This window comes from Pituophis catenifer, unplaced genomic scaffold, assembly GCF_029215685.1.
Source record: "Pituophis catenifer annectens isolate HBS135680 unplaced genomic scaffold, rPitCat1.0.hap2 SCAF_3, whole genome shotgun sequence".
Taxonomy (NCBI): domain Eukaryota; kingdom Metazoa; phylum Chordata; class Lepidosauria; order Squamata; family Colubridae; genus Pituophis; species Pituophis catenifer.
Window position 1 is genome coordinate 3,167,711 of NW_027256883.1, and position 71,034 is coordinate 3,238,744.

The following is a 71,034-nucleotide window of genomic DNA, read 5'->3' on the forward strand; positions in this document are numbered from 1 at the left end:
AGCTAGTTGGGTTCTGGACCAATCACCAGGAGACAAGTGAGTTTTAGTCCCGCCTTAAACATGAAAACCAGCTGGGTGACTTTGAGCCAATCACCAGGAGTTAGTGAGTTCTAGTCCCACCTTAAGCATGAAAGCTGATTGGGTGACTTTGGGTCAATCACCAGGTGACTGTGAGTTCTTATCCTATCTTAGCCATGAAAGGAAGGTGGATGACTTTGGGCCAGTCCTTCTCTTTTAGCCCAGCCCACCTCACAGGGTTGTTGTTGGGAAAATCGCCACCTTGAGTTATTTCTAAATATAATGAAGGTGGGAGAAAGTAAAAATAAATGGAACAGTTTCACTGCACATCTCACCTTTCTGAAATCTTTTTTTCCCCCCTCCAGTTTTCTCACTGGTCTGTTGGTCGTGCGACGGAGTCGACTCGAACTGGGCCTGCTGGAGGTGGCAAATCTGTTCCGATCAGGACAACTACTGCGCCACCACATATACCGGCGCTGGGATTGGTACGTTACTTTGGCGGGGTTGAAATGGCAGGAATACCATATCACTTCCTCCAAGGGTTTGCCTGCTAAATCAGGGATCCCAAACCTTTGGGCCACGGCCTACTAGCGGGCTTTGGCCAGTTCACAACTGGGCCAGAGGTGGGTTTCAGCAGGTTCTGGAGAACCGGTAGGCGAAATTTTGAATAGTTTGGAGAACCGGTAAATACCACCTCTGATTGGCCCCTCCCCCAGCTATTCTCTGCCTCCCGAGTCCCAGCTGATCGGGAAGAAATGGGGATTTTGCAGTATCCTTCCCCTGCCACGCCCACCAAGCCACACCCACAGAACTGGTAGTAAAAACGTTTTGAAACCCACCAGTGAACCGGGCCATGTGAGTGGGGGAGGGGCTGGTGCGTGTCTGTTTGCGTGCGCGCAGTCCAGCTTACACAAGCGGCGGGCACCAGGGCTCGCAGCTCTACTCACGCACGCCCATCGCTCACGCAAAGGAAGCTGTGTGTGATGACCCGGGACAAAGCACGAAGGTCACGCAGCCAGCTGAGAGTTCAAACTCCCCTTTAATGCTCCAGATTTCCCCCACACACCCAAATGCTCCCACGTTCTTGGCAAGCTCCAGAGCAAAGCACACACACACACACACACACACACACACACACACACACACACACACACACAGGGCAGCCTCTGGCTGTGCCCAGTCCAGCAAAGCAAAGGAACAGGGAAAGGAGTCCACAAACCAAGGAACAAACGACAAGTCCACAAAGTCGGAAACAAGTCACCGAGTCCACAAAGTCAGGAAGAAGCAAGCAGTCCTGCCAACTGTCTATACCGGCACACCAAACTCTACCAATTCAGCATTTGTTTCCGACAAACTCCCCTCCCCACAGTGTCTCCATAAATCTCAGTCCTCAGGTGTGCCTTGTGAAGAAGGGCGGGGCACTCTCCTCCCGAGTTGTCGGGTCAGCCTGCGCTGTTCCCGACTTCTCTCCACTCTCCGTGCTCGGGGATTAGGAGGGGGCAGTCCTTGCTCATCGCCTGAGCTCCGTCGCTCCTCGTGTCCACTGCTTGCCCTCTCTCGATCATCCTGCCCCCGTTCCTCCCTGCTAACAAGCTGTCCCAATCCTGAGGGACCCTGGGACTGCCTTGGCCTGCTCCTCCCCACATTCCTCCGAAGCCAATGAAGCTGCCCTCTCGATCTCCAACTCCAGCTCGTCGTCCTCCTCAGATTCAGGCTCCAACGGCAGAATGACACTGTGTATGCAGGTGTGCCTACCCCTCGCACAAAACCATCCCCTCTTACCCTCCTTCTACCCCCCCGTGCCGAGCCACCAACCCAGAAAGTTTGGGAAACCCTGTGCTAGATCATACCCAGAACTGAGGGATGTTGTATTTTCTTCCCAACTCTTTATTTATTTAATTTTTTTGCTCTTGTCACTGTAAATATATGTGTCCCATTGTCACGTGGTCTCCTTTTTGCGACCTTCTGACAAGCCAAGTCAAAGGGGAAGCCAGATTCCCTTAACCATTGTGTTACCAACTTAAGAACTGCAGTGATTCGCTTAACGATGGTGGCAAGGAAGGTCGTAGAACGGGGCAAAAACCTATTTAATGGCTGTCTCGCTTAAAACAACGGGCTCAGTTGTGGTTTTATGTTGAAGGCTACCTATTTACTTCCAACCACGAAGGCTTTCTATTAACAAGAGCCTTGGTAGTACAGTGGTCTAAGGCACCCTGTTATTAAGCTGGTTATTAAGACCAGCTGCCTGCAATTACTGCAGGTTCGAATCTCGCCAAGGCTCAAGGTTGACTCAGCCTTCCATCCTTTCTAAGGTAGGTAAATTGAGGACCCAGTTTGTGGGGGCAATAAGCTGACTTTGTATAAATATACAAAAGTATATTTTGTATAAAGAGCCTGTAGTACAGTGGACTAAAGCACTGTTATTAACAACTGCTTGCAATTACTGCAAGTTCAAATCTCACCAGGCTCAAGGTTGACTCAGCCTTCCATCCTTTCTAAGGTAGGTAAAATGAGGACCCAGTTTGTGGGGGCAATAAGCTGACTTTGTATAAATATACAAAGTATGAAGGCTATTGCTTAGCGCATTGTAAGCCGCCCTGAGTCTTCGGAGAAGGGCGGCATATAAATCAAATTAAAACAAAAAACAAAAAACAATCTGTTGTTGTATGTGACTCGCAATAAGTCCACAAGTATCTTCTGTTCTTCCATAAACACTCGAAAGTTTGACCTTCTTTCTTATTTTTTTGCCCCCCCCTTTCCGGACAGGTGAATATTCCACGCAGTCGATCAGCAAGGGCTGCGTGCCGGTTTGCCCCCAAGGCGGGATCAATATTGGCATTGCGGCTGTGTCGGTCAGCTGCTGTTCCTCGTTTTTGTGCAACACCAACGGGGCCAACAGCATCCAAATCAACCACCTGGTGTTGGCCTTGGCTACGCTCGCCAGTTTCTTCTATCTCTTTGGATCCAGGCTGTGAGGGATTACGCCCTCCCTCTGGCTGCATCGAGCGGCCCAACGAGGCCCAGAAATCATGTCTCGAGAATGCAAGTTCGACTGCTCTGTTTTTTTAATCTGAGATTTTATTAGGTTTACGGAAATACTTTTTTGTTTGTTTGTGTTTTCTAGCATCGCTTGGGGTTGTCGGGAGGTGGAGGCACAGCTATATATATATAAAAAAGGGAATCTTTGGGCCATAAATTCTCCATTGAGCTTTTTTTAAGGCGTGTGGACTCCTGGGAGTTGACGTCCACACATCTTAACACCAATGAGATCTAGAAACACTGCTCCTAAGGCTGCTGTGGCAAAGTTTGGAATCGTTACAGAGGCCTTAAAATGTTTTTGCTCGGGTGAGAAGATACGCAGCTTTGGATGAAGGTCTGTTATGCAAATGCATTTTTGTCTGTTACATTCACTCTGTTAACATTTGAACTCATTAAAATGTATTACATTTTGCATTAAGCACGATTGTGAGACGGTGCCATAGGCTTTTTGAATGGAATAAACATTTTGATTCATAACAACGCCCTTTCTCGTTTCTTCTTCCTTTCCTCGCACATGTCGCGCTACGGTTTTTCAGGATCGTGTTTTATTTAGGGTGCCGATTATTCGATCTTTTATTGACGTGCCCTGTTCTCTGGGGAGCCCCGACAAAAATCAATAGACACACTCCACATAGGGGTGGGGGCACTTTCTGCCTCCACTAGTGTCTGTATGATATATGTGCCAATGGCTTGCAAATACTTGACACACACAGTTACATAGGAACCTGGTAGTCTTTTAGTCCAACCCTCTACTCAAGCCAGGAGATCTTACTCCCCATGCTGGTTAAATGTTTATCCACTCTATTTGTGAAAACCTCCAGTGATGGATGTCTGTAGAGATTCTCCGTCATCCAGGTCACGGTTGTCCCAAAGGTGCTTCTTATTTATTTATTTTTATTTATTTATTTTTCAAAATTTATATGCCGCCCTTCTCCCGTAGGACTCACAAGATAAAAACAATACAACAATGCAATACTAAAATTAGTCAATTTAAAAATCCCCAAAGGATTAAAAAGTCTCGCAACAGATCAGATCAATTTGCTGAAAAAAGCCATGTCTTCAGCTCGGCGCGGAAAGTGCAGAGGTCGGGGGCCGTCCGGAGCCCATTCCAGAGGGTTGGTGCGACCACAGAGAACGCCCTCATCCTGGGGATTGCCAGCTGACATTGTCTGGCCGACGGCACCCGGAGGAGGGCAGCCCTATGTGAGCGCACTGGTCGGTGGGAGGCCGGTAGGAGGTGGTCCTACAAGTACCCCCGGGCCCATGCCCTGAAGGGCTTTATAGGTGAGTACCAGCACCTTGAAGTGGATCCGAAGAGCCACCGGCAGCCAGTGCAGCTCGTGCAGGAGAGGTGTTACACGGGAGTAACAGGCTCCCGTAACTACCCGCGCGGCCGCATTCTGGACTAGCTGGAGCCTCCGGGTGAACCCCAAGGACAGCCCCATGTAGAGGGCATTGCAGTAATCCAGCCGAGAAATAATGAGCATGAGTGACTGTACGGAGGGCATCCCTGTCTAGGAAAGGGTGTAACTGGCGCACCAGGCGGACCTGTGCAAAAGCCCCCCCTTGTCACGGCCGTCAGATGATTCACCAAGGACAGCCGTGAATCAAGGAGGACACCAAGATTACGAATCCTTTCAGAGGGAGTAAGCAACTCCCCCACCCCCCATCGAAAGTGAAACTTTCAAGAGGCAACTGGACTTTCTGGTTTTTTTTCTTTAAAGACCTGTTGCTTCTCATCCAAGAAGCTTCTTCAGCTCTGACTGGATGGTGGGGAATGGAAGGATTGGTACTCCTTGCAGGCAGCTGGTCATTTGCATCCTTTTAGAGGGTCATTGAGGCTACTTGGAGGTTTATCTGTGTCCTCGGGGTCACCTGAGTGGTGCAAATGGGTGTAGAAGCTGTTGAAAGGACTGTGTTGTAGACTGGAGATAGATGATGTCGTATCCCCTCCCCCTCATTTGAGAGAGAGAGCTGTTCAATTTGGAAATAGATGGCCTCTTTGACCCCTCTATCACACCAGCGGTCCTCTCTAACATGGACTCTGCTATCTTCAAAAGAGCTACCTTTGTCTTTTAAATGCAGCTTTGTCAGAGTATGCAGCAATCCAACCAGCATGCAAGTAAATAATTCAGCAGGATTCATCTATAAAAGAAACTTCTTTATATACAATAATATAAATCATGATGCATGTATACAATACCCATGCAGCAGAAGCCAGAACCAGAAATTGCAGAAGCACAGAACAACAGAAACTATAATGCAAGGACAGTACGCACAGTACTGGAAAGAGAAAAATCAACCACCAGAAGAGCTTACAATTAAGAAAACACTCGAGTGCGCAGAGATGACTAAATTAACTTATGAATTAAATGATGAAAAGTCAGTTTACTATATGGTGTGGGAAAGGTGGTACAAGTGGTGCATGATAAAAGGAAAGAAAGATCTAAAGGTGTGTTAAATATTGGTTAAAAGTGAGTTAAAATGTCACCAAGTATTATTTATTATTTATGTAAATAGTTAAAACACTGCACATCCGATACAAATTGAAAATGTATATTATATTTATGTGTTTTATGTTATTGTTTGAATGTTTGTTTGTTTTTCCTTTTTATTTCTTTTTTGTTCTTTAAAAAATCTCAATAAAATTTCTATATAAAAAAAAAAAGAAATTGCAGAAGCACAGAACAACAGAAACTATAATGCAAGGACAAACCAACATATAATACACATACATATGTGTGTGTGTGTGTGTGTATATATATATATATATACACACACACACATATATATACAGATCAGTCAAGCTAAGCGATGCCCAGGCTCTGAGCCATCTCAACAGACCCTGTTTCTTAGCCACCAGACAGTTCCCATTGACTGACGTTGTTATGGCTATCCCAGCTCATAATTTCTTATACACTGACAAACTTCCATTCCCCACCATCCGATCAGAGCTGAAGAAGCTTCTTGGATGAGAAGCGAAATGTCTTCAAAGAAAAATAAAACCTGAAAATCCAGTTGTCTCTTGGGAAAGCACCTTTGGGATTCCAGTGATGGAGCACTCACAGCTTCTTGAAGTCATGCCATTGCACTGATCAGATGTTCTCACGGTCAGGAAAATTATCTTTTTTAGGTTGGATCTCTCTTTAACAAGCTTCCATCTGTTACTTCTTGTCCTGCCCTCAGGTGTTACGACACAGGTCACCCAAGCAGAGGCAGGCATCTGTAATGTCCTTTATTGCTGTGTTAAATTCCACAACGAACGGCCCTACAATGGCTGGTAAGGTCCACCCCAAAACTTCTCTGAAGGCAGCCACTCGCAGACCCACGAACAAAACCCAGTAAGCCACAAATCACTTTGCAAAAGTGGAGAGGAAGTCCAAAGACAAGATAAAAGCTCACTGGACAAGGTCCAGAGAAGTCCATGAGGCACGAAACACGAGTCAAAGCTGAGTTTTTCCAAATCCTCTGTGTGTGTTTGTGTGTGTGTGAGTGCATGCCAAAGCAAATAATTGTTCCCAACAAAGACAAACTTCCCCCAGCCTCTGCTTAAGTCAACCCAAGCCAGGTGTTCCTTATGAGGAGCGGGTGGCCTCCTCACCAGCAACCTCGCAGGCCTCCTTTCAGCTTGCCTCCGCTCTATTCTCTGTGCCCTCGGATCGAGTGGGGGAGGCAGCTGTTCCTCCTCAGAGGGGATTTGCTGCCTATCAGCACCACTGCCTGTCTGATCCTCCCCTGTGTCTCTCAGGGCAGGCAGCTCTCCATCTGGTCGACCACCTGAGGGGCCTGGGACAGCATCATCCTCAGTCCCTGGCCTCTCCAGCGTTCCAGGGAAGACATCCCATCCTGGTTCCAACTCCTCCTCCTCCAAATCGCGATCCGATGGGGCTATGATATCCTTTGGAGGACAAGACAATCCCTTCTTCTCTTGATAGCCCCTCAAGGATTGGAAGAGAGTTAAAATGTCCCCCTTAATCCTTCTCTTCTATAGGCTATCTAATATCTATTTCCCTCCATTGTTTATCAAAAGATTTACCCTCCAGATCCTTCATTATCTTCTCTACACACCTTCTAAGGCCGTGATGGGGAACCTATGGCACGCGTGACGGAAGTGGCATGCAGAGCCATCTCTTCGGACATGCCAGCCGTCACCCGTTGCTCTTTGGGGTTCCGGCGTGAAGACCAGATGACTGGCGCGCATTGTGCACGCTGGAAAGCGGAAGTTCAGCTTCCCAGCACGCGTCATATCGTCACCGCTACCGGCTCGGGAGAACCGGGCCGAACCGGGAGGAACCCACCACTGGTGGAGGGACAATATACGGTACGGTGGAGGAGAGAAAGGCTTTGCTCACCATCCATCCTGTCCTCGTGACCGCTTGTCTGGACTACTGCAATACGCTCTACGTGGGGCTGACCTTGAAGAGCGTTCAGAACCTTCCAACTTGTGCGGAGTACGGTTGCGTGGGTAGTAAAGGCTACTGTATTTTTATTTTGTAGTCCTCGACTTGCAACGGTCCATTTAGTGACCGTTCAAAGTGACAACGGCACTGGGAAAAAAGGGGACGCGTGACCATTTTTCACACTTAACGGCCATTGCAGCCTCCCCAGGGTCACGTGATCAAAATCCGGACACTTAGCACCTGCCTCATAGTTATGACGGTCCCAGTGTCCCGGGGTCATGGGATTCCTTTTTGCGACCTTCTGCCAAGCGAAGTCCATGGGGAAACCAGATTCACTTAGCAACCCTGCTACTAATTATTTTGTTTTTTAATTTGATTTATATGCCGCCTTTCTCCGGAGACTCAGGGCGGCTTACAATGCGCTAAGCAATAGCCTTCATCCTTTTTGTATATTTATACAAAGTCAGCTTATTGCCCCCACAAACTGGGTCCTCAATTTACCCACCTTAGAAAGGATGGAAGGCTGAGTCGACCTTGAGCCTGGCGAGATTCGAACTTACAGTAATTGCAGGCAGCTGGATGTTAATAACAGTGCTTTAGTCTGCTGCGCCACCAGGCTCCCTATTTAATGACTGCAGTGATTCACTTAACAGCGGTGGCAAGGAAGATTGTCAAAGGAGGCAAAACTCACTGAACAAATGTTTCCCTTAGCAACCATTTAAATATGAGCCAGCTGTGTGCAGCAGCTGCCAAAAAAGCCAACACAGTTCTGGGCTGCATAAACAGAGGGATAGAATCAAGATCACGTGAAGTGTTAATACCGCTTTATAATTCCTTGGTAAGGCCACACTTGGAATATTGCATCCAGTTTTGGTCGCCACGATGTAAAAAAGATGTGGAGACTCTAGAAAGAGTGCAGAGAAGAGCAAGGAAGAGGATTAGGGGACTGGAGGCTAAAACATATGAAGAACGGTTGCAGGAACTGGGTGTGTCTAGTTTAATGAAAAGGAGGACTAGGGGAGACATGAGAGCAGTCTTCCGATATCTCAGGGGCTGCCACAAAGAAGAGGGAGTCAAGCTATTCTCCAAATCACCTGAGGGTAGAACAAGAAGCAACAGGTGTGATGGAAATACATAATCAATATAATCATTCTATGCAAAACAAAATGGAGTTGGTATTGTTTCTAAAATGTGTATTGTTTCTGCAATGCTTTATACAAGAAATAGAATTATAAGCTGTTTTGAAAAGTATAAGCTTTTACAGATAAATAAGCTAGACGTGTCAAAACCGCAAAATGCCAGCTGTAACCGCAAGTCGAAGAGCAAAAGTTAACTAGGCTAAGAGCTGGAAAGAAACCGGAAAAGGAGAAGGGAGGAGGGAGATAGGACGAGTGCTTAAGCAGGATTCTATGCTGAAGAACAAAGATATACTTTTAGGAGCTTTGAAGAAGAAATGTTTTAAGCAGGAAAAAGGGAGTGGGGAGGAAGTGGAGTTTTGTGTGAATGATAAATTGATCAATGTTGTAACTGCTGTTCACTTCTCGTGTTCCCTTGTTTGCAAACATGTCATTAAACTCTTTGCTGATTTCAAGTAAAGTCTCCGGTAGTTCCGTATCCTATTAGAACTGTTTATCACAGGTGGAAACTAATCAAGGAGAGAAGCAACTTAGAACTAAGGAGGAATTTCCTGACAGTTAAAACAAATAACCAGTGGAACAACTTGCCTGCAGAAGTTGTGAATGCTCCAACACTGGAAGTTTTTAAGAAGATGTTGGATAACCATTTGTCTGAAGTGGTATATAGGGTTTCCTGCCTAAGCGGAGGGCTGGACTAGAAGACCTCCAAGGTCCCTTCCAACTCTTGTTATTCTGTTCTAAGTTAACATCAACAGCTCATTTGTGATCATAAGATGACCTGTGTTTATTTATTTATTTGCATCCTGCCTTATTTATTATTTTTTAAAATAACTCAAGGCCGTAAACACATCCAACACACATCTTCCATCCTCTTGTTATTCTCACAACAGCAACCCTTGCGAGGTGAGCTGGACTGAGAGGGAGTGACTGGCCCAAAGATACCCAGCTGGCTTTCACGGCTAAGTTTATTTATTTATTTATTGGTTCGATTTATATGCCACCCTTCTCCGGAGACCCAGGGCGGCTTACAATGCGTTAAGCAATAGCCTTCATACTTTTGTATATACCTGCTTAGTAGGGCTTTCGCCCCCGCCCCTGCAGTGTTCTTTTTTATACAAAGTCATCTTATTGCCCCCACAATCTGGGTCCTCATTTTACCTACCTCGAAAGGATGGAAGGCTGAGTCAACCTTGAGCCTGGTGAGATTTGAACTCGCAGTAATTGCAGGCAGCTGGTTGGGGACCAGATCTGACCGTCACCTGGTTGATTGGCTCAAAGCCATCCAGCTGGCTTTCGTGCCTAAGGCAGGACTAGAACTCACCGTCTCCTGGTGATTGACCTAAGGTCACCCAGCTTTCATGCCTAAAGCAGGATTAGAACACACTATCTCCTGCTTTCGAACCTGTTGCCATAACCACGGGATCAAACTGCCTCTTATGAGCTTTTCATGAGCTGTATTGTATATTGTATATAAGCTGTCTAGGTGGCTCAGTGGCTAAGACACTGAGCCTGTCGATCAGAAAGGTCGGCAGATCGGCGGTTCAAATCCCTAGTATAGGTCTCCTGAGTGAGCAGGGGGTTGGACTAGATGACCTCCAAGGTCCCTTCCAACCCTTTTACTGTTACCAGCCTGGACTGATGGGGTTTGATTATTTTAATGAGTTTAAAACATACGTTTAATTTGTATTTTAATATGTTTTTATCTGGTTTGATTTTAATTGTTGTGAACCGCCCTGAGTCCTACGGAGATAGGGCAGCATACAAATCAAATTAAATAAATAAATAAATAAAATTGATTGCCGGTATCTTTCCAGATGCAATTCAAGGTGTGGTTAGAGTGGTGAAATCTAAAATTTGTTACTAATGGTTGTGTGGGCGTGGCTTGGTGGGAGGGTAATGTGACTGGGTGGGCGTGGCCAATTTTTTTTCTTTTAAAACCATTTTTTTTACAACCTTTTCGGCGAAGAGGTTGTAAAAAAAATGCTTTCAAAAGGCTCTGACGATCCCAGCTGAGTTGCCTGATCGACAGAGGCTTTTTTTTTCTTTTAAAAGCCTCTGCTGATCAGGCAACTCAGCTTGGATCGTCAGAGGCACTTAAAAGAAAAAAAAAAGCCTCTGCCTATCAGGCAACTCAGCTTGGATCATCAGAGGCATTTAAAAGAAAAAAAGCCTTTTTTTTTTTTTTTTTTTAAATTTGATTTATATGCCGCCCTTCTCCGAAGACTCAGGGCGGCTTACAATGTGCTCAGCAATAGCCTTCATCCTTTTGTATATTTATACAAAGTCAGCTTATTGCCCCCACAACTGGGTCCTCATTTCACCTACCTTAGAAAGGATGGAAGGCTGAGTCAACCTTGAGCCTTGGCGAGATTCGAACCCTGCAGTAATTGCAGGCAGCTGGTCTTAATAAGCTTAATAACAGGGTGCTTTAAACCCCTGTACCACCAAGGCTTTTGACGATCCCAGCTGAGCTGCGCGATCATCAGAGGCTTTTTTTTTTTTTTTTACTTTTAAAAGCATTTTTTTGGCCGAAGAGGTTGTAGAAAAAATGCTTTTAAAAATTAAAAGAAAAAGCCTCTGATGATTGTGCGGCTCAGCTGGGTATTGGGGGGTGGGGGGGGACAGGGATTTTTGCTACCGGTTCTCCGAACCAACTGCCTCCATCGCTACCGGATTGGGCAATCCGGTCCGAACCAGGAGCATTTCACCCCTGTGTGTTTATCACCTTAAAAGCCATTCGTGCCTTTGGGCCAGGTTACCCGAAGGGGTAGTTTTCTCCCTGTCATTTCTCCCTCTGAATAGTTTGATCTTCCAGGTGAGACCTAACATGGATCCTCTCAGCCAAGCAATGTTGTATTGGCAGGGACTAGGAAGCACACCTTCTCTGCTGTAGCCCTTGCCTTCTGGAATATTCTCCCTTCAGAGTTCAGGAGGACCTCAACTCTGAACGTTCGCAAGGCTTGGTCGGGTGTCCAGGCCAGAGGTCCAGAGCGTGCTAGTTGGGGGAATTCTGGGACTTGAAATCCATGGGTCTTCGAGTTGCCAAGGTGGAGATCCAGTGGGTTGGATGCAGTCCATAGTTACTTGATCGGGAAGATCACCAATCAGAAGACTCTGGATACTTCTGATTCCAACGGAACATTAACCGTACAACAATGGCTTGTTCCATGGCAGTTTGCAGGCTGTACACCTGTCGAAAAGCCTTTGTGTGACTCCGAAAATATTTTAGGGGTTATTTGAGGAAGGCAAAGGGGCGGTCGAAAAGAAGGTAAGGGATGGTAGATCTGGAGACAGGTCTGAGTGGTCGCTGGACATGGATTCAGCCACATCACAGTGCTGAGACACATGTTTACTGCACGGTTATATTCAGTGGTGAGTTCCAACCGGCGTTACCACCGATTCTCTTCATGCACGTGCTCTGCGCACGATCGCCGTGCACATGCTCGCATGTGCATCGAACTTGCGCTCCGCGAAAGCGCATTAGGTTTCTGCCCAGCTGAGGTGCGGCAATCCACTCTGCCATGCCTATCAGCTGAGCTAAAAAAAGAAGAAATAAAGGTAGGAATAACGCGGGGGCGGGCGGGAGGGCCCAGCTCCCAAACAAAGAGAACCGGTTCGGTCACGTCACATCGTCACCGCTACCGGCTCGGCCGAACCGGGCTGAACCGGGAGCAACCCATTACTGGTTATATTCAGTGGTGGGATTAAAATAATTTAACAACCGGTTCTTGGCCCTAATGACCGGCTGGGTGGGTATTGTTGGAAATAAATTCAACCAACAAGCATGGGTCGATGAAAACAAAGAGACTTTATTAAAAAAAAAAAAAAAAAAACAATTTTGCAAAATAGGGGGGTATATCCCAGCAGATGTCAACAAGGAGTTTGAGCCAGGAAGTCACACCGGAAGTTTCAAAAGCATTACATTTGATAGTTCCCTATCCCGACACCCCCCACGCCCCCCGATCAGGTCCAGGGACCGATCACGGCTAATCCGAAGCACCTTTTAGAGAGATCATCATCTCTTTCTCTAATTACATGTTTCTCTAATTACATCAATACCTCCCCATAACTACCCCTACAATATTTTGCAAGCATGGCTCTTCCTTATCTCTATTGCCTTGGCATTCAAGAGTGGGCCTCTTTCTAACGGGCCTCAAACAAAAGAAGATCTGTTCTAACACAACATTGTTACATATTGGTATGTTCTTCTCTCCAACTATCTTAAAGCAGAATAATGTCTAACAAAGTCTTGAAAGCTTCCAGTGATGGAGCACCCACAACTTCTGAAGGCAACTTCTATTCCATCGGTTGATTGTTCTCACTGTCAGAAAATTCCTCCTTATTTCCAGGTTGAATCTTTCCTTGGTCAGTTTCCATCCATTATTCCTTGTCTGGCCTTTGGGTGCCTTGGAAAATAGCTTGACCCACTCCTCTCTGTGGTAGCCCCTCAAATATTGGAAGACTGCTATCATATCTCCCCTGGTCCTTCTCTTCACTAGACTAGCCATGCCCAATTCCTGCAACCGTTCATCGTATGTTTTAGCCTCCAGTCCCCTCATCATCCTGGTTGCTCTCCTCTGCACTTTTTCTAGAGTCTCAACATCTTTTTTTGAGTCTCCTAGAACTACTTCTGAGGATAAAAGGGGAAAAGGTGGGGTCTTTGTCCTCCCCTCACTCCTTATGGATTGTCAGGCCTGTTGAACAGCTGCAAGACCTAGTAGACAAGTATGGAGCTCTATTAACCCAATAGCAGAAGGCAACAGAACAATTAGGGTAATGGTGGAAATACCGAGGTAGACATTAGATGGTGCTGTTCTCCTGCTGTTGGATAAGCTGTTCTGCAACTTCTGAAGTCCATCTTCAGGTCCAGCGAGGTGCAAGTTGGAAAAGGGGATTGTTGTGACCCCGACTCCCGAGCCTGTCCTAACAGAGGAAGAGGACTCAGAAGGTGATGGGGAGGAACTGACAAGGCCTCCCTCTCCAGGACCCTCCTCTCTGGCAATGCCCCAGGTTCCCTCCGAAGGCCAGGAGGAACAGCCTGGGATGTGCCAGGAGGAAGGCATATCGGAGCACCCATTGATAGGGAGCGAGGAGGATGAATCCTGGCTTGATCCCAGGCAGCGTCGGAGGGAGAAGCGTGCGCAGCAACGAAAGAGGCGTGGGAGGGCCAGAGATTGAGCTGAGTCACGGAGCCATGCCCCACCAGGAATAAAAGTGGGTGGCATTGCTCTTCAGGCTTTGTGACGGACAAAGTGAAACCCTGAAAGTCACATCGTGATCTCTGAAATTCGCCTTGAGATATATTTTGGACTGAACATTGACTAAACTCTTGTCTTGTGGATAATTTGTTGCTCCTGGAACGGACTGAAGATAAGTCCTCTTCTGCTTTATGGGAGTGGAAAAGGTCTTGGCAGGCATTCGGCAGTTTGCTGCCAAAACCTTGGTCTGCCAGGAATTCTAATTTGTTTACCTAATAAAATATTGGCAGGCGTGCTTGGTATTACGTTTGCCTGTGTGAGGAAGGGGGACAGAACAGGGATATAATCAAGGTGGGTTTTGCCCTCACTTGAAAATTAATCCGCTTGTAGTTTCTCCAGGCATGGAGATACTGCAGGAGGAGAACCTGGAGGTTGGTCTATGGTGAGACCACTTTTTTCCAACTCACCCATTTGTCTTTGGAGATTCTCAGTCATCCAGGTCATGGTTGCCCCAAGTCTTTTTTTTTTTTTTTCAAGAGGCAATCGGACTGTCTTTGTTTTTCCTTCAAGACATTTCACTTCTCATCCAAGAAGCTTCTTCAGTTCTGACTGAATGGTGGAGGATGGAAGAATTTATATTCCTTGCAGTCATCTGGTCATTAGTATTCTTTCTGAGAGTCATTGAAGCCGCTTGGAGGCATATCTGTGCCCTCAGGGTCACCTGAACAGTGCAAATAGGCGTGAAACACCTTTCAGCAGTTCCAAGAAGTTTTCACATCCATTTGTACTTTGATTCAGGGGATCCGGAGGGTTAGAGATAAACCCCCAAGTGGCCTCAACGACTCTCGGAGAGCTAACGACTGACCTTCAGATGACTGCAAAAACTATAAATCCTTCCATTCCTTACCAATCAGTTGGAACTGAGAAAGCTTCTTGGATGTGAAGTGAAATGTTCTCAAGAAAAAAAAAAAAAACACCAAGAAAGTCCACTTACGTTTTTGGAAAAGCATCTTTTGGGTTATGCACACAAGAGTTTTCGTTCAATCCTTCTCCCATATTAAAATTCATCCAACAACTGAAGAGTTTTCCTGCAAAGCAGAGGTTTTGACATGGTCTCCTAATCTCAAATAGACATCTCCATGTTTACCTCCTTGGCTTAACCATCAATCAATCAGTCAGTCAATCAGAATAGAGCTGGAAGGAACCTTGGAGGTCATCTAGTCCAGCCCCCTGCTCAAGAAGGAAACCCTATCCCAATTCAGACAAAGTGGCTGTCCAGTCTCTTCTTAAAGCCTCCAGTGATGGAGCATCCACAACTTCTGAAGGCAAACTGTTCCACTGATTAATTAACAGAATAACAGAGTTGGAAGGGACCTTGGAGGTCTGGTAGTCCATCCCCCACGTCAAGCAGGAGACCCTATACCAGTGATGGCTAACCTTTTTGCCAAAAGTGGGGGGAGCATGGGGGGGGGTCATGCGCATGTCCCCACACCCATAATTCAATGCACCCTGCCCCCCGTGCATGTGCGCGCGACCCCCCCTCCACGTTCCCCCTGCTTTTGGCACGCAATGGCACGGTGGCCTGTTTTTCACCCTCCCCAGGCTCCAGAAGCTTTCTAGGAGCATGGGGAGGGCGAATACAGGCTCCCCCCACACACCTGGAGGCCCTCCAGAGGCCGTTAATGGCCTGTTTCCTGACTTCCGGTGGGACCGGAAGGCCCGTTTTTCACCCTCTCCAGGCTCCAGAGCCTTTCTAGGCGCCTGGGGAGGGCGAAAACAGCCTTCCCCACCCCCCGGAGGTCCTCTGGAGGCTGGAAACATCCCTTTTCCTGACTTCCGGTGGGCACGGAAGGCCCAAAAATCAGCTAGCCGGCGCACACATGCACACTGGAGCTGAGCTAGGGCAATGCTCACATTCTCACAGATATGGCTTCGTGTGCCACCTGTGGCACACGTACCATAGGTTCACCATCATGGCCCCATGCCATTTCAGACAAGTGGCTGCCCACTCTCTTCTTAAACAGCTCCTTTGATGGAGCACCCACAACTTCTAGTGGCCAGTTGTTCCACTGGTTAATTGTCCTCCCTGTTAGAAAGTTTCTCCTTCATTCCAGGTTGCTTCTCTCCTTGGTTAGTTTCCCTCCATGGTTTCTTGGTTTCTCTTTTGTGTCAGTTCCTTGAGTGCGAAAAGGTGTGTCTCATAGCTTCCTTAGTGACGCAATGCTTTTCTGCCCCAAAACCAGAAGGGGACCTTCAAAATCGGCAGTTTCATCGTGGATGAATTCGGGAAAGACATGAAGACCCATCTTCCGGTTGTACTGCTGACTATTGTCGTGCAGATCAAGAAAGGTGAGCACCATGGGTAGGGTGGTACTCGTCGTTTTGTTTCCTTTGGGGACGCTGAATAAGATGAGTCAGTTTGGTGTAGTGGTGGTGAGTCCTACCATAGGCAAGAAAACTGGCTGGATGATTTTGGGCCAATCACCTGGAGGATCTGAGTTCTAGTTCAGTGTTAGCCGGGAATGCTAGCTGGGTGACTTTGAGACAATCACCAGGAAACAAAATCACCAGGAAATAAAAGAGCCCTGGTGGCGCAGCAGACTAAAGCGCTGTTAAGTAACATCAGCTGCCTACAATTACTGCAAGTTCGAATCTCACCAGGCTCAAGGTTGACTCAGCCTTCCATCCTTCCGAGGTAGGTAAAATGAGGACCCGGACTGTGGGGGCAATAAGCTGACTTTGTATAAACAAAAAACACCTCTTAGGGGGGGCCGAAAGCCCTACTAAGCAGGGCGGCATATAAATCGAACCAATAAATAAACAAACAAACAAACAAACAAACAAATAAACAAACAAACAGTTCTAGTTTTGTCTTGGGAATGAAAGCTAACTGGATGATTTTGGGCCAATCACCAGGAGACTGTGAGTTCTAGTCTCACCTTAGGCATGAAAGCCATCTGGGTGTGTTTGGGCCAATCACCGGGAGACTGTGAGTTCTAACTCCACTTTAGCTGTGAGTTCTAGTCTTGCCTAAGTCATGAAAGCTGATTGGATGACTTTGGGCTGGGAGATGGTGAGTTCTAGTCATGCCTTAGGCATGGAAGCAGACTTACGTCCCTCATTCACTAAGAAAAATGCTCCAGAGAGCATCTCCGACCTCCGGGCATTTCGCTGTGCACTCAAGACCCTGTAGTTCCGCCAGGCCGGGCTATCAACATAATAATTTTAAATTGAGTGTTTTAAATTTCTGGGGTTTTAAATCGAGCCGAATTATTTAATAATTTTAAATTATTTTAATTGATGTTTGTCTTGTGCTTTTAATAGGCTGTACACCACCCTGAGTCCTTCGGGAGAAGGGCGGGATAGAAATAAAATTATTCTTATTCTTATTCTTCTTATTTATTATATCCTTATTACTGTTTCCCTTCAATACAATGAGGGCTGTAAGAGCAAGGACCAGTCACCAGTCATTTCAGTACTAACCACAGGTTAAAAAAATAACTGAACTGGAATTGATTTAGAGAAATGGCAAAAATTTTGGTCGCAAAATTATAAAAATGATAATGTCAACTGCATATAAAGAAAATTTGTATAAGATGTTTTACAGGTGGCATCTACCCCCGACGAGAATAGCCAGAATGTTTAAGAACAAATCAGAAAAGTGCTGGAAATGTCATCAGATACCGGGCTCATATTACCATATGTGGTGGACATGTGTAGAAACCAAAAGATATTGGACTAAAATCCACACATGGTTGGAAAAAATGACTAAAAAACACATTGATTTCAAACCAGAGGCTTTTTTATTAGGGATTTTGCCAGAAACATATAACAGAGAATTGAGATACCTGATTGTGAATGTATTGACAGCGGTTAGAATTGTGTTTGCTAAAAATTGGAAAAATGAGGAAATACCCAAACAAGATGAAGTTATTAGGAAAATCATGGAATGTGCTGAAATGAGCAAATTGACATTTGAAATTAGAGAACAGGAAGACAAACAATATTAGAAGATATGGGATTTATTTTATCAATGGCTGGATAATAAAACATGGAAATGAAATACGAAATGGATGTTATAATACAATATATGGAAATGATTTTAATGGGATGAAAATGTAATTGTTAAATGAATGATAAATGAGAATAATGATATAAAGATATATATCAGATTGATAATATGAGAAACTAGAGAATTAGTAAATGATGAATATGAGATGAAGCACAAAAGATTTGTAACCGACCGACACACTACTTGCAATTGGAATGGATGATGGATGTTTTTATGTTTTGTTTAAAAATTAAAAAAAAATTCAATAAATAAATAAATAACTGAACTAAAAAGAAGAGCTTTAACTGTCTGGTCACTTCCATGCTGAGACATTCAGTTTCAGGATTGTCAACTAATGCCAACCCTATTCCATTTTTTCTACGCAGTCCCTTCGCTGGAATGCTACACTTGCAATCAGACAAGCTACTCGGGGTGCACAAGGATTAAAAATTGTTCTCACCATGAGGTTTTCTGCACAAGATACACAGGTAAACAGACACCACGCATGACCTCAGGCGGTTCTGTAATGCGTGTGCATTTCGTCCTCGACTTACTTCCCTTTGTTTATTTTATTTATTTATTTATTTTTATTTTTAATTTGATTTATATGCCGCCCTTCTCCGGAGACTCAGGGCAGCTTACAATGCGCTAAGCAATAGCCTTCATCCTTTTGTATATTTATGCAAAGTCAGCTTATTGCCCCCACAAACTGGGTCCTCAATTTACCTACCTTAGAAAGGATGGAAGGCTGAGTCGACCTTGAGCCTGGCGAGATTCGAACCTGCAGTAATTGCAGGCAGCTGGTCTTAATAACAGGGTGCTTTAGACCATTGTACTACCAAGGCTCTTTAGCGACTGAAGTTACAACGTGAACAAAAAATGACTTATGACCAGTCCTTGCACTTATGACCATCTTTGCATCCCCTCCCCCCCCAGTCACATGGCAACTGGCATGTACTTACGACTGTTGCCGTGTCCTGCGGTACCAGGATTGCCGATTGCGATCTTCCCAGCCATTTTGAAGGGCTCCAAGTAATACCCGCAACCAGTGGTTGCAATGTAAAATTTGTTACTACCGGTTCTGTGGGCGTGGCTTGGTGGGGGAGGGGTGTAATGTGACTGGGTGGGCGTGGCCAACTTTTTTTTTTTTTTACTTTTAAAGACATTTTTTCTACAATCTCTTCGGCCAAAGAGATTGTAAAAAAATGCTTTTAAAAGGCTCTGCCAAATAGGCAACTCAGCTGGGATCGTCAGAGGCTTTTAAAAGCCTCTGACGATTCCAGCTGAGTTGCCTGATTGGCAGAGCCTTTTTTTTTTTTACTTTTAAAAGCATTTTTTCGACTGAAGAGGTTGTAGAAAAAATGCTTTTAAAAGCCTCTGACGATCCCAGCTGAGTTGCCTGATTGGCAGAGCCTTTTTTTTTTTTACTTTTAAAAGCATTTTTTCGACTGAAGAGGTTGTAGAAAAAATGCTTTTAAAAGCCTCTGACGATCCCAGGTGAGTCGTGCGATCATCAGAATGTCAGCACTTCAACCTGCATTTACTCTAGTGCTGACATAAGAAGGAGACGAGGCGGCAGCTGGCAAGAGGATGCTTGACTTCTCATCTACTTATTTTCCCTGAAGATAATATCCCCTAGGAGATGAGAGGGAGGGGGGGGCATTCCTGGGAGCTTAGGTAGTAGATATGGGGAGAGTGATTTGGAAGAAGGCCAATGAGACGCAGAGATTTGGGGAACGGAAAGGGAGGGTGTGGGGGCAGGAAGTCAGAGTTGGCTATGCCACGATCGGGGCCAGATTGTCGTGCTAAATAAAATGAAAGATTTCTTCAAAGACTATCTGTTTGGAAATGCAATTTATTTTATTTGAGACGATATCGAAACCTGACACAGAGGCTTTTTAAAAAAACTTTTAAAAGCATTTTTTCATCCGAAGAGGTTGTAGAAAAAATGCTTTTAATTTTTTTTTAAAAAGCCTCTGATGGTTGCGAGGCTCAGCTGGGCATGGGGCGGGGGGGGGGGGCAGGGATTTTTGCTACCGGTTCTCCGAACCACCTGCCAGCATCGCTACTGGATCAGGCGATCCAGTCCGAACTGGGAACATTTCACCCCTGCCCCCAACTAAATAAGACTCCAAGACTTGAAGTTCCTCAAAGTTCCATTTTATTAGAGAAGTCATATTGGCACATCTGGGAAAACACGAATCTGAAAGCTTCCAGGTTTTCCCCACCCAAAAGAAAGTCCAAGTCTCTTCTCCTGCACCCACATGTCCATCACATGGTCCAATTAGGTCACCATCCCAACTGGAGTAGCTTCCCAGTCACGCCACTCCAGTTGCAGGCTGAACGTCCTTGCTTCTCAGAGAAAAGAATGTTGTTGTTTTTATGGCTATACAACTCACCCCATTGCCATCCAACCCCCCCCTCTCCCAGTTCCTACCGCATGCCCATCCACCAAGAGAGGAAGCCCTGAAGATCCAAAGAAAACGATGGCCTCCAGGGCTGACACAACGACCACCAGATTCAGTTAACAACTGCGTGTGAAGTTTCCGAAAGATGCCCTAATTAATTCATGAGCCGAACTTCAAAAGAAATATAGTCATTTATTAGGAGCACCATTTCGGCAATATTCGGATGCAGTTAGAACTAATCCCACGTAGATTTACGTTCCCCTATGACCTTGTCTCTCCCCTCCTCCCTGGCCATGTCATAAATCACATTCTCCAATTAACCACTTTGGCTGGCTGTGAAATCCAACACCCTCCTTCTGATTGCGGTCAGGAAGAATGTATGAAATGCATTTCAGTTAGGGAAATTAATCAGCTCTATCAGTTCTCCCTCCCTCTTGCTCATGGCAACTTGAAAGCTTTGCAAGTTGACACTGTGCTGATTTGCTTAACAATCGTGGTAATGGAGGTAAACATTGGGCGCAACTCGCTTCGAAAATGCCTTGCTTAAATAATGTAAATTGTGGTCGTAAGTTGAGGATTTCCTGTCTATTGGAGTCTGGCTGCCGGATCGTGGTTTACAGGTAGTCCACGACTTATGACCACAACCGAGCCCCAAATTTCCGTTGCTCAGTGAGACACTTGTTAAGGGAGTTTTGCCCCATTTTATGACCGCTGGTAGTTTACAGGTAATCCACGACTTATGACCACAACTGAGCCCCAAATGTCTGTTGCTCAGGATGGAAGTTAAGGGAGTTTTTCCCCGTTTTACGACCTTCCTTGCCACAGTGGGTGAAGTGAAACGCTGCTGTTGTTAAATCAGTCACAGGGTCGTTAAGTGGATCTGGCTTCCCCATCGACTTTGCTTGGCAGACGGTCAAGAAAGGGGAATCACGTGACCAGGTGGGAGAATACTTGACTAACTGTAACTCAGGCCTGAAGGAAAAGAGAAGAAAGCCGAATTGTTTAACCTGTTGTGTGTTTCCTTTCCTGTTTAGCTACCTCTTTGTCTGGATTCCTGCTTCAAAAAGGTTGTGCAGTCAAATGCCCCATCTCCAAAACCACCTGGCCGTCACTCTATACCTTAACCTGCTGCCAGGAGGACAGGTGCAACCATATGACAGCTGTAAGGTGCTCCAAATCTCTGTTGGCAGTGACTCTTGTTTTTGGAGCCTTGATTGATCTGGAACTCTGATCGGGGGTGGGGGGTGGGTGGGCTGCAGAGACAATTCAGTTGTTTGTTTGTTTGTTTGTTTGTTTATTTGCTCATCTATCCATTCATTCATTCATTCATTCAATCAATTAATCATTCATTCAATTTATACAGCTTCCCATCTCTGATTTGGGGCAAAGAAAAATGGCTTGCTTATCCCTCCATCCCTCCATCCAACTATCCATCCATCCCATTTATTCAATTTATATGGCTGTCCATCTCTAAACTGGGGCAGAGAAAAATGACTTATTCATTCATTCATTCATTCATTCTTCATTCATTCTTCATTCATTCATTCATTCATTCTTCATTTATTCAATTTATACAGCTTCCCATCTCTGATTTGGGGCTGAGAAAAATGGCTTGCTTATCCATCCATCCATCCATCCATCCATCCATCCATCCATTTATTCAATTTATATGGCTGCCCATCTCTAAACTGGGGCAGAGCAAAATGACTTATTCATTCATTCATTCATTCATTCATTCATTCATTCTTCATTTATTCAATTTATACAGCTTCCCATCTCTGATTTGGGGCTGAGAAAAATGGCTTGCTTATCCCTCCATCCCTCCATCCAACTATCCATTTATTCAATTTATATGGTTGCCCATCTCTAAACTGGGGCAGAGCAAAATGACTCATTAATTCATTAATTAATTCATTCATTCTTCATTCATTCAATTTCTACAGTTGCCCATCTCAATCAATGATTCTGAGAGGCTTACTGTTTTTTTAAATATATATATATATATACTGTACATTATGGTTAGAAATATTAAAAAACATTTTAAAACAATAAAAAAACATAGTCAAACCAATACGAATGCTAAAAACGTCCACGTGAAATATGAAATTAACGTTTGGCCCTCTTAATAACGCTGGCTTCGGTCCTGTTTTTGCTAAAGGGCCCATGAGGAGACGGCAAACATTTCTTGGAAATAGAGACATATTTCCTTATTTTTGTGTGGTTATCTGAAAGCTGCCGAAGTGGAAATGAGGTGTGATGGACAGGAAGAGTCCCACCTTCAATTCCCACGGATAATTTTCTCAGGACAAGCCAGGCTGAAGCAGAAGTCGCAGTTGGGCCTTCAAATTAACAAAGGGATTGAGAACTTCATGGCATTTTGGATGATCATAGAATCATAGGAACCAGATGCCGAAAGGGATCTTGGAGGCCTTCTAGTCCAACCCCTCTGTCCGAGGCAGAACCTATATCATCCCAGACAAATGTTTCTCCAGTCTGTTCTGGAAAATCTCCCATGATGGAGCACCCACAACTTCTGTAGCAGGGATGAAATGCTCCCGGTTCGGACCGGATCGCCCGATCTGGTAGCGATGGCGGCAGGTGGTTCGGAGAACCGGTAGCAAAAATCCCTGCGCACCCCCACCCCCACCATGCCCAGCTGAGCCGCACGATCATCAGAGGCGTTTTTTTTTTAACTTTTAAAAGCATTTTTTCTACAACCTCTTCTGCCGAAAAAATGCTTTTAAAAGTAAAAAAAAAACAAAGCCTTTGATGATCGCACGGCTCAGCTGGGATCGTCAGAGGCTTTTTCAAAGCATTTTTTTCTGCAACCTCTTCGGCCGAAGCAGTTGTAGGGAAAAAAAATGCCTTTAAAAGCCTCTCTGACGATCCCAGCTGAGTTGCCTGATCAGCAAAGAGGCTTTTAAAAGCATTTTTTTCTGCAACCTCTTCGACCGAAGAGGTGGTAAAAAAAATGCTTTGAAAAGCCTCTGACGATCCCAGCTGTGTTGCCTGATCGGCAGAGGCTTTTCAAAGCATTTTTTTCCAACCTCTTTTAAAGAGGTGGTTTAAAAAAAATGCTTTGAAAAGCCTCTGATGATCCCAGCTGTGTTGCCTGATCGGCAGAGAGGCTTTTCAAAGCATTTTTTCCTGCAACCTCTTCGGCCGAAGAGGTGGTAAAAAAAAATGCCTTGAAAAGCCTCTGCCGATCAGGCAACTCAGCTGGGATCGTCAGAGGCTTTTCAAAGCATTTTTTTGCAACCTCTTCAGCTGAAGCAGTTGTAGGGAAAAAAAATGCCTTTAAAAGCCTCTCTGACGATCCCGGCTGAGTTGCCTGATCAGCAAAGAGGCTTTTCAAAGCATTTTTTTCTGCAACCTCTTCGGCCGAAGAGGTGGTAAAAAAAATGCTTTGAAAAGCCTCTGACGATCCCAGCTGTGTTGCCTGATCGGCAGAGAGGCTTTTCAAAGCATTTTTTTCAAACCTCTTTTAAAGAGGTGGTTTTAAAAAAATGCTTTGAAAAGCCTCTGACGATCCCAGCTGTGTTGCCTGATCGGCAGAGAGGCTTTTCAAAGCATTTTTTCCTGCAACCTCTTCGGCCAAAGAGGTGGTAAAAAAAAAATGCCTTGAAAAGCCTCTGCCGATCAGGCAACTTAGCTGGGATCGTCAGAGGCTTTTCAAAGCATTTTTTTGCAACCTCTTCGGCTGAAGAGGTTGTAGAAAAAATGCTTTGAAATTTTTTTTTTAAAAGTTGGCCACGCCCACCCAGTCACATTACCCCCACCATCACCAAGCCACGCCCACAGAACCAGTAGCAACAAATTTTACATTTCACCCCTGTTCTGGAGGCATGTTTTTCCACTGGTTAACAGTCATTAGTTTCTCATTAGTTCTGGGTGGCTTCCCTCGATTAGTTTCCATCCATTGCTTCATGTCTTGCCTTCAGGTGCTTTGTAGTAATAATCTATTTTTGCTTAGTCTTCCTCAAAGCCTGTATACCTTCCAACAATGCTTTGACCTGTAAAAGAACAAGATCCTTCTTTATTCTGAAATAACCATGACAAATTTTTATCGAAGTTACAGAGTCACACGTATACATTACATGGGTTAGACCTGGGTTATGGCATTCAGCATCCAGTTGGAATTTAATGGCTTTACATTACAAAATGGCCCCTCCTGACACTCAGTATTGCCACATCAGACAGCCTTGTGAGTTTCATGTCTAGTTGGGATCTGTTTGGGGCAAAAGTAGGGCTGTTTAAGAATCTAGTTGAGAGCTAATCTAGCCTTCCTAAATATGGGGCCTCTCCCAGGGATGTTTGGACCACAACCTCCATCTTCCCTAGCCAGCATGTCCTAAGATTTCTCTCCTTCCAGGGGTATTTGGACCACAATTCCCATGTTCCCTAATCAGCATGCCCAAAGGGTTCTGTCCTTCCAGGGGTATTTGTACTACAGTTCCCATCTTCCCTGATCAGCATGTCCAAATATTTCTCTCCTTCCAGGGGCATTTGTACTACAATTCCCATCTTCCCTGGTCAGCATTTCCAAAATATTTCTCTCCTTCCAGGGGCATTTGGACCACAATTCCCATCTTCCTTAACCATCATGTCCAAATATTTCTCTCCTTCCAGGGGTATTTGGACCACAATTCCCATCTTCCCTAACCATCATGTCCAAATATTTCTCTCCTTCCAGGGGTATTTGTACTACAGTTCCCATCTTCCCTGGTCAGCATGTCCAAATATTTCTCTCCTTCCAGGGGCATTTGGACCACAATTCCCATCTTCCCTAACCATCATGTCCAAATATTTCTCTCCTTCCAGGGGTATTTGAACTACAATTCCCATCTTCCCTGATCAGCATGTCCAAATATTTCTCTCCTTCCAGGGGCATTTGGACCACAGTTCCCATCTTCCCTAACCATCATGTCCAAAGGATTATGTCCTTGCAGGGGTATTTGTACTACAATTCCCATCTTCCCTGGTCAGCATGACCAAGAAGATCTTTCCACAAGGCACCTCTGGTCTGTTAGCAGGAAAATTGAAATAGCCTCAAACTGGTCAAAACAGAGGTGGTATTAAGCCGGTTCGTACCGGTTTGGGGGAACCGGTAATGAAAATCGTGGGTGGGCTCATCTAACCGCCCCGGCTCTATGCCGTCCTATTTAGGCACATTTTCGAGGCTGGGCGCATGCACGGAAGGCTGGGCACATGTGCAGAAGGCGTGTGCATGCATAAATTGAGCATGTGTGCACACTGTGAACTGGTGGTAAGAATATTGGAAACCCACCACTGGGTCAAATGATGGAATAATCTCAAGGAAGTGAAAAGCTTTTTTAATACAGTTGAAGAGCCCATCTCGGCTTTTCAGGTTTAACGTACCATAGAGAAAGAGCTTTGTTTAGATTAGAGGAAATTGGTTTCGAATGTTCTCAGGTGATTCATTCTAAACTATTTGGAAATCCGATCCTCCTTTGTTGTTTTTCATCAATTGACGACCAAGGGGCCAACTCATCCTTCCCTTTCCTCCAAAGCGAATCTGAGCCTGCTTCTCCAGTAACAAAGTTGACTATTGCTCAACTGAGGTCCTTGATCTTATTGTTAGAAGAACAGGAGAAGACCCCTTTGAGGAGTCAGGTGCAAGGAATGGTCATGTTCGTTGCGGTTTTTCCTTGCTGGGTCAAGAAGATCCGGTTGGATAAGGAAAAAAATAGCTCCCTTGGTGGATTCTGTTCCACTGGGCCATCGGTAACATCCGTTGCATTTGGCAGAGTCATAAAAATAATCTGTATTTAAATAATCCCATGCACCGAAGGAGGTCCTGAAAGAGGAAAAAGAATAAAAAAAGGTGGAGATCAGGCACGAATCTATCCTGCGGAATTTTATTGATTTCTTATATTGTAATATATTTCTTTTATTTAGCATACGGCATCTACAGAGGTCATGCAATCAGTGATATACAAATTGTGTTTAAATAAAGCATCAGCAAATATGTGTGTGTGTGTGTGTCAGTGGTGGGTTTCAAAATTTTTTACTACCGGTTCTGTGGGTGTGGCTTGGTGGGTGTGGCATTGTTTGACCACTGCTTCTCAACCGCGGCAACTTGAAGATGTGTGGACTTCAACTCTTAGAATTCTTCAGAACATTTCAAGATGAAGGGCCCAAGGTTGAAAAACATTGGACAAGACCAGTAATGGGCAACTGTGGCCCCTCTAATGATCTGTGGACTTCAACTCCCAGAATTCCTGAGCCAGACTGCTCAGGAATTCTGGGAGTTGAAGTCCACAGGTTGTGAAGCAGCCATAGTTGCCCACCTGTGGACTAAACTCATGTCCAGTCCTTCCGTATTCACAAATACTCTTCCTGAATAATTAGCAAAGTCAAAGAACCGATCAACAGTAGGAATTCTGATTATGAAATTTGTCTACCTAACCAATGTGATGATGAAGGTGGAGGGGATAAAACCAATAGTTTAAGAAGATTGCCATGGAAGATGATTGACCAGATGGTGTATTTGGAAAGACACAATAGAGTGATCATTGTGATGGACTGGAATTTTAGAATTATAACTTACCAGCAATGAAGAATTGGTAGAATCACAGTCTGGAAAAAGTGATCAAGAAGCAAAGAGTTAAGATCCTAAAGGAATTTCCAGATGCAAATTGATAAACATTCAGCCCATAATAAGCCAGATATGACTTTAATTACAAAGTATGGATAATCAACATTGTAGTAGCTGGAGATAGAAGAATTAATGAGAAAAAACTGGGGGGGGGGGGAAATCCACAATTCCCACCTTCCCTGGTCTGTATGTCTGAAGATTTCTCTCCTTCCAGGGGCATTTTGGACCTCAATTCCCATCTTCCCCAGCCATCATGTCCAAAAGATTCTCTCCTTCCAGGGACATTTGGACCACAATTCCTATCTTCAAATAAAGCTGGAGTAAACATGGAAAGATAGTTGTAGTAGAGCCAACTAGTGATCAGAACATTTGATGCCATCTCAAAAAAACCCCTGGAAAATTGCCAGGAACACCACAGGAACAGACAGAATCCCAGCTCATCAACCACAAAAAGTTGTGTCACTTGGAACAACAAATATAATTATGATAACATCTTTAACTCCCTTGGATCCTTGGGAAATATCTAATAGTAAAAAAATACCAAACACAATCAGAATGATTAGATCGCTCGTTGTGTAAAGGGCAACAGATGTTGGGGTTGATGGACATGATGATGACGCTAGAAAAAAAGAAGGGATAATTTGTGAGCAGTGTAGAAATCTTAACCAAGGCTTTTGCATAAGAGTGACCGGGGAACAAAGAGAGAAGGTGTGTCTCTCTCTCTTTGGTTTTGGATCATCTAATCCCTTCAGCCTGAAAACCAACAACTTTTCACCGTATAGTAATTTTCTGTCAGGAGGGGAATTCATTTGCAAGGGAGAAGAACAGAGGATACGGCCTGTTGAGCCGGAAAGTGGATGGGCACCAAACGGGAATCTAAGATGGTGAAGATCTGTGTGAGAGGCAGAGTGGTGTTGGTAACCATTTTCCTGACAGCTGTTTGGTTTGCGGAGTTCGGTAAGAACCTTTTATTTAAATCAATCCCCCCTCTTTCTCTAATTAGGACGAAGAAATACGAGACGGCCTTATTACTGCATTTGTAGCAGCACTGGGGGAAGAAAAATGAGACGTGCCACCCATATTCTCCTCTGTGAAAACGTTTCAGAGCTCTAGTTGGCAAGGTCACAGAGAAGACCATAAGCCACACCAATAAGATTGGAAGGGACCTTAGAGATCTTCTAGTCTAACCTCTCCTGTCCGGGACAAATCTGGACAAATGGCTCTTCTTGAAAACCTCGAGTTAAGAAACCCCTGGGTAGAGCAGGGGTCAGCAACCTGCAGCTCTGGAGCCGCATGTGGCTCTTTTGCCCCTCTGCTGTGGCTCCCTGTCACTCAAAATATGTGTCACAACCCCCAATGTGCGACACCTGCCAGCACATGATTTATTGAGCTTTTCAACCCCCGGTAGGCCAACCATGGATAAATCCAAGGAAAGTTTCAGAAGAAAACAGAACGTTTAATTCGACTACATATGCTAGTTTTGTGGCTGCTCAAGAAATAGTCAGACGCAGGAAGGGTTTTTGTGGCTCCCGGTGTTTTCTTTTCTGTGGGAAATGAGTCCAAATGGCTCTTTAAGGTTGCAGACCCCTGGGGCGGAGGGAGCATTTTTTCCCAAAGGAAGGGGTTCTTTACCAGACTTGGTGCTCAGGAGTTGTGTTAGGACACAAAGGGAACTGGTGTTGGTAACTTCGACTGCCAGATTGCACATTCCTTTTGAAGCGTAAGAGGAGGCAATATTTCACCATTTCTCCACCCAGATGGAATGCATTGCGGCCATAGCCCAAATTGAAATAACTTCGAGAGTCTTGCAATATGTCACCTTTTGATCTCCCTTTTGATCTTCCTTGATCTAGAAGATGGAAAGATGTTCCAGATAAAACATTCAGGGAAAGCTTACTTGTTCCATGGCATCTTCCCACCTTCTAAAGCTACGTTAAGGGTGGAAGATCTGGAGAACCTTAAGGCAATGATCTATCATTCGTGTTTTGAATGCTGGGAATTATAATCAAGAAAACAGAAAGATTTTTCATCTAGAAGTCTTCTTGTCACTCATAGAACATAAATAACACAGGATAATAGAGTTGGAAGTGACTCTATTGGAGGTCTTCTAGTACCTGCTTGAGCAGGAGACCCTATATCATTTCAGGTAAATGATTATCCAGTCTCTTTTTGAAAGCCTCCAGTGATGGAGCACCCACGACTTCTGAAGGCAAGTTGTTCCATTGGTTGATTGCTCTCGCCATTAGGACATTTCTCCTTACCGGTAGTTCTAGGTTGCGTCTCTCCTTGGTTAGTCTCCATCCATGGTTTCTCATCTTGCCTTTTGGTGTTTTGGAAAATAGTTTGACCCCCCCCTCATCTTTGTAGGAGCCCCTCAGATACTGGAAGACTGCTATCATATCTCCCCTGGTCCTTCTTTTCATTAGACCGTGGCGATCAAAACTGGATGCAGGATTCCAAGTGTGTCCTTACCAAGGCATTATAAAGTGGTATGATCACTTTACGTGATCTTGATTCAATCCCTCTGTTTATGCAGCCCAGAACTGTGTTGGCTTTTTTGGCAGCTGCTGCAACACTGCTGGCTCATATCTAAATGGTTGTCCACTAGGACTCCAAGATTCCTCCCACAGTTACTACTAAAGAGCAAGGTACCACCTATACTGTACCTGTGCATTTTGTTTTTCTTCCCTGAATGTAGAACCTTACTTTTTTCACCGTTGAATTTCTTTTTGTTGGATAGCACCCAATGTTCAAGTCTGTCAAGATCCTTCCGTATCTTGAGACTATCTTCTGGAGTGTTGGCTATTCCTGCTAGCTTGGTGTCATCTGCAAATTTTTTATTTTTTTGGAGAAGTTTTTCAGTTTTATTTCTTATACACATAATATAAAATGTACATTGTCTTATACATAATTAATCCTACATATTTATTTATTTATTATTTATTTATTAATCATATTTCTATGCCGCCCACTCTCCGAGGACTCTGGGCGGCTTACAACAATCAACAGTATACTAAATAGCATATTGCCCCCAACAATCTGGGTCCCCATTTTACCCACCTCGGAAGGAGGGAAGGCTGAGTCAACCTTACATGTTTTCCTTAAAGAAAGCATTAAAATAAGGCATTTTAATTACATTCGGAGTTGCTCTTCTACCCTTTTTCCCTTATTTCGCAACAACCCTTCTTCTTCTCCTCCTTTCTTTCCCTTCCCTTCCTCCTCTCCTACTTTCTCCTTCCTCCTCTCCTACCTCATCCTACTTCCCCTTCCTTTCCCCCACTCCTCTCTTCTTTTCCCCCTACTCACCTTCTCTCCTACTCCTCTCCCCTCCCCTTCCTTCCTCTCCTTTTCCCTTTCTTCCATTCCTCTCCCTCCCTCTCCTCTTCCTACCCTCTCCTCCTCTCTCCTTTCTATCTTCTTTGCTGTGGAATATTCTCCTTGTTTGGTATCCGAGCAACTCCTGTAGTCTAATAGTATATACTTTCTTTCAATTTCTTTTCAGATTTATTCTATCAGTATTATCATCATAACTGTACACTTATTCTTATTATCTTCTTTCTTTTCCCCCATCCCCCTTTTTCATTTACTCTGGTGTCATCTGGGTTTCTATTTCTTTTTTATCCTCTCCCTCGTTTAACTTTCTATTATCTAAATCATTTATCTCTCCTCTTGACTTCATGTTTCTTTTCTAACCATATATAAAATCTTCCCCATGTCTTGAAATACACTGATTCCTCTTTATCTCTTATTCTTAGCGTTAATCTATTCATTTCCGTACAATCTAAAATCGTGTCTGCAAATTTGATGAGTTTCCCATCTATCCCCTCATCCAAATCATTGAGGAAAATGTTGAAGGGTATTGGGCCTAAAACAGAGCCTTGGGGTACCCCATTGCATACTTCCCTCCAGGTAAAAGTAGTTCCATTGAGGACTACACGTTGAGTGCGATTGGTCAGCCAGTTACGAATCCATCTGATGGTGATGCTGTCTAACTCACATTTTTCTACTTTATCTAGTAGTAGGTTATGGTCTACTTTATCAAATGCCTTACTGAAGTCCAAGTAAATTATATCTACAGCATTCCTCCGGTCCACTAATTTTGTCACTTTGTCAAAGAATGTGACAAAATTCAATGTCCCTCTTACACATAAAGATATATTTTATGTTGTATACAGGTAGTCCTTGACTTATGACCACAAGGGAGCGCAAAATTTCTGTTGTTAAGTGAGACATTTGTTAAATGAGCCTTGCCCATTTTATGACCTTTCTTGCCACAGTTGTTAAATGAATCACTTCAGTTGTTAAGCTGGTAATGCCGTTGTTAAGTGAATCTGGCTTTCCCATGGACTTTGCTTGTCAGAAGGTTGCCAAACGGGATAACATGACCCCAGAAAACTGCAACTGTCATAAATATGAGTCAGTGGCCAAGTGTCCGAATTTTGATCACATGACTATGGGGATGCCGCAATGGTCATAAATCCCCTTTTTCAGTGCTGTTGTAACTTTCAACACTCACAAAAATACAAAAGCAAATAGTAAGACACAGAGGGGAGGAAAAGGGGAAAGACAGTTTTCTTTTCTTCCTCCCGTCCTCACTTGCCTTCCTCCTTTTTCCTCCTCACTGTGTCTTACCATTTGCTTTTGTATTTTTCTATTTTATTCTCTTATCTAATAAAATGTTTAAATTTGTAACTTGGAACAGCGACTAAGCCAAGTGTTATAAACAGACGTGCAATTCAGCCGGTTCAGACCGGTTCGGATGTTGTGACCCAGGCCCGAGTAAGTAGTAGGAAAAACAGTCCGTGAAAAAACAAACAAACTTTATTCGAACAGCTGAGGATTACTTCATTCCCAGCGTCGTTCAACTAAATTAAAGCAAATTCCTCCCGACACAAATTCCTCAGTCCTATCGCAAACCTTGGTCCAGTTAGGCAAACTGCCAAAGGCCTTTCTTGGCAAACGTTCAGAAGTCCCAGATACAAAAATAAATAGAAGACGTAGACGAAAAAGAAGACGAAGCTACCAACGTTGTTTTCCGGCAAAGCCCAAACGCCGTTACTGGCCTGTTTTAAGCCTTATGGGAGGGGCCAATCATCTCTTGGCCCTACTCCTGAGTTGTCCTCTCTGCTTTATCTGCTCCTGCCTTCTGGCAGCTCTTCTCATGCGTGCACTAGGAACAGGCTCCTCCTGTTCCTCTGCCTCTCTACTGTCAGCCTCTGGAGGCTCTGGAATCCATACCTCACTCCCTGATGGCCCTGGCCCCATCTCTGCCTCTGACGCAGAGCCCTCATCTGAGCCTTCCCCAGCCTCCAGGACTGGCCCATGTTCTTCCTCAGCCTCATCGCTGTCCCACTCCGCTGCCAGCTCTCCAGGCTGCTGGCGGACCACAACATCGGGTGAACTGGTAGCGGTGATTGCGAGTGGGCCGCTCACCAGCCCCAATATAATGCTGTCCTATTTAGCTACGTTTTCGAGGAAGGTACGTGCACAAGCAAAGCACGTGCACAGAAGGCAGGGCGCCTGTGCTGAAGGCGCACATGCGAAGCGAGCATGCACATGTGGCGAACCCGTAGTAAGAATATGTGAAACCTACCACTGGTTGTAAATCAAGAATGGGCCTGGTGGCTCAGCAGACTGATAGCATTGTGATTAACACCAGCTGTCTGCAATTACTGCAAGTTCGAATCTCCCCAGGCTCAGCCTTCCATCCTTTCTAAGGTAGGTAAATTGAGGACCCAGTTTGTGGGGGCAATAAGCTGACTTTGTAAAAACATACAAAAGTATGAAGGCTATTGCTTAACGCACTGTAAGCCGCCCTGAGTCTCCGGAGAAGGGCGGCATATAAATCAAATTAAAAAAAAGAAAAAAAAAGAACTACCTTCCATTTCTACCTTCTAAACTCCCAATAATCCCAGGATTAAAATGTTCTCTTAAGAACTCCCAAGTTAAATCATTCTGAATGCTTGTTTTCTGGACCTTTTGTGTGTTATATAAATGTACCTCTAAAGAACCATTGCATTTTTTAAAGCGATGTCAACAAAACAGCTCGGTTAACCCAGCCGCTAATCGCCGAAGAATGGACTAAGAAAAAGGAAGATCAGATTGCATGAAATAACGCCGGGAGGACAAAGGAAAGTCGCAAAAACAAACAAACAAACCATTTTTATTTTGTATCAGGTGCAAGGAAGTCTGATCCCAACACAATGGATTTTATCAGCATGGAATTTGCAGGATCTTGTGGCTCAGTTGTGGACATGTGAAGGGTTACTCCCACTCTTATACTATCTTTGTAAGACATGTTTGAAATATTGCATCCCGTTTTGGTCACCCCAATACAAAAAGAGATGATGAGACACTTATGAGCCATTTATGTTGAGACACTTATGAGTCTTGGTGGTGCAGCGGACTAAGTGCTGTTAAGTGCTAGCACTTAGCTGCCAGCTGCCTGCAATTAGTGCGAGTTCAAATCTCACCAGGCTCAAGGTTGACTCAGCCTTCCATCCTTTCGAGGTAGGTAAATTGAGGACCCGGATTGTGGGGGCAATAAGCCAGCTTTATATAGAACAACACCGCTTAGGGGGTCCAAAAGCCCTAATAAGCAGGTATATACATAAAAGTATGCAAGCTATTGCTATAATGCATTGTAAGCCACCCTGAGTCTACGGAGAAGGGCGGCATATAAATTGGACTAATAAATAAATAAAAAGTGTGCAGAGAAGAGCAACAAGATTGATTAGGGGAATGGAGGTTAAAATATGATCATTGTTCTGTCCCCAACCCCACGCATACACACCAACAGATGTTCAGGAGTTAAAGACCAAACCAGCCGGCAAAATCCTTTTCCTTATGATAACGGAACTTGGCAACAACCTAGTGGCTGCCTGCCAAGAGTTTATTATTTACGAAGAGGAGAGATAACTTCTCCCCACTTCTGATACATCAAAGGAAAGCAGCTCAATAATTACGGAATTAATCAAGTCCAGAGATACTCTAGCAAAGTCTTAAAGCAAAAGTCCGGCAATGCAGAATGGCGTGGAAGCTTTCAGCTTTGTTCATCACAAGGTTTGACTGGCCACCACATTCTCTTTTATATCCTGTGGTGTGTGGTCCAGTGACTCAGCCTAATCTCGGGCACACCTTTTCTTCTGTTGCACGCGCTTATCTCTGCGACGCTGGCGTGGATCCAGCCAAGACTCATTACCCTCATCACTGTCCATCTGTGGCTGTGTGGATGTGCTTGGCCCCGGCCCTATCTCTTGCCCTTCGGCGGACACCGAAGGCATTGCCAGAGAGGAGGGTCCTGGAGAGGGAGGCCTTGCCAACTCCTCCCCTTCACTCTCGGAGTCCTCTCCTGCCGATGACACAGGCTCCGGTAACGGAGCCACAACAATCATATGATGATACGTTGCACGAATTGGATAGGATTGTCTAACAAAGACCAGGATTAAGGGGGACATAATAGCAGTTTTCCAATATTTGAGGGCCTGTCACAGAGAAAAGGAGTTCAATTTATGCCCCCGAAGCACCTAAGGGAAGGAGAAGAAGTAACAGATGGAAGATTATCAGAGAGATCCAAACTAGAACTAAGGAGAAATTTCCTGATAGTGAGAACAATTAACCAGTGGAACTGCTTGCCTCCAGAAGTTGTAGGTGCTCCATCAATGGAAGTTTCTCCAGAATGGACAGTGATGGCTAATCTTTTCTGGACTGAGTGCCCAAAGCACACATGCAAACCCCCAAAATGCAATGTGCATGCGGCCCCGAGCATGCATACTTCCCCCTGCGCGCATGCCCCATGCATGCACATGCTCCATGCATGCATGCGCGGACCCCCGCACATGCGTGCACATCCCCTAAACTTGCCCCACCCCCACGCATGCATGCATGTCCCCCCTGCATTCGCCCTGCCCCCTGCACATGCACACATACCCTTTCATGCATCCCACCCGCTGTACATGCGTGTGTGCCCTCCGCACGCGCCCCACCCCCCGCATATGTGCAGCAGAGACCCGACAGCCAGCTGGCCAGTGGGAGGCACACATGCGTGGCAAAGCTGAATTGGGGCAACAGCTTGTGTGCCCACAGAGAGGGCACTGCATGCCATAGGTTTGCCATAACGGGTATAGGATCTCCTGCGTTGGACTAGAAGACAACCAAGGTCCTTTCCAACTTTGCTATTCTATATTCTAATTGGGGCTTATAAGATTAAAGATTCTTACAATGCCTAGGGAGATCCTCAGTCATCAGGTCATGGTTGTCCCAAAGGTACTTTTTCAACAAGCAACTGGACTTCGTTTTTCTTTGAAGACATTTCGCTTCTCATCCAAGAAGCTTCTTCAGCTCTGAATGGATGGTGGAGAATGGAAGGATTGATATTCCTTGCAGACTGCTGGTCATTTGCATCCTTTTTGAGGGCCGTTGAGGCCACTTGGAGATTTATCTGTGTCCTCAGGATCACCTGAGTAGTGCAAATGGGTTTTGAGCCTTCTTGGAACTGCTGACTGGGTTGTAGAGATAGATTGTATTGTATCCTTCCTATCAATTGATTATAGGTTACAGGTTAACAGTTGGAAGGGACCTTATAAGTCATCTAGTCCAACCCCCTGCCCAATCAGGAGACCCTACACCATTTAACAGATTAACAGAGTCGGAAGGGATCTTGGAGGTCATCTAGTCCAACCCCTCGTTCAAGCAGCAGACTCTACACCATTTCTGACAGATGACAGTCCAGTCTCTTCTTGAAAGCTTCCAATGATGAAGCTCCCACAACTTCCGAAGGCAACTTCTGTTCCATGGGTTGATTGTTCTCACTGTCAGAAACTTTCTCCTTGTTTCTAGGTTGCTTCTCTCCTTGTTCAGTTTCCATCCATTATTCCTTGTCTGGCCTTCAGGTGCCTTGGAAAATAGCTTGACCCCCTCCTCTCTGGGGCAGCCCCTCAAATAGGGCTGTTCAATTTTAACATAGATATCCTCCTTGATCCCTCTTTAAAACCAGCAGTCCTCTCTGTCCCAAAAGTCTAGGTTGGGGACAGGTTCTCTTGAAGAATATGTGTGGCCACTAAGTGTGTCAATGACTTTATGTCATATAATCAATCAATCAATACCCTATTAGGCTAAAATCTATGGAGATTCTCAGTCATCCAGGTCATGGATGTCCCAAAAGTGCTTTTTCAAAAGTCAACCGGACTTTGTTTTTCCTTGTAGATGTTTCACTTCTCATCGAAGAAGCTTCTTCATTTCTTGTAATGCAGAATCTCATAGATTTGATATAATATGCATCAGCATCTCATAGGTTTGATATATGAATGCAGCTCACAAGGTCCCTTTTACCACAACTCCAAGGCAACTTAATCCCCATAGCTATTACAACAATGCATTGTTGTAATAGCTATTGTTGTATGCATTGTTGTAATAGCTATTGTGCTGGATGCAACATGCCAAGCATGTTGCATCCAGCACAATATGTTGAAAGAATTGGGTGTCTCAGAATGACTCAGACAGCAAACTGGACGGACGATCAAAGTAATGCATTTGGCTTTGATTTGTATTTATTATTTGAAATAGTACTACCACTTTATACTATGTTTGTAAGACAAACATTTGAAATACCACGTCCAAGGTTGGTCACCACAATTCAAAAAAGATGTGGAGATTCTAGAAAGAGTGCAGAGAAGAGCAACAAAGATGATTAGGGGACAGGAGGCTAAAACATATGAAGAACGGTTGCAGGAATTGGGTATGTCTAGTCTAGTGGAAAGGGACGCAGTGGCTCAGTGGCTAAGACGCTGAGCTTGTTGATCGAAAGGTCGGCAGTTCAGCGGTTCGAATCCCTAGTGTTGCGTAACAGGGTGAGCTCCCGTGACTTGTCCCAGCTTCTGCCAACCTAGCAGTTCGAAAGCAGGTAAAAAATGCAAGTAGAAAAATAGGGGCCACCTTTGGTGGGAAGGGAACAGCGTTCCATGTGCCTTTGGCATTGAATCATGCCGGCCATGTGACCATGGAGACATCTTCGGACAGCGCTGGCTCTTTGGCTTTGAAACGGAGATGAGCACCGCCCCCTAGAGTCGGGAACGACTAGCACGTATGTGCAAGGGGAACCTTTACCTTTACTTTAGTCTACTGAAAAGAAGGAGTAGGGGTGACATGAGAGCAGTGTTCCAATATTTGAGGGGCTGCAACAAACAAGAGGGGGTCAACCTATTCTGCAAAGCACCTGAAAACAGGACAGGAAGCAATGGATGGAAACCATCAACTATCAAGGACAGAACCTTCCTAACCGTGAAAACAAATAACCAGTGGAACAGAAGTTGCCTTCACAAGTTGTGGGTGCTCCATCACTGGAGGTTTTTAAAAAGAGACTGGACACCCACTTGTATGGAATGGTATAGGACCCTGATGGTGAACCTATGGCACGCATGCTACAGGTGGCACATGGAGCCATATCAGTGGGCATGCGAGATCAGCTCCGGCGTGCATGCGTGCCCCGGCCAGCTGATCTTTGGGCCTTTTGGGCCCACTGGAAGTCAGGGAAAAGGCTTTTTCCAGCCTCCAGAGGGCCTCCGGGGGAGTGGGGAAGGCCATTTTCGTCCTCCCCAGGCTCCTAGAAAGGCTCTAGAGCCTGGGGAGAGCGAAAAATGGGCCTACCTTGCTATCACATGCCAAAAGTAGGGGGAGCGGTGGGGGGGTCACACATGCATGCGCAGGGGGCGGGGCGCATAGAATTATGGGTGTGGTCATGCACACAAACGACCCCCCCACACACTCCCCCCACTTTTGGCACGCGATGGCAAAAAAGGTTAGCCATCACTGGCATAGGATCTCTTGCTTGAGCAGGGGGTTGGATTAGAAGATCTCCAAGATCCCATCCAACCCTTCTGTTCTCTATTTTGTCTAAGAACCAAGGAAGAGTAAATGAACCTTAATCCAGTTGCAGTTCTCTCTCCTTGTTTAGTAGCTCTAGACGTTTATATATGCTTCTTTTTTTTCACGACAGCCCAATCTCTGCGATGTTTTTCATGCCGGGAGCCCACAAGACCTGAGAAATGCATGACAGTGACTAACTGTATGCCAAACCAAACCATGTGTATGACGACAATGCATTCTCTTGAAGAAGGTGAGGTTGAAGGACAAAGTTGATCCAAGACGCTCAAGTCTTCCTTTCTACAGGTCAAGGTCAAATGGGGAAGACTTTCTCTCCTCTTCCTCCTCAGTCTATGAAAAAGGGATTAAAAATGTATGTCTCTGGATCATCCTCACATAACCTCACAGCCTGGGCATGACAAAGTGTGCAGATATTTTGCATGTTGGCAATGACATTGAGATAACAGGTGGCTACTAAAAAGGGAGAACCTGTTGAATTGTCTACGGGAAATCTCAGTCGTCCAGGTCATGGTTGTCCCAAAGGTGCTTTTTTTCCATGGCATATGCAGTACAATGCAGTGAGATTTGTACATTGGGGAAACAAAACAACCACTTCACAAACGCATGGCACAACGTAGCAGAACAAACCCATCTGGACAAGATTCAGCATTTAAAAGACAAAGGCCACTGTTTTGAGGACCACAAAGTCCACATTTTGGACGGAGAGGACTGCTGGTTTGAAAGAGGGGCCAAAAAGGCCATCTATGTCCAAATTGAACAGCCCTCTCTCGACAGAGGGGGAGGGATACAACATCATCTATCTCCAGTCTACAACATAGTCCTTTCAACAGTTCCAAGAAGGCTCCACACCCACTTGCACCACTTAGGTGACCCTGAGGACACAAATAAACCTTCAAATGGCCTCAACGACTAAAAGGATGCAAATGACCAGCTTTGTCTGCAAGGAGTATCAATCCTTCCATTCCCCACCATCCAGTCAGAGCTGAAAAAGCTTCTCAGATGTGAAGTGAAACATCTTGAAGGTGTGGAGCTTTCTTGGAACTGCTGAAAGGACTGTGTTGCAGACTGGAGATAGATGATATTGTATCCCACCACCCCCCCTCTGTCGAGAGAGGGCTGTTCAATTTGGACATAGATGGCTTCTTTAACCCCTCCTTCAAACCAGCTATTTTCTCTGTCCAAAATGTGGTCTTTTAAAAGACACAGGCCACTCTTTTGAAGACAACAAGGTCCATATTTTGGATAGAGACAGGATCCATTCCCCACCATCCAGTCAGAGCTGAAGAAGCTTCTTGAATGAGAAGCGAAACGTCTTCAAAGGAAAACCAGAAAGTCCAGTTGCCTCTTGAAAAGAGCACCTTTGAGACAACCAGGACCTGGAGGACGGAGAACCTCCATAGACTTCTCCTTAGATAGTAGGAACCCAGAAATGGGGAGGTCTTGGGCATTGTAATTCTGCAGTCGTTTTAGTTTAAAGCACACTCCAGTTCATGAGTGTCAACAGAGGTGATCCACAAAGTCAAGACTTCAATCACAACCGTGGAATCAAAGCTCTACCGTGCACGTGTGATGCGCAAAACCTTCAGATGAAGCTTTGATAGCCACTCTTGATTTTATTAACTACATCCCACAGAGTTTATGACACCCTATGGATAGAAAGGGAACTTATCAAATTCTCCAACACTTGGGAAGATAGATTCAACATTCAGAAGGATCTCGGCAGACTTTTTTTTTTTTTTTAATTTGATTTATATGCCGCCCTTCTCCGGAGACTCAGGCCGGCTTACAATGTGCTAAGCAATAGCCTTCATACTTTTGTATATTTATACAAAGTCAGCTTATTGCCCCCACAATCTGGGTCCTCAATTTACCTACCTTAGAAAGGATGGAAGGCTGAGTCAACCTTGAGCCTGGTGAGATTTGAACTTGCAGTAATTGCAAGCAGCAGTTGTTAATAACAGTGCTTAGTCCACTGTACTACAGGCTCTTTATACTTTATACAAAATATACTTTTGTATATTTATACAAAGTCAGCTTATTGCCCCCACAATCTGGGTCCTCATTTTACCTACCTTAGAAAGGATGGAAGGCTGAGTCGACCTTGAGCCTGGCGAGATTCGAACTTACAGTAATTGCAGACAGCTGGTGTTAATCACAATGCTTTTAGTCTGCTGAGCCACCAGGCCCGTGACTTGAGCATTGGGCCCTATCCAACAAGTGTTTTGATCCAGTTCCCCAAACACGACAAACCCTCTGAAGTGAACTCAAAGATTCCTTTATTAGGAGCGCCAGCGCCAGTTTCTCTCTCAACGCAGGGTAACAAGTCCGACCAGCCAGGAGATGAATAGTTGTCTGCCACATCTATTCATCTCTGCCCCCTGCCTATTATCCCCAGAGCTAGGGTGGGGCTTCGCTAGCAGCAGTGGCTCTTCCGTCCCAAGGACTGGCCCATAGATTTCCACTGCTCTCCTCTCCTCTGCCTTCTGTGCATCCGCGTTTCAGGCACTGGACCCAGCTGTTCCTGTTCTTCCTCATCAGCCACCTCCAGACCTCCTGGGGGCTGTTGACTCTCCATCTGTGGGCTGACGGATGGCCCAGGCTCTGCCACCCTCTCTCTCTGCCAGCTCCATTCCCTCTTCCCCCTCGAAGCTCTCGGGTTGCCTTGATGCTGACCCTGACTCCCATGCCTCCTCCTCCTCCTCTGATTTGATTGTTGGAGGTGCCACAACAACAAGATGCAGTTCAGTGTTGTGAAAAGTAAGGTCCTACTCTTAGGCAGGAACCACCAAATGCACAGGTATAGAATAGAGGGTACCTGACTCAATGTTAGTTACTGAGAGAGGAATCTAGAAGTTCTAGTGAACACTTAAGTATGGCCCAACAGTGTACTACTGGAACACTTTGTCCTGTTTTGGTCACCATTATAGAAAACAGATGTTGAGATTCTAGAAAGAATGCAGAGTAGAGCAACGAAGATGATTAGGGAGCTGGAGGCTAAAACGTACAGGAGCCTGGATAGCTCAACAGACTAAGCACTGTAATTTAACACCAGCTGTCTGCAATTAAAGTAAGATCAAATCTCGCCAGGCTCAAGGTTGACTCAGCCTTCCATCCTTTCTAAGGTAGGTAAATTGAGGACTCAGTTTATGGGGCAATAAGCTGACTTTGTATAAAAATATACAAAAGTATGAAGGCTATTGCTTAACGCACTGTAAGCCGCCCTGAGTCTCTTGAGAAGGGCGGCATATAAATCAAATTAAAAAAAAAAATGAACTGCAAAGGGAACTAGGGGATATGTTTAACCTAATGAAGAAAAGACTCAGGAGAGACATGATAGGATCTTCCAATACTTGAAGGGTTGTCACAAGGAAGAAGGGATTGAATTATTTTCCATAATTCCTGAGGGCAAGACAAGAAGCAATAGGTGGAAGCTCCTCAGAGGAAGATCCAGTTTGGAAATAAGGAGGAATTTCCTGGCAGTGAGAATGATTAATCGGTGGGATAGCTTGCCTCCCAGAGTTGTGGGTATTCCATCACGGGAGGCAGTGGTGGGATTCAAATAATTTAAAAACTGGTTCTCTGCCCTAATGACCAGCTGGGTAGGCGTGGCTCAGTGTGGTCATGTAACCATGTTGGCATGGCCAACTCAACGTCACTCACGTCGATGGGTGCTTCGCCTTAGCTGTTACAATGTAATAAGGGTTAACCAGAGAGGCAGTTTCTGTAAGGAGGGCAATAAAGATTAGGCTAGAAATAACACCAGAATGTTTCCTTCCTGCCTTCCTTACAGGATTAGCCCTGTAAAGTGGAAAAAAACAAAATAAGATTTCTTCCAACAAACGGTTCTCCGAACTGCTTAGAAAGTTAACAACCGGTTCTCCCGAATAGTGCGAACTGGCTGAATCCTACCACTGACTGGAGGTCTTCAAGAAAACATGGGACAACCACTTGTCCAGGAGGGTAGAAGATCTCCTGCCTTGGTTTGGGGGTTGGGCTAGAATAGGGGTATCAAACTCAATGCTCACGGGGCTGGCCTGGAAACAGCAAAGGACCAGCTCACAGTGCCTCTGCCAGGGAAAATGGAGCTCAGGGGAGTGAGGCGTGTGCAGCCCCCATCCGGCTCCATTTTCCCTGGCAGAGGGCTATCAAAACAAACTGAAAACAAAAGGAGAAATGTTTCCCCTTTTGCATTTGAGCATGCAAGAAGGGAGAGGAAAGGAGAAAGGGAAATGAGGAAAGAGGATGAAAAAGAAGGGATGATGGGAAGAGAGCAAGGAAGGAAAAAGAAGGAAAGAAGGAAAAGAAGAAGAAAGGAGAATTAGGGAAGCAAGGAAGGAAAAAGAAGAAAAAGAAGGAAGGAAGGAAGGAAGGAAGGAAGGAAGGAAGGAAGGAAGGAAGGAAGGAAGGAAGGAAGGAAGGAAGATAGAAAGATTATAATAAGAGTGAAGGAGGGTCACAGGGAAGTCCTTCCTTAGCACTTGGCCACCACAGATGCCCCTGACACAAGTGACATTAAGCTGACCATGCCCACCACCAACCATGCCCACCATCAGCCATGCCCACACCTGGCCCTTCGAGGTCAAACACAACCCTGATGCAACCCTCAATGAAATCAAGTTTGACACTCCTGGACTAGAAGATTAACAAGGTCACTTCTAGGCCCATCACTAAAGATTTGATGATGATTCTGTTGCCACAACCGCACCAGAAATAAGTGGGCTCATTTTCTAACACAGCAGACCAACAAAGGACCTCTGAGGACTCGAGTCATTTTTAAGGCTAGCACATGCCCAGACGTGAAAGTGCCCTTCCCATTACAGCTATTGCCTTGCCCTATAATTATCTAGAACTCTACTCTGCTGACCATGGGATCCCCAACTGCAGGGCAGGAGAGATGAAAGGAAGGAATAACCCAAAAGAAAATTGCTTACTTGAACTTTCTGTGCTACAGTGAAATCCTAAAGTTGGAAGAGTAGATTATTCTACCTGAGACTTCTTGGGAAACAACAACTGAATGAAAATTTGCTGGTAGAATTACCTTCAACCATTGCACCATAGAGAGTATTTTAATTTACTGCACCTGTGCATGATTTGCCAATTGCACAGTGGCAGATAGGATGGCGCTCCAGAGAGTCAACGTCATTGCCCAGAGCAAGATTGGTTGTCCTCTCCCCTCTTGGGAAGAGCTTTATAGCCCCTGCTGCCTTAAGAAAGTTCAAAACATTCTTAAAGATCCATCTGATCCTGGGCACCCTTTTTTTTTGAACTATTACCATCTGGCAGACGGTACAGGACAATAGGCTGAAAAACAGCTTCTATCCCAGGGCAGTAACTATATTGAATTCTACTGTATAGTGCAATATTAATGCAATATCAGGGGTTTTAGTTGTATAGAATGTGAAGGATGTGTGTTTTTGTTTTATTTTTATAGTTTTCTTAAATAATAATAATAATAATAATAATAATAATAATAATAATAATAATAATAATAATATCTTGTGGGACTTTAGGATTCAGACTGAGAGGCACTTGGTCCACAACACACCTGACATAACAATAGTTGAAAAGAAAAAGGTATGGTTCATTGACATTGCAATACCTGGTGATGCACGAATTGAAGATAAGCAGCAAGAAAAAATCACAAAGTACCGGGACTTGCAAATTGAAGTTGAGCGACTGTGGAAAAAGAAATCGTGTGTTGTCCCGATTGTAATTGGAGCCCTCGGAGCAATACCCAAAGGGCTACCCCGCTATTTAGAAATTCTAAATTTGCCGGACTTGAACATTTTGACTCTACAAAAAACCACCTTACTCGGAACAGCTTACATCCTCCAACGATACCTTAACAGTTCCTAGGTCCTTGGTTAGGACTCGAGCTGCTGAGCTATTAACCAGCCTCAAAGGCTGTGAATCTCACTAAAGATTAACCAATAAATAATAATAATAATAATATTATTATTATTATTATTATTTTTATTATTATTATTATTATTATTATTATTATTATTATTATTATTATTATTATTATTATTATTATTATTATATTTCTATACCACCCTTCTCCCGAAGGAGTCAGGGCGGTGTACAGCCTATTAAAAGCACAAGACAAACATCAATTAAAATAATTTAAAATTATTAAATAAATTATTTAATTTATATATATATATAAATTATTAAATAATTATTAAAGTATGATGTACACTGAAGATGGCATTTAATTTTGTTGTACGAGGTGCAATGACAATAAAGTAACCTAAAGTAGAACAGGTTGGCAACTCAGCTGTCAGGTTTCGATGTCATCTCAAATAAATTGCACTCCCAAACAATTAATCTTTGCTGAAATATTCCATTTATTGAGTACGACAGATCTGGCCCCGACTTTGTCGTAGCCGATACTAACCCTCTGACCCCCAAACCCTTCCCTTTCCGTTCCCCAATTCTCATCTTCTCATTGGCCATCTTCCAAGTCAGTCTCCCCAGCTTCTGACCTCAGCCCACAGGAATGTTCCCCCCCACCATCCCATCTCCTAGGGGATATTATCTACAGAGAAAATAAGTAGGTGAAAAGTCAAGCCTCTTCTCCTCCTTTTTATGGCAGCATCAGAATGCTGACATCAGCATCTATGGGTGTGAGGAACTGTGGGTATTCCTGAGCGATACCTGGATGGATCTGCATGATCTTAAGATGTTCGCAGTCTAAATATCCATCAGAGAAGATGTCCTACAGATCTCATCCTTCCAAGGCGGTCCAGATATTAGGAGAGATTGGAGGACATCATGGGGTCAATTCTAGCAGGATATACAGGTCTTTGTGTGTGTTTTTTGCCATAAAGCAATGCCTGAATTCTCTGGATTTTTCTGGTTGTTTGGCAGTCTACCCTTTTGTGGGCGAACTCACAGTCACACGGTCCTGTTCTCTGACCTGCAACCTTTCCGAGATAGACGAAATTGGTTCCACGCGTCTGATGACCTGTTGCCGCACTGACCTCTGCAACCATAGTGGGGCCTCCTGGCTAGAGATCAGCTACACCATGTTGGGAGGAATTCTGGCTTCTTTCTTCCTCGTCTTCAGTTGAGACTGAATTGCTCCAGGATTTGGCTGAGAGTCTACTTTACTTTCTTAGAACGATGGGTTCAATGATGGGCTGTCCTCTCTTCCTATTCCTGGATTCCTCTTTGTCTCAAATAAAGAAAATGGGAACAGAAACTTTGGTCTGGAACTTACTGCAAAAATATCTGTAGCTCAGGGTTGAACTGTGGGGTCCTTGGAGTTCTCTCAACTTGATTGTTCTCTTTATTTATTTATTTATTTGTTTGTTTGTTTCCATTTCTATACCGCCCTTCTCCAATAGGACTCAGGGCGGTTTTCTTGCAGGCCTTTCAATGCACAACATCAGCATTGCAAGAAGAGAGTGAGGTTTGTGGAGTGGGCAAGAAGGGGTGGAGGAAGAGGACGAGGAGAAGGGCGGAGGAGAACTGTGGTGTCCTTGCTGTTCTCTGTTCGCTTGTTTTCTTGGAAATGTTTCATCACCCAACTTTCCCAATTATCAGTGCTAGAAATGTTTGTGGAGAGGAGGAGGAGAACTGCGGGGACCTTTGTGCTCTCCAAAATTGGTGGTTTTCTTGGAATGTTTCATGACCCAACTAGGTAACATGAGTACTAGAAGGGAGTGGGGTTTGTGGGGAGGAGGAGGAGGAGGAGGAGGAAAAGGAGGAGTCCTTGGTGCTCTCTGTCCCTGCTTCTTTACTTCTTGCAGACATTTCTTTACCCAACTAGATAACATCACCAGTGCTAGAAGGGAGTGAGGTTTGTTTTCATTTGCTGCAAAAATGTTGGAAAATGAATGTGTTTGTCGGTCAGGTTAGTGTCAAGTTTCCGAAAGATGCCCTAATTAATTCATGAGCCATGATCCAAACTTCAAAGGAAATATAGTCATTTATTTGGAGCAACATTCCGGCAATACTGGGATGCAGTCAGGACTGATCCCACGTAGATTTACGTCCCCCTATGACCCTGTCTCTCCCCTCCTCCCTGGCCATGTCATAAATCACATTCTCCAATTAACCACTTTGGCTGGCTGTGAAACCTAACACCCTCCTTCTGATTGCGGTCAGGAAGAATGTATGGCATTCACTTCAGTTCTCCCTCCCTCCTGCTCACGGCAACTTGAAAGCTTTGCAAGTTGACAGTTAGTTCTAATCTTACATGTACTTCCAGACAATCCTGAGATCCAGATCAGTGCAAGCTTACATGTCACACAGTTCAGCTAGCAAATATATACCCTGACGTTCGTTAATTAAACTTTAGCAAATGACAAGACAGTTTGAGGGGGCAAAAATGGGATGACACACAAGTGAAAAACAAGCCTTCATTTTATGTAGTATTTTAAGTGCCTCTACAGCTTTGAAAAAATGCTAATTAGAAAGCATCACTGTTCTGTTTTGAATTTATCTCCATTCATTTTTTAAAAGATGAATTTTAATGTGATTTTGTGCTGAGCTGTTGGTTTTGGTTAATTGTACAAGGCACATTTCATATCTGCCTTGTAAATCAATCCAAGAAGAAACCAGCATGGCACAAAGATCTCTCTGACAAATTGAAAGACAAAAAAGGACAAGTATAAAAAATGGAAAGAGGGACACATCACTAACGCAGAGAATATCAGCAGATAGCCAGAATTTGCAAAGACGAAGTCAGAAAGCAAAGGCTCAGAATGAACAAAGACTTGCAACGAAAGTCAAAGATTATAAAAAAAAGTTTCTTCCAACATATAAATAACAAGAAAAAAAAATCAAGGAAACAGTTGGTCCACTAAAGAGAGAAGACGGCAAAGAAGTCTTGATAGTACAGTGGTTTAATGCACCCTGTTATTAACACAGCTGCCTGCAATTACTGCTGGTTCGAATCTCTCCAAGGCTCAAGGTCGACTCAGCCTTCCATCCTTTCTAAGGTAGGTGAAATGAGGACCCAGTTTGTGGGGGCAATAAGCTGACTTTGTATAAATATACAAAACTTTGAAGGCTATTGCTTAACGCATTGTAAGCCGCCCTGAGTCTCCAGAGAAGGGCGGCATATAAATCAAATTAAAAAAAAAAAAAAAAGTAACAGGCAGCAGAGAGAAAGCAGAGCTGCTTAACTCATTCTTTGCATCGGCCTTCAAGCAAAAAGAAACAATATTGACTGGTCAATATTGGAAAAGGGTTGATGTGCCTACAATTCAAGAATGGATCTTGAAGATGGCCAGTTTCGCAGAAATAGCGAAGATATCAGCATACTTAAAAGACCGGACTCAAGAGAGTTATGTATGGGAGTGGAAGAATTGGATAGATTATGTGCAGAATAAATACCAAACCAGGAAGTACCAGATAGTTTTTAGCTAAATGTTGTGTAGAAATGTATAGTTTATAAGGGGCAAAATAGTTTATTGTGATGTAAAAATTTATAGTCCACAGGGAGGGGAATAGAGGGGTGGTAAAGTATGACATAATATAATATGGATGGATTTCACCTTGGTAAAGTCATGGGGAGGGAGGGGTTGGGGGGGTTGGGGAGGGATGGGGGGGGAAATGGGGGAAAAATTTGTTGTTTGTAAAACTTTTCCAATAAAAAAAAGCAAAAAGAAACAATAATCCAACCTACCAAAAACATAACTGTAAAAGACAGACTAGAAATAAAAATTAAAATAAACAAAAAAAAATGGTAAGAGAACACTTGTCTGATCTTGATGAATATAAATCACTGGAACCTGATGGATTATATCCTGGAGTTCTAAAGGAGCTAGCAGACGTCATCTCAGAACCACTGTACCACATCTTCCAAAAATCCTGGAACACTGGGAAATTGCCAGAGGACTGGAAAAGACCTGATGTGGTTCTCATCTTCAAAAAAGAGGAAAAAAACAGATCCAGGAAACTACAAACCAATCAGCCTAACATCAATACAAGGGAAGATGCTGGAAAAGATAATAAAAAAACAGATCTGCCAACATCTAGAAACGAGTAAAGTAATGACTAGAAGTCAACATGGGTTTGTTAAAAACAGATTATGCCAAACCAATCTGATTTCATTCTTCAACATAGTGCCTAAATTAGTAAACCAGCAAAATACTGTGGACATAATATACTGTACTTAGACTTCAGTAAGGCATTCGACAAAGTAGACCACAACCTACTTCTTGGTAAGCTAGAAAAAAGTGGGATAGATAACATCACCATCAGATGGATTTGTAACTGGCTGACAAACTGTACTCAACAAGTAGTCCTTAATGATGTTGTGGAAATGAAAGGCTATTATTATTGTGGCTACACATTTTCACTACTCCATCAATTACTAATTATTAAACTATTACAACTTTTACTAACTCATCACTTTATAGTTTACAATTGTCCTTTAAGTGCTGTAATGTTTAAATGCAGAAATTATGGCTATACTTTAAACAATAAGTAACCTTCTGTCTCCCATGTATATCCGTTCAGATGTTCACATATATCTGAATTTCCGTAGTTTCTGATTCTATTAAGAAGTATAGAATCAGTGTGTTTGACACAGTGTCATAGGTCAAGTAATTATGGGGACATCCATGTACTAATTGCTCAGCTTCTTTTCTTTATCTGAGTCAGTCATTCACCAGAACCCCACTCTTAGCTTTCCTGATGGATGACAGCTGGGCCTCATCAGAAGATATATTTACCAATAATGGAGTTCAGCTGCCTCTAACAAGCACATGAATAGAGAGGTTCTCTCAAAGTTTATTCAGAGTTCATAGATTTGATCTGACTTTATGTACCTGACTTGGAATGATTATTTCTTTTATTCACCTTATTTGCTACTAATTACCTCATTTCTACCTCAATGATACTACATATACATGGAGGGAAGTAAGCAGTAGGTTCTGTCCTAGGCCCAGTACTCTTCAATATCTTCATAAATGACTTAGATGAGGGAATAGAAGGGGATCTTACCAAATGCAGATGATACTAAGCTGGCATAGGCAACACATTAGATGATAGACTCAGGATCCAGATGGATCTGGACAGACTTAAACACTGGGACCTATCTAACAACCTGAAATTCAATATAGAGAAAAGTAAAGTCTTACACTTAGGCAAGAAAAACCAAAAGCACACATATAGACTGGGTGGAACCAGACTTAATAGCAGGAACTGTGAGAGGGATGAATCAATTAAATATGAGCCAACAGTGTGCAGCGGCAGCCAAAAAAGCCAATGCAATCCTAAACTGCATTAACAGAGTCATACAATTAAGATCAAGGGAAGTACTGATAGCACTCTATAAAGCCTTGGTCACCACACTATCAAAAAGATGTTGAGACTCTAGAAAGAATGCAGAGAAGAGCAAGAAAGGTGATTAGAGGACTGGAGGCTAAAACATACAATGAATGGATGCAGGAACTGGGCATGGCTAGTCTAGTGAAGAGAAGGACCAGGGGAGACAGGATAGCATCTTCCAATATTTGAGGGGCTGCCACAGAGAGGAGGAAGGGGTCAAGCTATTTTCCAAAGCACCTGAAGGCCAGACAAGGAACAATGGATGGAAACTGAACAAGGAGAGATTCAACCTAGAAATAAGGAGGGATTTTTTGACAGTGACAACAATCAACCAGTGGAGCAGAAGTTGCCTTCGGATGTTGTGGGAGCTTCATCACTGGAAGCTTTCAAGAAGAAATTGGACTGCCATTTGTCAGAAATGGCGTAGGCTCTCCTGCTTGAGCAGGGGGTTGGACTAGGACCGTGATGGCGAATCTATGGCACGCGTGCCACAGGTGGCATGCAGAGCCATATCTGTGGGCACGCGAGCGTTGCCTTCGCTCAACTCCAGCATGCATGTGCGCACCAGTTATCTGATTTTCAGGTGTTCTGGGCCCACCGGAAGTCAGAAAATGGGCAGTTTCCGGCCTCTGGAGGGCCTCCAGGGAGTGGGGAAGGCTGTTTTTGCCCTCCCCAGGCTCCTAGAAAGCCTCTGGAGCCTGGGGAGGGTGAAAAATGGGCCTTCCGGTCCCACCGTAAGTCAGAAAACGGGCCATTTCTGGACTCCAGGGGGTGGGGAAGGCTGTTTTTGCCCTCCCCAGGCTCCAAGAAAGCCTCTGGAGCCAGGGGAGGGCAAAAAACAGGCCTACCAGGCCCACTGTGCCATCACATGCCAAAAGCGAGGGGAGCGCGGGGGGGGGCGCGTTGAATTATGGGTGTGGGCATGCGACGGCAAAAAGGTTAGCCATCACTGGACTAGAAGACCTCCAAGGTCCCTTCCAGCTCTATTCTGATTCTTTGCTCTGCTCCTTCAGGAAGACAAGCAGTTGGGAAGGAGGGACCTTCACAGGACAGCCTATGCGTTGGTGTTTGTGAGTTCACTCAGACTTTTTCCTAGAAGTGCAGCTGTGATTACTGCAGTCATAGGCTGCTCTTTTATTACTCCCGTCAACATCTCCAACTCAGACATCATTTAGAAGCTCCAACTGTTACTTTGGAAAGGAACAATTCATATTGACGTAAGTCCCTCTGAAACTGCAGGAAGAGTTGGAGGACCTGGCCTTGTTTTGCAGATCCGGTTGTTCTACATTGTTGTGATGGACAAAGCCATTGCCTCGTGTGCACAACACAGTTTGGATGGCAGAAAAAGCTTTGCTTTCAGGCACAATAGGTCAATTGAGGCCCTTTGTGCAGAGGGGATGTGCTAATTCAGATAGTCTTGTGGAGAGAAAAACATAAGTCAAACTACCTTTCCTTGACAGGTCCTGTTGTATTGTAGGAAGTTAGCACCCACCCCTTCCTTAGAAGAATGAAATATTTTAGGAAATATTAAAAAAGGCGGAATATTATGTTTCCCTGTATGAGAAATGGAGAAGCATGTTTTAAAGACTAAGCAGCTCCCACCTTCCTGCCCTCCCCACCCTTTGTCAATGGACCATCATCTGCAACACAATAGGACCCATCTAGCAACAGAAACTCACCACGTGGCCCCTGGGAAGATTACATCAGCCAGGAAGGCTAGCTAAGACCCCCACCCCCTGGGAGTCTGACAACCAATCAGGATACTCTTTTGGGGCCCCAGGAAGTTCAAAGCCAGAGAGGGCATAAAACCCGGGGACTCACTGCGTCTCGTCCCGCTTTTTTCTGTTCAGGAACTCAAACCATGTGATCCTGTCCACCATTAAACCATCTTTCCAAGCAGTCTCCATGTTTCCAGTGTCTTTTTCCCCACTTGGAGCTGAACCCAGAAGGATATTTCTTCCTACAGTATGAACCCCAAATTGCAAACTCTGGAACTGTGCCCCTTTTTGTCATGTTATTTTGTCATGGTCATGTCAGGTATATTGGAGATGGTGACCCTTTGAGAGCTGGATGCAACGAAATTTTATTTCAATGTATGCCGATTAGGGTACATTCAAAATGTCAATAAAGTTATTGTTCTATTCTAAACTGTGATGGGTCCTTGATGGTCTCTGAGCTTGCTTGTTTTCTTGCAGGCGTTTCATTACCCAAATTCAGTAACATCAGTGCAAACTCCTTACCAGCACTGATGATGTTACCTAGTTGGGTCATGAAATGTCTGCCAGAAAACAAGCAAGCTCAGAGACCACCGAGGACCCCTCATGTCAACCCCAAGCTACAAATATTCCTCCCTATTAGCATTGTAGACTATGCTTGGCAGCTCATATTTGAGACATGGGCCCTCTGAAAAGCTGATGTCGATGAATTAAATCGAATTAAATGAATTTTGAAGTGTTCTCAACATAAGCTCACTGATTCAGAACACCTGACCTAGAGGCACTATCCTTCATTCTCAGTGGAATTAAAGAGGCACACTCTGGATTTTAACCAGCTCATCAGATGCTTTAGGTTATTGTTTCTCAACTTAGATGGGGAACTCATCAAATTTGCAGATGACACCAAGCTGGCAGGAATAGCCAACACTCCAGAAGAGAGGCTCAAGATACAGAAGGATCTTGACAGACTTGGACATTGGGTGCTATCTAACAAAATGAAATTCAATGGTGAAGTTCTTACATTTAGGCAAGAAAAACAAAATGCACAGGTACCATATATGTGGTACTTCGCTCAATAGTAGTAACTGTGAGAAGGATCTTGGAGTCCTAGTAGACAACCATTTAGATATGAGCCAGCCGTGTGCAGCAGCTGCCAAAAAAGCCAACACAGTTCTGGGCTGCATAAACAGAGGAATAGAATCAAGATCACCTGAAGTGTTAATACTACTTTATAATGCCTTGGGAAGGCCACACTTGGAATATTGCATTCAGTTTTGGTCGCCACGATGTAAAAAAGATGTTGAGACTCTAGAAAGGGTGTAAAGAAGAGCAACAAAGATGATGAGGGGCCTGGAGGCTAAAACATATGAAGAACGGTTGCAGGATTTGGGTATGGCTAGTCTAGTGAAGAGAAGGACTAGGGGAGACATGATAGCAGTCTTCCAATATCTCAGGGGTTGTCACAAAGAAGAGGGAGTCAAGCTATTCTCCAAAGCACCTGAGGGCAGGACAAGAAGCAATGGATGGAAACTAATCAAGGAGAGAAGCAATTTAGAACTAAGGAGAAATTTCCTGACAGTTAGAACAATTAATAAGCGGAACAACTTGCCTGCAGAAGTTGTGAATGCTCCAACACTGGAAGTTTTTAAGAAGATGTTGGATAACTATTTGTCTGAAGTGGTGTAGGGCTTCCTGCCTGGGCAGAGGGTTGGACTAGAAGACCTCCAAGGTCCCTTCCAACTCCGTTATTCTATTCTATTCTATAACTTTGGTGACTCGAAGAGGTGTGAACTTCAACTCCTTCCCAGAATTCTGGGAATAACAGAATAACAGAGTTGGAAGGGACCTTGGAGGTCTTCTAGTCCAACCCCCTGCGCAGGCAGGAAACCCCATATACTATTTTAGACAAATGGTTGTCCAGTCTCTTCTTAAACATTTCCAGTATTGGACCATTCACAACTTCTGGAGAAAAGCCAATTCACTGACTGATTGTTCCAACTGTCAGGAAATTTCTCCTTAGTTCTAGATTGCTTCTTCCTTTGATTAGTTTCCATCCGTTGCTTCTTGTCCTGTCTTCTGGTGCTTTGGAGAATAGCTTGACCCCCTCTTCTTTGGGGCAGCTCCTGAGATATTGGAAGACTGCTGTGATGTCTCCCCTGGTCCTTCTTTTCACTAGACTAGCCATGCCCAGTTCCTGTAACTATTCTTCATATGTTTTAGCCTCCAGCCCCCTAACCATCTTTATTCTTCTCTGCACTCTTTCCAGAATCTCAACATCTTTTTTTTATATCTTGGTGACCAAAACTAGATACAGTATTCAGAAGAGAACAGAATAGAGTAACAGAATTGGGAGGGACCTTGCAGGTCATCTAGTCCAACATCCCACCTGCCCAAACAAGAGACCTACCCCATTTCTGACAGATGGCAGCCCAATCTCTTCCTGAAAGTCTCCAGTGATGAAGCTCCCACAACTTCTGAAGACAACTTCTGTTCCTTTGGTTGATTGTTCTCACTGTCAGGAAATTCCTCCTCATTTCCAGGTTGAATCTCTCCTTGATCAGCTTCCATCCATTATTCCTTGTCTGGCCTTCGGGTGCCTTGGAAAATAGCTTGACCCCCTTCCTCCTCTCTGTGGCAGCCCCTCAAATATTGGAAGACTGCTCTCCTGTCTCCCCTGGTCCTTCTCTTCTCTAGACTAGCCATGCCCAGTTCCTGTAACCGTTCTTCATATGTTTTAGTCTCCAGTCTCCTAATCCTCTTGGCTGCTCTTCTCTGCACTTTTTCTAGAGTCTCAACATCTTTTTTACAGTGTGGTGACCAAAACTTGATGCAGAATTCTAGGTGTGGACTTACTAAGGCTTTATAGAGTGGTATTAGTACCTCACTTGATCTTGATTGTATCCCTCTGTTCAGTGGTGGGTTCCTCCCGGTCCAGTCCGGTTCAGCCGAGCTGATAGCGGTGACGATATGACGTTACCGAACCGGTTCTCCCCCCTGCCCTCCCACCCCCTACCCCCCCATATTATTCTTACCTTTTATTTGGCCCCACCCCCAATCTATTGCTGCCTCCTAAGTCCCAGCTGATGACTAGAGGGAAAAAAACCTGTTTAAACTCTTGCCGTGGAGCTTCAAAGGGCCGCCCTACAGCTGATCAGTGTTAAAAGCAAACAAATGAGTTGGGTCATAAGTGCGAGGACTGGTCGTAAGTGCGAGGACCTTCCAGAAATGACTCTGACCAGTTGGCCACGCTCACCTAGTCACATGACCTCCAAGCCACACCCACAAAATAAGCCACGCCCACAGAACTGGTAGTAAAAAAATTTAGAACCCACCCCTGCCTCTGTTAATGCAGGTTAGGATTCCATTGGCTTTTTTGGCTGCCGCTGCACACTGTTGGCTCATATTTAGCTGGTTGTTCACTAAGACTCCAAGTTCCCTCTCACAGTTGCTGCTATTAAGCCTGGTTTCCCCCAGTTTATATGTGTGCTTTTGGTTTTTCTTGCCTAAATGTAAGACTTGACTTTTCTCTACATGGAATTTCATGTTGTTAGATAGGGCCCAGGATTCCAGTCTATCCAGATCCATCTGGATCCTGAGTCTATCATCTAATGTGTTGCCTATGCCAGCTTAGTATCATCTGCATTTGGTAAGATCCCCTTCTATTCCCTCATCTAAGTCATTTATGAAGATATTGAAGAGTACCGGGCCTAAGATGGAACCTTGTGGTACCCCACTGCTTACTTCCCTCCATGTAGACATAGACTCATTAAGGACTACTCATTGAGTTTGGTTTGTCAGCCACTTACAAATCCATCTGGTGGTGATGCTGTCTATCCCACTTTTTTCTAGCTTACAAAGAAGTAGATGCTGGTCTACTTTGTCGAATGCCTTGCTGAAGTCTAAGTGTATTATGTCCACAGTATTTCGCTGGTCTACTAATTTAGTCTCTATGTTGAAGGATGAAATAAGATTGGTTTGGCATGACTTGTTTTTGACAAACCCATGCTGACTGCTAGTTATTACTTTACTCGTTTCTAATATGCTTTGATTTTGTCAACACAATAGACCTTGATGATTGCAACCGAACATATTTAATCGCACAAATGAAGGCAAATATATGAGCCCCAGGATAATGTTGCAGGATCCAATCTGGGTTGATCTTTGGGATTAGAGGTGCTGTTCTCTGTGTGGTATTTATATGGTGCCTGTTGTAATGTGGTTTTTTAGATGTTTGGGGTGTGTTGATGGCTGGCTTTTAAATAATTGGCTGTCATTTGCTTGTGTTGCCCAGCCTTTGCCTTTTAAGTACTTGATAGGCTGGTGGTAAATCAGCCTATCCTGTTGACCGTCGAGAGCAGGGGTGAAATCCAGCAGATTCTTACAGGTTCCGGAGAACTGGTAGCGGAAATTTTGAGCAGTTCAGAGAAGCGGTAGCGGAAATTTTGAGTAGTTCAGAAAACTGGCAAATGCCACCTCTGGCTGGCCCCAGAGTGAGGTGGGAATGGAGATTTTGCAATATCCTTCTCCCAGGAGTGGGGAGGGAATGGGGATTTTGCAGTATCCTTCCCCTGGAGTGGGGTGGGAATGGACATTTTGCAGTATCCTTCTCCTGCCACGCCACCAAGCAATGCCCACCAAGCCACACCCACAGAACCGGTAGTAAAACAATTTGGATTTCATCACTGGTCGAGAAGGTCCGTTTCCTAGGCTCACAATCACTTCTCTGGCTGTTTTTGTGCCTGCTCGGCCAACAATCTTAGTAGATTGAAAGATGGAATGTGTGTTCATTGCAGTGTGAGGCTACCAATGAGTTCGAGTCTCTTCGTCTGACTGCTCGAGTACTTATTGGCAGCCTCACACTACAATGAACAAAGACATATCATATTTTTCAGAGTATAAGACGCACTGGAGTATAAAACGCACCTACCTTTTTTGGTTGTTGTTTTTTAATTTTTTTTTATTTTTTAGACAAACACACATACAAACATACAATGTATTTTCTTTGAACAGAGTATTTGGCTGGTTCACAAATTTAAACAGTGTTTAGTCATTTCAATTAAATTTACAATTTCTATATTTCCTTTTTGCCATATTTATTCCTCATCTATTTTTTTTTTAAAACCAATATTACCCTTCATCCTCATCTCTAATCTTAATCAAATTCAATTTTTCCCTTCTATTCTATAATATATCCCTTCCCATTGTCATCTATTTTTATATCCAACCTCACATTGGTTAATTATGTAATATTACAGTTGTTTAATACAAATTCAACATTTTAATATAAATCAATTAGTTATATAACTATCTTTTTTGTATATTAATCAATATGAACATGAATATTCCAATTATTTCCATGCAATCCATTCTTACAAATCAATTAATTATATTTACCAATAATTTTTTTTTATTTTAATTTGATTTATATGCCGCCCTTCTCCGGAGACTCAGGGCGGCTTACAATGCGTTAAGCAATAGCCTTCATCCTTTTGTATATTTATACAAAGTCAGCTTATTGCCCCCACAAACTGGGTCCTCATTTCACCTACCTTAGAAAGGATGGAAGGCTGAGTCAACCTTGAGCCTTGGAGAGATTCGAACCAGCAGAAATTGCAGGCAGCTGTGTTAATAACAGGGTGCACTAAACCCTTGTACTATCAAGGCTCTAATAATAAACCAAATAATTTCCCCCTCTTATGTTACTCATTTTCACATCTTAAACTCTCCCAATAACCCACATAGTTTTGCCCATATAATCCTCCAAATCACAATTTAATCATTTCTACTTTCATCACAATATATAATTAAAAATATTTCAATCATTACAATTTCCCTAATTAAATTTAAAAATGTTCTAGCTGCTATCCAAGCTACAATTTAATCCTTTTTTTACTTTCACCACCATATACCATTAAAGGTATTTCAATTGTTACAGTTTATACTTATTCATATTTCTAAAAAAAAGAAAAAAAGAAAAACTTATCATTGTCTAGATTTCAAAAAGACAAATATTCCAATTATTATTCATTTCATTTTTACAATCATAATTTCCCATTTATTTCTTACTACTATTCATATTTCAATTCTAAATATGTATAATATTTTTCTCTTTCATTTTTTTTCTCCCTTCCCATTTTTATTTTTGCCTTTTTCGTTCTCCTTTTTTTCTTTTGTGTTTAAAATCTTGAACTCTCCTCTTTTGCCCTAAATTTCCCATTGTTTGTACCTACCTTTTTTGGTGAGGAAAAAGAAGAAAAAGAAATCTCCCTGTGTCTCTGCCTAATTTTGCCTGGCTGCAGCAAACAGCAAACAGCCTGCTTTACTTTCAGTTTCGTTTTCAGCGTAGCTTGATTAGCACAAGGAAAAAAAAAATCTGCTCCAGCAATTTAGCTCTTTGCAGCAAGCAGCAGAGCCCTGCGCAAAACAGCTGAGAGCAAATCAGCTGAGAGTCGGGAGGCTATCTAATCAACTTGTGCTAATTAGTCTATCCTGAAGCTGAAAGGAGCTGTTTTTTCTTGCTGTTTGCTTGCAAGGAGGTAACTGTTGCGAGGCACAGGCCAAAGGGTGGGGGCCAGTGGGTGGGCAGGGCTACATTTGGTGTATAACACGCACCTAAATTTTTTGGGGTAAAAAGGTGCGTCTTATACTCCGAAAAATATGGTACATTCAATTTTGCAGCTACTAAGACTGTTGGGCGAGCAGGCACAAAAACAAGGAAGTGTCTGTTTCCCATCTGAATGGGCCCATCGTCAGTCAACAGGAGTGCTGATTTACCACCAGCCTATCAATTACTTAGAAGGCAAGGACTGGGCAACACAAGGAAACACCAGCCAACGACTTAAAAGCCGGCCATCAACACACCCCAATCAAATCTAAAAAGCCATACACAACAGGCACTATACATACCACAGAGAACAGCACACACTCTGCTAGAGAGAAGTTCCCTTCTGAAGATGGGCCCCAGCATGAGCCTGAAAGCTCGGAAGACAAAACCTCACATCAACCTCTCTATAGGGAATGTTGCAACAGTTCTGTTTCCCAGGCTTCAATCACTTCCCTGGATGTTTTTGTGCCTGCTCGGCCAACAATCTTAGTAGAATAATAATAATAATAATAATAATAATAATAATAATAATAATAATAATAATAATAATAATTTTATTTCTATACCGCCCTTCTCCCGAAGGACTCAGGGCGGTGTACAGCCTATTTAAAAACACAGACAAAACAATGATATAAAATTTAAAATAATTAAATAAGTGGCTCAAATTTAAAACCCCAATAAATTTAAATACCCCAATTTAAAACTATTGTGTTGATAGTCCGGCCTGGCCTAACAGGGTCTTCAATGCGCAGCGAAACACCCGGAGGTCGGAGATCTTACGAATTTCCGGGGGCAGTTCGTTCCACAGGGCTGGGGATCCCACAGAGAAGGCCCTCCCCCTGGGCGTCGCCAGCCGACATAGCTTGGCAGATGGCACCCTGAGGAGACCCTCTCTGTGGGAACGAACTGGTCGGTGGGAGGCTATTGGTGGCAGAAGACGGTCTCGGAGGTACCCGGGTCCTATGCCATGGAGCGCTTTAAAGGTGGTAACCAACACCTTGAATCGCACCCGGAAGACCACCGGGAGCCAGTGCAGCTCGCGCAGGAGGGGTGTCACATGGGCATAACGGGTTGCGCCCATAACCACCCGCGCGGCCGCATTCTGGACCAGCTGGAGCCTCCGAGTGCTCTTCAAGGGGAGCCCCATGTAGAGAGCATTACAATAGTCCAACCGGGAAGTAACAAGGGCATGAGTGACCGTGCGCAGGGCGTCCCGATCCAGAAAGGGCTGCAACTGGCGAATCAGGCGAACCTGATAAAAGGCCCCCCTGGCCACGGCCGTCATATGCTCTTCTAAAGACAGCCGCGCGTCCAGGAGGACACCCAGATTGCGAGCCCTCTCCGTGGGGGGCAAAGATTCACCCCCAATAGTCAGCGATGGCACCTGCTGACTATATCGGGGCGCCGGAAGCCACAGCCACTCGGTCTTGGAGGGGTTGAGTCTGAGCCTGTTCCTCCCCATCCAGACCCGCACGGCCTCCAGGCAGCGGGACATCACATCAAGGGCATCGTTGGGGTGGTCTGGGGTGGAGATGTACAGCTGAGTATCATCAGCGTACAGATGGCACTTCACCCCAAAACCACGGATGATCTCACCCAGCGGCTTCACATAAATGTTGAACAGGAGGGGCGAGAGGACCGACCCTTGCAGCACTCCCCATGCGAGACGCCTCGAGGTCGACCTCTGCCCCCCTGCCAACACGAACTGCGAGCGGTCGGAGAGGAAGGAGGAGAACCACCGCAAAATGGTGCCCCCTATTCCTAACCCCCTCAACCGCTGCAGCATGATACCATGGTCGATGGTATCAAAAGCCGCTGAGAGATCTAATAGGACTAGGACAGAGGTACAACCCCTGTCCCGAGCCTTCCAGAGATCATCCACCAACGCGACCAATGCCGTTTCTGTGCTGTACCCCTGCCTGAAGCCCGACTGGTACGGGTCTAGATAGATACCTTCATCCAGGTGCCGGGGAAGTTGTCGTGCCACCATGCTCTCAACAACCTTCACCACAAAACAAAGGTTGGAGACTGGACGATAGTTGGCTAATTCAGCCGGGTCCAGGGAAGGCTTCTTGAGGAGGGGCCTCACTACCGCCTCTTTCAAGGCAGCAGGAAAGGCACCCTCACCCAGAGAAGCACCTATAATCCCCTGGAGCCAGCCTCGTGTAACCTCCCGGGAGGCCAGTACCAACCAGGAGGGACACGGGTCCAATAAACACGTGGCGGCACTAATCTTACCCAGAACCCTGTCCACATCCTCGGGAGTCACAGGATCAAACTCCTCCCAGATAACATTCTCAAGACCTGCCCCGGTCTCCTCCCGTGGACTCATCCAATCGGAGTCCAAGCCATCCCGAATCCGAGCGACTTTATCGTGCAGGAATTGCACAAAATCCTCAGCACGACCCTGCAAGGGATCTTCCCACACTCCCCCCCGAAGAAGGGAGTGGGTCACCCTAAACAGGGCGGCTGGGCGGTTCTCTGCAGATGCGATAAGAGCGGAAAAATGGTTAGATTTTGCCGCTTTTATCGCCACTAGGTAGGTCTTGATTCCTCACCTGTGTCCGGTCGGAATCAGATTGACTAGTCCTCCAAATGCTCTCTAGGCGTCTTTTCCGACGCTTCATCTCTCTCAGCTCCTCAGAGAACCAAGGAGCTAATTGAGATCGGCATCGGGTCAGAGGCCGCAAAGGCACGACGCGGTCCAAAGCTCCAGCGGCCGCCCTTTCCCAGGCGGCCACCAGCTCTTCAGTCGAGTCGTGTGTTAGAGTCTCAGGAAACGGCCCAAGCTCTGTCAGGAACCTTTCGGGATCCATCAGGCGCCTGGGACGGAACCATCTGGTCGGTTGAGATTGAAAAATGGAATGTGTGTTCATTGCAGTGTGAGGCTACCAATGAATTCGAGTCTCTTCGCCTGACTGCTCGAGGACTTATTGGCAGCCTCACACTACAATGAACAAGGACATACATTCACGTCCCGATGGAGGACCCAGATTGGATCCTGCACCATTAACCCAGTCTCCCAACTGGGCCTAAAACTCAACTGGCAGTTCAAACTGATCGCTTGAAAAATATGTGAACTGGATGCCTTTGCAGGGAATGTTGCAAACAGCTCCGATTGCAGAACTGTGTTGCAGAAACTCTGGATTCAAGTTCTAACCACAATTTTACCCAACTTGCATTCCTATGAAATTGGAGTTTGGAAACACAGTAAAGATTAAGACACTGTCCCAGGTTTTATTCTAGGAATAATGTCGACAACAAATGACCCAACAACAAATCTAATTAAATCTCCTTTTGGCATCAGATCTAAACTTTAATCAGGCTTACAGCCTTCCATTTTGTTGTTCAGTCCACAGAATATGGCAGCATCTGGTAGAAACCATGATGGCGATGTCCGTCTTGATGTCCTTTCTCAAATGATGTAATGGTTTGTATCAGCCTTTGTGTAATGAAATCGTGATGCGCGTAGGACTACTTGACTCTCCTACACCCCTAGCCCCTGGGATACTCATGACAACATTAGATACGATTATGAATAACATCTCTTTGGCTTTATACAGAAGAACAGGTGGTCCAGATGTTTCCGAAGGTGGGCTATCAGCAGATCTAAAGAACCTTCTACTTCCTTTTGCTATTGTTCTCGACCTCATTTTTTAGTCTTTCTCTATTGATTTGGTTGCTTTTCAGCCAAAAGTGGACATCTTCAGGGATTTCAGGAGATTCCACCTGCAATTAAATCCCACAAATTAAACAGCGAAGGAGGCTGGAGGACCTAAACAGGAGGTGTGCAAAATTTGAGTCCGGGTGTCTCTCACTATTTGGGGGAAACGCCCGTGTTTTCCATAGAATTAACTGCTACTTTATGTTTGTTCTGGTGATAGCTTTTCTTTCTGTTTGCTGTACTGGTGGGTCATTTGCCATAGGGCCATTTGCTGTACATGGCATGAACTCAGAAGGAAGGGAGGAGATGCGTGTTTGCAAGGCCTGCATAACAAAGATGACGGAAAAGGGAGTGTGGACAGGTGGGGCCCCTTTCAATGTCAGGCACATCATACAAGACATATGATATACAAGACACTTTTCAACTTGCCAATGAACTGGGGGGGGGGCGGAGGGAAAGGGGAAACAGAATGCTGAGAATATGTGCGTGGACTTTGAGAGCCTGGCAACCATCAAGGTCACCACTCCTATCCTATCCTATCCTATCCTATCCTATCCTATCCTATCCTATCCTATCCTATCCTATCCTATTCCATTCCATTCCTTGCTACTCTACTCTACTCTACTCTACTCTACTCTACTCTACTCTACTCTACTCTACTCTACTCTACTCTACTCTACTCTACTCTATTCTACTCCATGGATATTGTTTGGAAGAACAGAAGCCAAGTAGAGGCATTTAAAAACAGTTTTTATCCTTTCCTTTCACTATAGAGAGGACATTGGGTTGGTAATCAACCACCAAGTTCTTAATATGGGTAATTCTCAACCCTTTGACTGCTCGCCAGTGGTGAAATCCAATTTTTTTTACTACTAGTTCTGTGGGTGTGGCTTGGTGGGCATGGCAGGGGAAGGATACTGCAAAATCTCCATTCCCACTCCACTCCAGGGGAAGGATACTGCAAAATCTCCATTCCCACCCCACTCCTGGGGGAAGAATATTGCAAAATCTCCATTCCCACCCCAGTCTGAGGCCAGCTAGAGGTGGCATTTTTTCTGGTTCTCCAAACTACTCAAAATTTCCACTACTGGTTCTCCAGAATCTGTCAGAACTTGCTGGATTTCACCCCTGCTGCTCACTTAGCAACCCAGTTCAAAGTTATGATGGACCCGAAAAAGGGGACTTCTGTCCCATATACAAATTTCTGATGGTAACCCCTTCCGGTGGTCATGTGATCTCACTTCAGGAGCTCAGCAATACAACCACGATTATGGCCATTTTCAGCATCCTATGGTTATACAACGGGTCCACTTAACAACTGTGGCATTTGCTTAATGACCATTGGAAAAAATGTTCGTAAAATCAGTTTGGTTACCAACCTTTTTTACAACTTATGAGCATAATGGGCAGGCTCCATTATGGTTGTAGCCTGAGGAGTCCCTGTACAACATTCTAAGATTTAAATACAGAATATGGTTTAAAACTACAAAAGGGGAGGAGGAGGGGGAGGAGAAGAAGAAGGAGGAGGAGGAGGAGGAGGAGGAGGAGGAGGAGGAGGAGGAGGAGAAGAAGAAGAGGAAGAAGAGAAAGAAGAAGAAGAAGAAGAAGAAGAAGAAGAAGAAGAAGAAGAAGAAGAAGAAGAAGAAGAAGAAGAAGAAGAAGAAGATCTATCATCTGTCCATTTGCTTCACTGTCTGTCTCTATTGATCTATCATCTATCCATCCATCTGTCTATCCATCTGCCTGCCTGTCTATCTGTCTGTCTGTCTATTTATCTATCATCTGTCAATCATCTACTGTATATATCTATCTATCCATCTGCATTGTCTGTCTCTATTGATTTTCCATCTATCTATCCATCTGCCTCTCTATTTACTCTATCATATGATATCATATCTATCTATCTATCTATCTATCTATCTATCTATCTATCTATCTATCTATCTATCTATCTATCATCTATCTCCTTCACTGTCTCTGTTGATCTATCATTTAGCCATGTCTATCCATCTGCCTATGTCTTTATCTCTCTCTCCTGCCTGCCTGTCTATCTATCTATCTATCTATCTATCTATCTATCTATCTATCTATCTACTGATCTACCTATCTACTATCTCTTCATCTATCATCTATCATTTATCACCTATCATCTCTCTCTCTCATCTATCTTTTATCTCTCATCTCTCGTCTATCAACCTGTCTTAATTCATTGCAAGACTCACAATGAAAAATTAAACAAAACTAAATTAAATTTATCAAGGCCAAAAGTCAACATAAAGCTTTTGCTTAAGATGAGTGAAGAAAATGTATTGTGCAAAGACTAAGTGATAAATAATTTTATACACAGGGAGTTTAGAATATTTTGCATAATGAGGTTTGAGAAATATACTTGTAGGTGGAGTGCCTTTTCCCAGGCACGATTCAGGGCAACAGAAAAATTTACACTGCAATCTACTGTCTTTATGTTCTTCATTTAAGGCGATAAAAACATTCTCAGGAGAATTCATACGGTACCGTACTATATGGGCAGAGGTGGGTTTTGTATAATTTTACCACCGGTTCGCCGTGCACCGAAAATGTGAGCAAATGTGAGTGTCGCACACTGAAAATGTGAGCTTTGCTCATGCACGCAGCTTGTATGCATGCACACAGCTTAGAAAATGTGGCTAAACAGAACGGCATAGCCACTAGTAGTGGCCACTACCAATTTGCCCGAACTGGTCTGAACCAGCTGAATGCCACCACGGTTAATGGGTTAGCTATTCTGTATACTATTAAATCTCTTGCTCTTGTAACCTTTAATTGGGCAAAATGATGCACTATAAAGCGACAATTTTTAAACCAAGGGACCTCAACCTTAATATGCAGAATGCATCCAAAATCTGGGCTATTTTGAAGGCATTTCTGAACGTATCCCAGTTTCCCCCCCCCCCAGTATATTAGTATATTAGAAGTGGTATAATTGAAGTTCTGTCTGTGTTGAAGGCATGAAGGATTGCGGTAAGGAAATATTTTTGCACTGATGACCCAATGAATCATGAAGTGGCCTTTTTAGAGATGGCATAAAAATGTCTAGATACAAAATCACAGTTTCCACAGAGAACCTCAGATCGTATCAGCTGGCTGTTTTATTTATTTATTGTTTTTTAAATCCTCAAAAGCTTTCCTAATATACAGCTGGAATCTGCTTTGAAGAATGGGAGAGAAAGTCTGACCCATGAGAAAAATCAAGAAATGGTTTATGTCCTACCACCAATAGCCTCCCACCGGCCGGTACGCTCCCACAGAGAGGGGCTCCTCCGGGTGCCGTCAGCCAAACAATGTCGACTGGCGGCCCCCAGGGGGAGAGCCTTCTCTGTGGGGGCACCTACGATCTGGAACGAGCTCCCCCCGGAGATACGGAGGATCCCGGATCTGCGCACTTTCCGCCGTGCTTTGAAGACACTCCTATTCCAGCAGGCCGGCCTGGCCTAAATCTTTCCCCTTTAAAATGTAAATTTTAATTTGTTTTTAAAATTATTGGGTGTTTTAAATTTGTCTCGGCCAAATTGTTTAATTCGGTTTTATTCTGTTTTTAAATTTTGTATGTATGTGTTTTATTCTGTGGCTGTTCACCGCCCTGAGTCCTTGGGGAGTAGGGCGGTATATAAATCCAATAAATGAAATGATGTCCTCATTTATGAAAGTGAATTTCAGTCAGGACAGCCTAAAAATCATATAGCCCTTAGGTTATATACAGCTGCATTGCGTGGCTGGCTCTTGTGATTAAGTCCTTGATTCTTCTTGCACATAATGACACAAAGATCAGGGAGAAGAGGACTTGGAAAATGAGATTCATAGCAGCAGCCCTCCTCGCTGAAGAATATCTTAGCTTCTCTCTCTCTTTCTCCCCTCTCTCTTCTCTCTCCTTTTTCCTCCGTCCTCTCCCTTCTTTCTCTCCTTTCTCCCCTCTCCCTCCCGTCTCTCCCCACTCTCTTCTCTCTCCTCTCTCTCCTTTCTCCTCCGTCCTCTCCCTCTCCTCTCTCCCTCCCTTCTCATTTCTCCTCTCTCCCCCTCTCTCTTCCCTCTCCCTTTTCTTTCCCTTCTCCCCTCTCTCTCCCCTCTCTCTCTCCCCTCTGTCCCCTCTCTTTTCTCTCCTCTCCCCTCTCTCCTCTCTCTCCCTTCTCCTCCGTCCTCTCCCTCTCTCTCCTCTCTCCCTCCCTGGTCATTTCTCCTCTCCCCATCTCTCCTTCCCCCTCTCTCCCCCTCTCTCTTCCCTCTCTCTTTTCTTTCCCTTCTCCTCTCTCTCTCCCCTCTGTCCCCTCTCTTTTCTCTCCTCTCCCCTCTCTTTTCTCTCCTTTTTCCTCCATCCTCTCCCTCTCTCTCCTCTCTCCCTCCCTTGTCATTTCTCCTCTCTCCCATCTCTTCCCCTCTCTCTTCCCTCTCCCTTTTCTTTCCCTTCTCCCCTCTCTTTCCCCCCTCTCTCTCCTCTCTGTCCCCTCTGTCCCCTCTCTCCTCTCTCTTTTCTCTCCTCTCTCTCTTCTCCTCTCTTCTCTCCCTCTTTCTTCTCCCTCCCTTCTCATTTCTCCTCTCTCCCCATCTCTCCCCCTCTCTATCCCCTCTGCCCCCTCTTCCCTTCTCTCCCTCTCTCCCCTCCTCTATCTTCTCTCTCCCCCTCTCTCCCCTTTATCTTTTAGGAAGGAGTTGAAAACTTCCTTCTGTTGGGAAACCAGTTTGGAAGACAGAAGCAGCATTTCTTTTAAACGTTAATGTTTCCCACATTTTGGATTTGACGCCAGTTTTCAGCACCTTGTTCTTAGCTGCCGAAAAGTTGCTTGAGCAAACAGCATGCAAATGCTGCTTGCTCAATACCTACCTGACTACAAATAAGATACTCCTTTCCTTACGTCTGAGCCTTGATGGCCTCTCTCCTAGGCAAGGATTCTGCATTTGTCTCCGCTTTCCCCTTCTTTCTGTGTCAGCTCAGCCTCCATCAAGTTGGATTTGAAAGCTGCTTTGTTGCAGCTGCCTATCTCAACCAGGGTTAGATCCCAACCAGTTCTGATCGTTCCTGTATCCTCCTCCTCCTCCTCCTCCAAGGCAGGAAGAGACATGACCTTAGGAGCAGGGTTTTCGAGGGGCCAAGAGATGCCTATCCGAGTTGGAGGAAGCAGAATAAGAGACCGGAAAGGGTCCTTGGTCTTTTAGCCCAAACCCCTTGCTCGAGCAGGAGACCTTATACCCGTAATGGCGAACCTATGGCACGCGTGCCAGAGCTGGCACACAGAGACCTCTCTGTGGGCGTGCATGCCCTCGCAGGCGGATCTTTTGGTTTCCGGCACCACTGACGCACGCATGCTTGGTTTTGGGGTTTCTGGACTTTGGGCTTCCGGCGCTCTGGCAAACATGCGCGCGCGCATGTTTCCGTTTGGGCACTCGGTGCCAAAAAGTTCCTCCATCACTGCCCTATACTCTTTCAGACAAATGGCTGCCTAATCTCTTCTTAAAGACCTCCAGTGTTGGAGCATTCAGAACTTCTGGTGGCAAGCTGTTCCACTGATCAATTGTTCTAACTATTAGGAAATTTCTCCTGTAGTTCTAAGTTAGATCCCTCCTTGAAGTGCTGGAATGTATTCACTATTTAGGAAGTGGAAGAAACTCCTGGCTCTTGACCAGTGGTGAAATCTAAAATTTGTTGCTACTGGTTCTGTGGCGTGGCTTGGTGTGTGTGTGTGTGTGGGGGGTAATGTGACAGGGTGGGTGTAGCCATTTATTATTATTTTTTTACTTTTAAAACCATTTTTTTCTACAACCTCTTCGGCGAAGAGGTTGTAAAAAAATGCTTTCAAAAGGCTCTCACGATCCCAGCTGAGTTGCCTGATCGGCAGAGACCTTTTTTCTTTTAAATGCCTCTGACGATCCAAGCTGAGTTGCCTGATCGGCAGAGACTTTTTTTCTTTTAAATGCCTCTGGCGATCCTAGCTGAGTTGCCTGATCGGCAGAGGCTTTTTTTCTTTTAAATGCCTCTGACGATCCAAGCTGAGTTGCCTGATCGGCAGAGGCTTTTTTTTTTTTAAATGCCTCTCACGATCCCAGCTGAGTTGCCTGATCGGCAGAGACCTTTTTTCTGTTAAATGCCTCTGACGATCCCAGCTGAGTTGCCTGATCGGCAGAGACTTTTTTTCTTTTAAATGCCTCTGACGATCCCAGCTGAGTTGCCTAATCGGCAGAGACTTTTTTTTCTTTTAAATGCCTCTGACGATCCCAGCTGAGTTGCCTGATCGGCAGAGACCTTTTTTCTTTTAAATGCCTCTGACGATCCCAGCTGAGTTGCCTGATCGGCAGAGACTTTTTTTCTTTTAAATGCCTCTGACGATCCCAGCTGAGTTGCCTAATCGGCAGAGACTTTTTTTTCTTTTAAATGCCTCTGACGATCCCAGCTGAGTTGCCTGATCGGCAGAGACCTTTTTTCTTTTAAATGCCTCTGACGATCCCAGCTGAGTTGCCTGATCGGCAGAGACTTTTTTTCTTTTAAATGCCTCTGACGATCCCAGCTGAGTTGCCTAATCGGCAGAGACTTTTTTTTCTTTTAAATGCCTCTGACGATCCCAGCTGAGTTGCCTGATCGGCAGAGACTTTTTTTTCTTTTAAATGCCTCTGACGATCCAAGCTGAGTTGCCTGATCAGCAGAGGCATTTAAAAGAAAAAAAGATTTTTTTTTCTTTTAAAAGCCTTTGATGATCCCAGCTGAGCCACACAATCATCAGAGGCTTTTTTTTTTAACTTTTAAAAGCATTTTTTCAGCCAAAGAGGTTGTAGAAAAAATGCTTTTAAAAGTAAAAAAAAAAAAAAAGCCTCTGATGATCGCGCAGCTCAGCTGGGCATGGAGGGGAAGGGGGCGGGGATTTTTGCTACCGGTTCTCCGAACCACCCGCCTCCATCCCGACCGGATTGGGCGATCCGGTCTGAACCGGGAGCATTTCACCCCTGCTCTTGACCCTGGTCAAATTCTGTACAGGTGGATGGCCTGTATGATGGAAGTGTGCCCTGAGGTCAACAATCACACCCTTTGCGATAAGTTTGGAAGCCTTACCTGCCTCCCGTACAGAATCTGGAGGACTTCGCTTGGAGACATGCCGCTCACGTGATGCCGGACCAGCACAACGGCACAGACAAACCCATCTTTGCAACTGATAAATTGTTGCTCCAGGTAAAACGCGTGGTCATCCCAGCCTAACAAGCGTGTCCGGATGGCAAAGTGTTCCCACAGTTTCAAAGACCGTCGGAAACGCCAAGAGGAAGCCGTCATCATGGTGTTGGATTTACGGTTCCAGACGGTTTGCATGAGACCACAGTGGAACATGTACGCATAACGGCCGAAATCAGCCTCCCGGGCGTAGCGCGCATTATTCATATGTCCCAGCGAGTCCAGATCAGCAGGCACGACCCAGCTGTACCTTACGTCTTCATCCAACGCTTTTGTTTGGGGGTCTGCATACCTCCAACGAAAGTACAGGAGGAGGGCCCAAATTAGATACCAAGCATCCAGGAAGGCGAAGAAGATGGCGGCAACAAAAGCTGAAAGTGAGAATATTATCAGCACCGGCACCAACATATTGAAATATCAGTGATCTGCCTGGAATATAGAGAGATGTAGTTCGAATCTTGAGTTGGAGTTGCAAGCTGAAGGTTCGCGAAGGAGAGAAGTTCCACAGACAGATATTTCTCTCTGCTTCTTCTTCTTCTTCTTCTTCTCCAACTTGGTCTTGTCCTTCTTCTGCCTTGAAGTGACCGCTCTATGCTTCTTCCGGGAGCTTTTTGACTCTTTAGTGGACCTCATGTAGAACTCCGCCTTCAGCTTCAACGCTTCTTTGATGAAGCAAGAGGTTGGCTTAAGCCAACGAAGGATTGTAACATCTAATTACAACTGATAATTAATGGGTGGCAGAGAAGGCTACAAGGAATCTTCTGCTTACCTCATAGAATCCCAGGGCTGGAAGGGAGGTCTTCTCGTCCAACTCTCTGCTCAGGGTAGCAGATCTTGTAACATCCCGGTCAAATGGTTGTCCACTCTAGTTTTGAAAACTATTTTTGACAGGATAGTGGGGAACGGAAGGATCCTGTCACCATCCAGTCGGAGCTGAAGAAGCTTCTTGGATGAGAAGTGAAACGTCTTCAAAAGGGAAAAAGAATCCCCCAAGAAAATCCAGTTGCCTCCTGAAAAAAGCACCTTTGGGACAGCCATGAACCGGATGACTAAGAATCTCTACAGTCTTTCAATGATGAAGCATCCACAATTCCAGGAGACAAGCTATTCTATGGAGTAATTGTTCTCACCGTCTGGAAATTTCTCCTTACTTCTAGATTGGATCTCTTCCACCTATTAATTTTGGTCCTGCCCTCTGCCATTTTGGAGAAGAAGTCAGTCCCCTCTTCTCTCTGACGGCCCCTCAAGTAACTGGAAGACAGTTACATGTCCTCTCTAAGCAATGGTGAAATCCAATTTTTTTTTTTTACTATCGGTTCTGTGGGCGTGGTGTGGCTTGGTGGGCGTGGCAGCGGGAGGATACTGCAAAATCTGAATTCCCTCCCCACTCCTGGAGGAAGGATTTTGCAAAATCTCCATTCCCACCCCATTCTGGGGCCAGCCAGAGGTGGTATTTGCCAGTTCTCCGAACTACTCAAAATTTCCGCTACCGGTTCTCCGAACTGCTCAAAATTTCTGCTACCGGTTCTCCAGAACCTGTCAGAACCTGCTGGATTTCAGAATCCTTGCCTCTAAGCCATCTCTACAATAGAGCAGGCATAGCTAGCTCCCTCAACCGTTCATCATATGATTTAGCTGCCTTTATGCAAACTTGGCTCAACATTTAGTCTTGAACACTCCTTTCCGGAGAGGATTCAAAAACTAGAAGAAAGTGTAGGAAGTTAGCACCCACCCCTCTCCTCAAAGAATGAAATATTCCAGGAAATATTAAAAAAAGGCAGAATATTATACCTCCCTGGATGAGAAATGGAGAAACATGTTTTTTAGGTGGGAAGGAGACTCACTCTTAATAACCCCTGCATCCTCAATAGCCCACACTAGATGTCAACACTTAAGAGATAAAGAGATAGCTAGGTCTATTCATAAGCAAATGCCCTCACCCATGATCCAACAAAGGTAGGATTAGCCCTCTACCTATTTAGCAACAGAACTCACCACCTGGCAGCTGGGGAGATTGCATCACCCAGCAAGGCTCAACCAAGCCTGGGACTCAAAAGACAATCTACAAAGTTACCCCTGCATCAGAGGTGGGTTTCAGCAGGTTCTGACCAGTTCTTGCGAACCGGTAGCGGAAATTTTGAGTAGTTCTGAGAACCGATAGTAAAAATTCCGACTGGCTCTGCCCCCATCTATTCTCTGCCTCCCAAGTCCCAGCTGATCGGGAGGAAATGGGGATTTTGCAGTATCCTTCCCCCAGAGTGGGGTGGGAATGGAGATGATAAAGTATCCTTCCTGTGCCAAGCCCTCAAGCCACGCCCACCAAGCCATCCCAAGCCCACCAAGCCACACCCACAGAACTGGTAGTAAAAAATTTTTACTACCAGTTCTGTGGGTATTACTTAGTGGGTGTGGCATGGCTTGGTGGGCATGGCTTGGTGGGCCTGTCATGGGAAGGATACTGCAAAATCTCCATTCCCTCCCAACTCCAGGGGAAGGATACTGTAAAATCTCCGTTCCCTCCCCACTCCAGGGGAAGGATGCTGTAAAATCTCCATTCCCTCCCCAATCCAGGGGAGGGTTACTGCAAAATCTCCATTCCCTCCCTACTCCAGGGGAAGGATACTGCAAAATCTCCATTCCCTCCCCACTCCAGGGGAAGGATGCTGTAAAATCTCCATTCCCTCCCCAATCCAGGGGAAGGATGCTGCAAAATCTCCATTCCCTCCCTACTCCAGGGGAAGGTTACTGCAAAATCCCCATTCCCTCCCAACTCCAGGGGAAGGATACTGTAAAATCCCCATTCTCTCCCAACTCCAGGGGAAGGAT

General features: G+C 44.7%; 4 protein-coding genes across 5 annotated transcripts in view; 3 read left to right on the forward strand and 1 right to left on the reverse strand.

The window, feature by feature from the left end:
• LOC139315568 (lymphocyte antigen 6E-like) overlaps nt 1-3,537 on the forward strand; it is a 30,217-nt gene extending 26,680 nt beyond the window's left edge. For both annotated transcript variants that reach the window (XM_070941958.1, XM_070941959.1), the window contains exons 2-3: nt 384-503; nt 2,785-3,537. In XM_070941958.1, coding sequence (XP_070798059.1) covers nt 384-503; nt 2,785-2,993 — 329 coding nt within the window. In that variant the 3' untranslated portion in view covers nt 2,994-3,537. The remainder of the gene's footprint in view (nt 1-383; nt 504-2,784) is intronic.
• Nucleotides 3,538-16,085: 12,548 nt separating this feature from the next.
• Nucleotides 16,086-21,481, forward strand: LOC139314862 (weak toxin 1-like). Its single transcript, XM_070940799.1, has 3 exons — nt 16,086-16,140; nt 18,229-18,330; nt 21,285-21,481. The coding sequence occupies exons 1-3, from the start codon at nt 16,086-16,088 to the stop codon at nt 21,479-21,481; spliced, it is 354 nt and encodes a 117-aa protein (XP_070796900.1).
• A 6,245-nt stretch (nt 21,482-27,726) lies between these two features.
• On the forward strand, nt 27,727-44,826 carry LOC139315569 (secreted Ly-6/uPAR-related protein 1-like). Its single transcript, XM_070941960.1, has 3 exons — nt 27,727-27,826; nt 37,863-37,982; nt 44,624-44,826. Exons 1-3 carry the CDS (start codon nt 27,727-27,729, stop codon nt 44,824-44,826), a joined length of 423 nt encoding a protein of 140 aa, XP_070798061.1.
• Nucleotides 44,827-60,979: 16,153 nt separating this feature from the next.
• LOC139315570 (protein THEM6-like) lies at nt 60,980-68,616 on the reverse strand. Its single transcript, XM_070941961.1, has 2 exons — nt 68,095-68,616; nt 60,980-61,087 (listed from the first exon to the last, which is right to left on the reverse strand). The coding sequence occupies exons 1-2, from the start codon at nt 68,614-68,616 to the stop codon at nt 60,980-60,982; spliced, it is 630 nt and encodes a 209-aa protein (XP_070798062.1).
• Between the last annotated feature and the right edge of the window lie 2,418 nt (nt 68,617-71,034).

Bases quoted from the DNA above. Each gene is read 5' to 3' on its own strand.
- LOC139314862 (XM_070940799.1), top strand. From the start codon at position 16,086: ATGAAGACCCATCTTCCGGTTGTACTGCTGACTATTGTCGTGCAGATC. The intron at 16,141-18,228 runs GTGAGCACCATG...TTTTCTACGCAG, and splicing joins TGTCGTGCAGATCAAGAAAG to TCCCTTCGCTGGAATGCTAC. The intron at 18,331-21,284 runs GTAAACAGACAC...TTTCCTGTTTAG, and splicing joins TTTCTGCACAAGATACACAG to CTACCTCTTTGTCTGGATTC.
- LOC139315569 (XM_070941960.1), top strand. From the start codon at position 27,727: ATGGGCACCAAACGGGAATCTAAGATGGTGAAGATCTGTGTGAGAGGC. The intron at 27,827-37,862 runs GTAAGAACCTTT...TTTTCACGACAG, and splicing joins TGTTTGGTTTGCGGAGTTCG to CCCAATCTCTGCGATGTTTT. The intron at 37,983-44,623 runs GTGAGGTTGAAG...GTTGTTTGGCAG, and splicing joins AATGCATTCTCTTGAAGAAG to TCTACCCTTTTGTGGGCGAA.
- LOC139315570 (XM_070941961.1), bottom strand. From the start codon at position 68,616: ATGTTGGTGCCGGTGCTGATAATATTCTCACTTTCAGCTTTTGTTGCC. The intron at 61,088-68,094 runs GTAAGGCTTCCA...ATTTAATTGCAG, and splicing joins AGATTCTGTACGGGAGGCAG to GTGGAATCTCCTGAAATCCC.